General features: G+C 39.6%; 4 protein-coding genes across 7 annotated transcripts in view; 1 reads left to right on the top strand and 3 right to left on the bottom strand.

Annotated features, from left to right (window-relative positions):
- Positions 1-17365: 17365 nt before the first annotated feature.
- Positions 17366-39929, bottom strand: LOC117477184. 3 transcript variants are annotated; one of them, XM_034123838.1, is made up of 11 exons: positions 39701-39929; positions 39138-39470; positions 38742-39002; positions 36598-36930; positions 36203-36463; positions 33933-34259; positions 19102-19377; positions 18836-18949; positions 18336-18422; positions 18227-18255; positions 17366-17784 (listed from the first exon to the last, which is right to left on the bottom strand). In XM_034123838.1, exons 1-11 carry the CDS (start codon positions 39759-39761, stop codon positions 17719-17721), a joined length of 2148 nt encoding a protein of 715 aa, XP_033979729.1. In that variant the 5' UTR covers positions 39762-39929; the 3' UTR covers positions 17366-17718. The 3 variants fall into 3 exon arrangements, with proteins under 3 accessions (XP_033979729.1, XP_033979727.1, XP_033979728.1); XM_034123836.1 differs by lacking the exons at positions 17366-17784; positions 18227-18255; positions 18336-18422; positions 18836-18949; positions 19102-19377 and adding exons at positions 28323-28820; positions 31234-31494; positions 31630-31962; positions 33537-33797; XM_034123837.1 differs by lacking the exons at positions 17366-17784; positions 18227-18255; positions 18336-18422; ... (1 more) ...; positions 19102-19377; positions 36203-36463 and adding exons at positions 28323-28820; positions 31234-31494; positions 31630-31962; positions 33537-33797.
- A 1773-nt stretch (positions 39930-41702) lies between these two features.
- Positions 41703-45618, bottom strand: LOC117477160 (zinc-binding protein A33-like). The gene is made up of 2 exons (XM_034123788.1): positions 45486-45618; positions 41703-43838 (listed from the first exon to the last, which is right to left on the bottom strand). The coding sequence occupies exons 1-2, from the start codon at positions 45505-45507 to the stop codon at positions 42436-42438; spliced, it is 1425 nt and encodes a 474-aa protein (XP_033979679.1). The 5' UTR covers positions 45508-45618; the 3' UTR covers positions 41703-42435.
- Positions 45619-53023: 7405 nt separating this feature from the next.
- Positions 53024-56641, top strand: nkx2.2b (NK2 homeobox 2b). Its single transcript, XM_034123787.1, has 4 exons — positions 53024-53210; positions 54439-54692; positions 55051-55188; positions 56498-56641. Exons 1-4 carry the CDS (start codon positions 53024-53026, stop codon positions 56639-56641), a joined length of 723 nt encoding a protein of 240 aa, XP_033979678.1.
- Positions 56642-67853: 11212 nt separating this feature from the next.
- The window catches only part of LOC117477187, a 5091-nt gene continuing 855 nt past the window's right edge, over positions 67854-72089 (bottom strand). The window contains exons 2-8 of one of the 2 annotated variants that reach the window (XM_034123841.1): positions 71392-71721; positions 70999-71259; positions 70767-70874; positions 70449-70571; positions 68978-69064; positions 68869-68897; positions 67854-68319 (exon numbers count right to left, since the gene is read on the bottom strand). In XM_034123841.1, the coding sequence (XP_033979732.1) occupies positions 68245-68319; positions 68869-68897; positions 68978-69064; positions 70449-70571; positions 70767-70874; positions 70999-71259; positions 71392-71721 (1013 nt within the window). In that variant the 3' untranslated portion in view covers positions 67854-68244. The remainder of the gene's footprint in view (positions 68320-68868; positions 68898-68977; positions 69065-70448; positions 70572-70766; positions 70875-70998; positions 71260-71391; positions 71722-72089) is intronic. The other variant, XM_034123842.1, reaches the window with a different exon arrangement.

The following is a 72089-nucleotide window of genomic DNA, read 5'->3' as shown; positions in this document are numbered from 1 at the left end:
TTCGTGGCACAATTCTAACGGGATCGAACGATACGTTTTCTCTCCCCATTGACTTCAATACATAATTTTTCCGAAATAAGGTCTCATGGGTCGGAAGTAGATGGGCGGGACTTATCTCTATAGCTTAAAACCCTCAATGCCTGAACGGTAGACACAGGTCCGCACTGCAAGTTTAACAGATTTGTGTTAAACATTTCCATTTTAAATCACAAGAGCCACCAATTTGGCGATAGCTAGAGTGTTATATGTAGCTAATGGCAGCTAGCTAGATAGGTAGATAGATAGCAAACATTCGCTAGTCTTTAAAGTAGGTGGCAAACTTTCATACAATGACATAAGGTGAATAACCTTAATAAATAAATTACGAGACATACTGTCCAAAAAACAAAATCAAAGGTGTAAGGTTATGCAATATCTTCGAGTATATAAAGAGGTTTTATTGGATGATTGTTGTTTTCCTAGCTATTATACACCCCAAATCCAAAGCTCCTGTCTCCATAGCTTCATGTGACACAACAATGGTTGCTCAGGTATTTCAGTCAGGACCAAAGTGATAAACCGATCATATTACCATCTAAAGACTGGCGTGCAACAAGGTTAAAAACATCAAAATGCTTCAACGAGGAACTGCGACAACGCTGATGCATAAAATATAGAGAAATTGAACTTATAAGCACACTTTAAAGGCACAAAGAAAGTGGGATTCTCATGAACAAAAGGCACAGATTGGCGTGGAGGTTTGAGCAGATTCTCAGTTTCCTCGCTGCCTCGCTGAGCGTCTCTGTTTGCTCACGAAAGCAATCAGCGCGTTATGAATAATAATGACCTTTTTCTGAGGGAAGGCTGCATGCCGAGCGACTCGAGGTCACAGCTTAGCCAGCGGTGCCGTGTTTGGACAAGGAGCGTTTACCACACACATGCATACATATGAGGGATGTGCTAACTTCAGCTTTGCATGCACTATTCTTCCTGCAGTCCTGATCAAAACGCTGCAAAACATAAAAGAAGGGCGTCTTTTAACACATTACTCAGACAATAGGCGGATAAATGAGTGCGTATCTGCATTGCAGTGTTGACCAATATTAGGGTAATTCTTCAGGAAAAGTAGTTTGAGTTTGCATCTGAAGAGAAAGGATTAACAAAGAGCCAAAGATGCCTTTAAATGATGTCATTTTCACTTGTTTACATCCATGGTGTTCATGTTAGTTTTCACCAGTGCTTGGTAAATGTAATTATCCATGCTCTCTACTTTAAAGAGTCCTCTCCTGCTGATGTTCAGGTGTATATCAGTATGTAGTGTCTCTACTTTAAAGAGTCCTCTCCTGCTGATGTTCAGGTGTATATCAGTTTGTAGTGTCTCTACTTTAAAGAGTCCTCTCCTGCTGATGTTCAGGTGTATATCAGTTTGTAGTGTCTCTACTTTAAAGAGTCCTCTCCTGATGATGTTCAGGTGTATATCAGTTTGTAGTGTCTCTACTTTAAAGAGTCCTCTCCTGCTGATGTTCAGGTGTATATCAGTTTGTAGTGTCTCTACTTTAAAGAGTCCTCTCCTGCTGATGTTCAAGTGTATATCAGTATGTAGTGTCTCTACTTTAAAGAGTCCTCACCTGCTGATGTTCAGGTGTATATCAGTATGTAGTGTCTCTACTTTAAAGAGTCCTCTCCTGCTAATGTTCAGGTGTATATCAGTATGTAGTGTCTCTACTTTAAAGAGTCCTCACCTGCTGATGTTCAGGTGTATATCAGTATGTAGTGTCTCTACTTTAAAGAGTCCTCTCCTGCTGATGTTCAGGTGTATATCAGTATGTAGTGTCTCTACTTTAAAGAGTCCTCTCCTGCTGATGTTCAGGTGTATATCAGTATGTAGTGTCTCTACTTTAAAGAGTCCTCTCGTGCTGATGTTCAGGTGTATATCAGTATGTAGTGTCTCTACTTTAAAGAGTCTTCTCCTGCTGATGTTCAGGTGTATATCAGTATGTAGTGTCTCTACTTTAAAGAGTCCTCTCGTGCTGATGTTCAGGTGTATATCAGTATGTAGTGTCTCTACTTTAAAGAGTCCTCTCCTGCTGATTGTTTCAGGTGTATATCAGTATGTAGTGTCTCTACTTTAAATAGTCCTCTCCTGCTGATGTTTCAGGTGTATATCAGTATGTAGTGTCTCTACTTTAAAGAGTCCTCTCCTGCTGATGTTCAGGTGTATATCAGTATGTAGTAGTCTCTCTTTAAAGAGTCCTCTCCTGCTGATGTTCAGGTGTATATCAGTATGTAGTGTCTCTACTTTAAAGAGTCCTCTCCTGCTGATGTTCAGGTGTATATCAGTATGTAGTGTCTCTACTTTAAATAGTCCTCTCCTGCTGATGTTCAGGTGTATATCAGTATGTAGTGTCTCTACTTTAAAGAGTCCTCTCCTGCTGATGTTCAGGTGTATATCAGTATGTAGTGTCTCTACTTTAAAGAGTGCTCTCCTGCTGATGTTCAGGTGTATATCAGTGTGTAGTGTCTCTACTTTAAAGAGTCCTCTCCTGCTGATGTTCAGGTGTATATCAGTATGTAGTGTCTCTACTTTAAAGAGTCCTCTCCTGCTGATGTTCAGGTGTATATCAGTATGTAGTGTCTCTACTTTAAAGAGTCCTCTCCTGCTGATGTTCAGGTGTATATCAGTATGTAGTGTCTCTACTTTAAAGAGTCCTCTCCTGCTGATGTTCAGGTGTATATCAGTATGTAGTGTCTCTACTTTAAAGAGTCCTCTCCTGCTGATGTTCAGGTGTATATCAGTATGTAGCATCTCTACTTTAAAGAGTCCTCTCCTGCTGATGTTCAGGTGTATATCAGTATGTAGTGTCTCTACTTTAAAGAGTCCTCTCCTGCTGATGTTCAGGTGTATATCAGTATGTATTGTCTCTACTTTAAAGAGTCCTCTCCTGCTGATGTTCAGGTGTATATCAGTATGTAGTGTCTCTACTTTAAAGAGTCCTCTCCTGCTGATGTTCAGGTGTGTATCAGTATGTAGTGTCTCTACTTTAAAGAGTCCTCTCCTGCTGATGTTCAGGTGTATATCAGTATGTAGTGTCTGTACTTTAAAGAGTCCTCTCCTGCTGATGTTCAGGTGTATATCAGTATGTAGTGTCTCTACTTTAAAGAGTCCTCTCCTGCTGATGTTCAGGTGTATATCAGTATGTAGTGTCTCTACTTTAAAGAGTCCTCTCCTGCTGATGTTCAGGTGTATATCAGTATGTAGTGTCTCTACTTTAAAGAGTCCTCTCCTGCTGATGTTCAAGTGTATATCAGTATGTAGTGTCTCTACTTTAAAGAGTGCTCTCCTGCTGATGTTCAGGTGTATATCAGTGTGTAGTGTCTCTACTTTAAAGAGTCCTCTCCTGCTGATGTTCAGGTGTATATCAGTATGTAGTGTCTCTACTTTAAAGAGTCCTCTCCTGCTGATGTTCAGGTGTATATCAGTATGTAGTGTCTCTACTTTAAAGAGTCCTCTCCTGCTGATGTTCAGGTGTATATCAGTATGTAGTGTCTCTACTTTAAAGAGTCCTCTCCTGCTGATGTTCAGGTGTATATCAGTATGTAGTGTCTCTACTTTAAAGAGTCCTCTCCTGCTGACGTTCAGGTGTATATCAGTATGTAGTGTCTCTACTTTAAAGAGTTCTCTCCTGCTGACGTTCAGGTGTATATCAGTATGTAGTGTCTCTACTTTAAAGAGTCCTCTCCTGCTGACGTTCAGGTGTATATCAGTATGTAGTGTCTCTACTTTAAAGAGTTCTCTCCTGCTGACGTTCAGGTGTATATCAGTATGTCGTGTCTCTACTTTAAAGAGTCCTCTCCTGCTGATGTTCAGGTGTATATCAGTATGTAGTGTCTCTACTTTAAAGAGTCCTCTCCTGCTGATGTTCAAGTGTATATCAGTATGTAGTGTCTCTACTTTAAAGAGTGCTCTCCTGCTGATGTTCAGGTGTATATCAGTGTGTAGTGTCTCTACTTTAAAGAGTCCTCTCCTGCTGATGTTCAGGTGTATATCAGTATGTAGTGTCTCTACTTTAAAGAGTCCTCTCCTGCTGATGTTCAGGTGTATATCAGTATGTAGTGTCTCTACTTTAAAGAGTCCTCTCCTGCTGATGTTCAGGTGTATATCAGTATGTAGTGTCTCTACTTTAAAGAGTGCTCTCCTGCTGATGTTCAGGTGTATATCAGTGTGTAGTGTCTCTACTTTAAAGAGTCCTCTCCTGCTGATGTTCAGGTGTATATCAGTATGTAGTGTCTCTACTTTAAAGAGTCCTCTCCTGCTGATGTTCAGGTGTATATCAGTATGTAGTGTCTCTACTTTAAAGAGTCCTCTCCTGCTGATGTTCAGGTGTATATCAGTATGTAGTGTCTCTACTTTAAAGAGTCCTCTCCTGATGATGTTCAGGTGTATATCAGTATGTAGTGTCTCTACTTTAAAGAGTCCTCTCCTGCTGATGTTCAGGTGTATATCAGTATGTAGTGTCTCTACTTTAAAGAGTCCTCTCCTTCTGATGTTCAGGTGTATATCAGTATGTAGTGTCTCTACTTTAAAGAGTGCTCTCCTGCTGATGTTCAGGTGTATATCAGTGTGTAGTGTCTCTACTTTAAAGAGTCCTCTCCTGCTGATGTTCAGGTGTATATCAGTATGTAGTGTCTCTACTTTAAAGAGTCCTCTCCTGCTGATGTTCAGGTGTATATCAGTATGTAGTGTCTCTACTTTAAAGAGTCCTCTCCTGCTGATGTTCAGGTGTATATCAGTATGTAGTGTCTCTACTTTAAAGAGTCCTCTCCTTCTGATGTTCAGGTGTATATCAGTATGTAGTGTCTCTACTTTAAAGAGTGCTCTCCTGCTGATGTTCAGGTGTATATCAGTGTGTAGTGTCTCTACTTTAAAGAGTCCTCTCCTGCTGATGTTCAGGTGTATATCAGTATGTAGTGTCTCTACTTTAAAGAGTCCTCTCCTGCTGATGTTCAGGTGTATATCAGTATGTAGTGTCTCTACTTTAAAGAGTTCTCTCCTGCTGATGTTCAGGTGTATATCAGTATGTAGTGTCTCTACTTTAAAGAGTCCTCTCCTGCTGATGTTCAGGTGTATATCAGTATGTAGTGTCTCTACTTTAAAGAGTCCTCTCCTGCTGATGTTCAGGTGTATATCAGTATGTAGTGTCTCTACTTTAAAGAGTTCTCTCCTGCTGATGTTCAGGTGTATATCAGTATGTAGTGTCTCTACTTTAAAGAGTCCTCTCCTGCTGATGTTCAGGTGTATATCAGTATGTAGTGTCTCTACTTTAAAGAGTCCTCTCCTGCTGATGTTCAGGTGTATATCAGTATGTAGTGTCTCTAAAAGGCGGAGCTGAAGGCTTAACAACACTCCGTATATTCATCACTATTTGACGATAGCATTTTTAATTTACAATTCATTTTCTACATCATTCTTTGCACCATTCGCTCTAAACGGATACCCTTTGAGTCTTTTAAATTATTAGCGGTTATATCGTAGGAAATGTAAGAATTTGGAAAACTTATTTGAGCAATAAAAGCAGTAATTTAACGTATTCTTTGTGATTTATTTTGCACTTCTTTGTCTCTGTCCTCCCTGCTCTGTTTCCTCTGCTGCTGCTGTCACTGTGTGTTTACACTGAGTAAACCTCCACATGCCGATGACCATCTTCCCCATATTTGCGCTCGGCTTTATCGAGCTCTCGATTTGGTTTTCCCAGAACAAACTCACCAAGGAACAGGGGAAAGAAAAACTCTGCTGACGTGGGTTAAAAAAAAAAATGTCACGTTTTAAAGGATTCTTATTTGGTTTATTTAAGGATGTCTGCGCGTGAGGTCGAGGTGAGAGGTCATGTGACCCGGACAGGAATCAGATATAGCAGGATGCAGGGAAACTGAATAAAAATGAGCAAATAACACGGTCACCTTTCTGTATATCTGATTATACCAATGTCAAACTACTTAGAAGCCGTCTCAACATTTAACATGAGCGTTAGTTGTATTATTAATGTATTATCTGTCTTAAAAGTGGAATATCTTTGCATTAATAATCCCCAAATGGTGTTATCTGGTCTCCTGTAATGGCGTTGTATTGTCCTGGAGCAAGACGTTCTCCTAAATTGACTTTAATCCAGTTTTAAGACACATTTTTAACATACAATTTTAGATCCTGATGGATTTTAACACTATATTTTAACCAAATAAAAGATAATAGTCATTGGACGTCTGGAAACACAGATTTCTTTTACGTGAAACTGCTTTATTCTGGGAATTTATTGGTTTTAAGTGACAGTAACTAAGTACATTTACTCCATTAATGTACAATTTTAAGGTACCTGTAGTTTAATTAAAATGTCAATATCCTGCTACATTCATCTTATACTCAACTAAATCTCAGAAGGGAATATTGGACTTTTTACTGCACTATTTAATCAAAATATTCATTATTTCAAGTTACTTTGTGATTATATAGTAACGGTTTTTAATTATTTCTGAAATATTAAGCCATTATTTTAGATAGAAGGTCAATATTTTTGAGATATTTAGTCATTATTTTTAGATATTAGGTCATTTTTTCAAGATACTTAATGATAATTTTGTTGAAGTTTCAAATGTTTTGGATATATAAGGTCATTATTCCGAGATACTAAGTAAGTATTTCATATCATTTCTCTTTATTTGTATATATTAAGTAATGTTATCAAGTGTACTTCCTATTACTTAGAAACTCTGAGTCATTATTTGGAAAAGTTTGATTTCAGCCTTGCCCTTCACAGTCCAACATCAATCGACCCCTCGTCTCCAGGAAGTGTTGCTGTGTGTGTGTGTGTGTGTGTGTGTGTGTGTGTGTGTGTGTGTGTGTGTGTGTGTGTGTGTGTGTGTGTGTGTGTGTGTGTGTGTGTGTGTGTGTGTGTGTGTGTGCCACCTGTGTTTGCTCAGCAGCTTTCCCTGGGTGAGCGGCAGCAGCAGATAACACCAAGGCTGAGTGTCTGCAGGTTTTTTTTTTTATACAGTTAATCATCGTCTGTGCTCTGCTTTGTTCTGGGGCTCTGTTTTGGACGAGGAGGATCTGCAGGGTTTCTGTCGGCTTCTCGAGGCCACGCGTCAAAAACCAAAAGCTTTCATGTCCGAATCTGGTTCCACGTGTTCTGGGATTTCATCTGACTCTCAAGAATTAAATTCCATTTCCGCCTATGAGAGGAAAAACAAAGAGACTGTAGGTGATTATATCTAGAAACGTTCTTACATTTTTTTACTTTATACTAACTCAAGTCATTATTTTGAGATACTAAGTCGATATTTTGAGATACTAAGTCGATATTTTGAGATACTAATGCTGCGTTCACACCGGACGCGATGCGATGTTTGGGGGCGGCGCGATTACATGTAAAGTCAATGCAGAGACGCAGACAGACGCGCAATTGAGGCGATTGGAGGGGGCCGCGACAAACGCTCAAGTTCAATTTTTTCAACTTGAGCGTGAAATTCGCGTGATGCGATCTCGCGGTAGCCAATCAGCGGTGAGGATCTCAGCCTGCCGTCACTGATGTTGAACCAGAAAACATCAGCCATTAGCTGTTAGCACTCAGAGCTCCCAGCTCCTCATATCTGTTCAGAAACTGGACAAAAGTGAAACAAGTACAAACCACAGACTGTCTGTGTCATGGAGAATACAGTCGCTGGTTTATTTATGTCTGTAGGCCGTTGTTGTGAGTGTGGACGGACGGAGCAGCTACAACGTTAGCTTAGCCTGATCGGTCCGATCTCCATTCAGAAAACACGCATTTTAAAAGGTTTTTCTCCTGCCGTCTGTCTGCAGACTTGTCAAAGCATTAATTCATGGTTTTTACTAACCGGTATCAGTATGTTGTTACTTCGGCATCATTTTGAAACGTGTATTACAATTTAATCACGGTCAAATATGTTCATTTTGTTGTAGTTGTAGCCCCCTTGCCAGCTTGTTTGAATGATGCGAGTTATGCGGTGTGAACGAGGCATAAGTCATTAATCCGACACATTAAGCCATTATTCTAAGATACTAAGAATCAGACACGTGCGAGGAATTTGACTTGGTGTCGTGGTGCATAAAAACAAGAATTAGTCAAGTCATTTTATTTGATAGAAAGTCATTATATTGAGATACTAAGTCATTATATTGTATACTAAGTCATAAATTCATGTTTGGTTTCATGTGTACTGGGATTTGCATCTGACTCTCAAGAATGAAAGTCCATTTCCGCCTACAGTAAGAGAGGAAAAACAAAGAGAGATAATGAGAAACCTTTTTAAAAACAATGACTTAGAAGCTAAACAAAATGAACTTTATACTAAATCTGACAAGTATTTGATACTAAGCCGTTATTTTGAAATAGTAAGTCATCATTTTAAGATACTTGGTGATAATTTAGTTAAAGTTTCTCATTACATTAAGATATTAAGTCATTATTTTGAGATATTAGGTCATTCTTTTTAGATACTAAGTCATTCATTCTCAAACAAAAGATTTAGAAGCTCATGTTTAATGTGTACTGGGATTTTCATCTGACTCAAGAATTAAACTCCATTTCCGCCAATGAGAGGAAAAACAAAGAGACAGTCGGTGATATAATGAGAAACCTTTTTAAAACAATGACTTAGAAGCTCAACATTTTGTATTTGTATCTCAAAATACTGACTGAGAATCTAAAATAAAGACTTATTAGTGGTCTTAGTTGTTTTTGGAGACAGTTTTTGATTATTTTGACATACTAAGTCTTTATTCAGAGATACTTATAATTGTTATTTTGAGAAAGTTTCTCTCTTTTTTGACAAAGTTTGAGATGTGCATGTGCTCCTCTCATGGTCCAAGTTGTTGTTGTTGTTGTTCACCCATCATCGATGTATTCAAGTGTTAATGTGGGAACAACACAAAGAAGATGTGTTGTAGGCCGTTAGTGTTGCTCACAGTTCTGACTGAAGGAAGCAGACCAAGTGCAGTTGTTGTCTGACTTGAAGGTGCCTTTTCCAACTCGGGACCTACATTTTTATCTCGCAATTTTAACAAAACATGATGTTAGTTTGTGTATGTGCCTCGTTATTCGGATCTGCCCCCAAAATCTAATGGTTCCTCTTTGACCCACGCTTCAACCTTCCACCAAGTTTCAAGAAGATCAGGTCAGTAGTTTTTCCGTTATCAAACAAACTGAGGCTCAAACACAATGTGCTTGGCGTAGGTTTCAGCGATCCAAGGACATATTGATTCCTATCCTCATCTATCTTGTGCCAAGACTTTTAAGATCAATGGACATTTTGAAAGATCTCCTTAGAGTTTCCAGCTCTAAAGTCAAAGTGGATTTGAGATCTCACACCAGTGGGACGTCTCTGAACCGCAGATACTTCAAAAAGAAGAAGAAGAAGAAATCGGCTCCATCTTAGATAAACAGCAGTTTTCCATTCATTGAGATGTACAATGACGCTTTCTTAAGGTGAAAAGAGCTTAAGCGTCAATCTGGATGCCTTTCAGACCTCCAGCCGGCCACCCAGAGAGCTCTGGCTCTTTTTTATTTTGGGGTATGGGGATAAAAATTTGGCGGGGGCAACGGTCAACTACGGCTAAACGTCAGCGTTATTGGCCTGAAAGTCTTCCTCATTCTCCAAAGTGTGGAAACACTCGATGGATATTTATCCGCAGCGCCACGTGCCAACGGCCTCTACGTCAAACCAGCCAAATAAAACAAGTCGGAGCGGGTCACCTGACGGTACAGTTTACAGAGAAAAGGCTTTAAAAGACATGAAACCAGTTATATGTTGTCTGAAGGCTGGAGACGAAGACCCGCCACAACAAAAAGGCGTCCGAGACGGCGCCTTGATTCATGGGAACGCCTCGTCTGCTTTGTGGCAGCTCCTCCACTGAGCAAATACTCCAGACTGCTCATTCCCCGCCGGCCCTTTCTCTCATTGTTTGTGCCCTCGCATTTCATTCAGGCTTGTAGGGGGGGAAGATTGCTCTCAGAGCCACTGAGCAAACAGTGGAGAAAAAAGGAGCCTGCCATCTTTACTCTGTTCCCAGGAGAACTTGCCTTTTTTTATTTTTTTATTTGAGCTCCAAGCTGTCGAGCTGAGCCGATGGTTTGATGTCAGAAAGCTGAATTAATTGCTTTAAGCCAGAGGGGCGGGCCACCCATCACTAAAACGCTCCCCGAAATGTTTTATGGAGATTATTAAAGCTTTCCCGCTACACAAGGTGTACAAACAGCAGCAGAAAGAGTGCGTCCTCTTATATTTACTGCAAGGAAAGATTGTGGATGTTCTGCTTTCTGTCAGTCAACAGATTTTAAGCCCAAGTCACTGCAGGTCGTTACACCGACTTCCTGTCTGTCAAATAAGGAAATTAAAAGCACTAATGATGGTTTAAAAAGCACTTAATGGTTTATTTCTGCTACACTATGAACCTTTTCTTGGCCTGTACTGTTTTACGTCCTCAGAGTTAAACATGGAGAAGAAGCGTTTGGTTTTCATGACCTTATATCTGGAACAAACTCCCAGGAAACTGCATTTCCTTTTAAATCAAGTTTGAGACTTCTCTGTTATCCTCGAGCTGTTTAACCATTAATCAATTCTGGAACAGAACTCTTTTTTTTAATACCTGTTTTATTCTATTTTAGCTTGTTTTGATTTCTATTCTCTTGGCTTTTTAATGATTGTTTCAATATCTAAATTACATTTTACAATGTGTTTCTTTCCCAAATGGGCTTGATAATGTTTGTGAAGCACTTTGAGTTTCATTGTTCTTGAAAGGTGCTTTATAAATAAGCCTGCAATGCTCCAAATACAACTGATAAGAGCCATTCAATGTGCTGATAACCTCTGAAGCAGGTGTAGAAACCCTAATGCGTGACTTAGTTTTTAACTTTCATAAAATGTAGGTATTCAAGAGACACGTGAATAAAAGAATGGTGAAAATTGAAGCAGGTGAGCTTAAGAAAAGCTTGTTTTGTGAGTCAAGCTCCAAAAACACTGTAGCCTACATTTCCCATAATGCAAAGGTGAAAAGAGTCAACAACTCAAGCTAAACGTATCCCTCTCTAAGAGCCAATGGGAATGAAATACACCGTGAAGACCTCCTTATGCATACAAAGACTTTCTCATGCTGCTGCGCTGTTTCTGATCTCCACTTAACTTCCTCTAGCAGGTCATTGAATGTAAAGCACTCTGATAAACACATCTGAGTGTGTGTGTGTGTGTGTGTGTGTGTGTGTGTGTGTGTGTGTGTGTGTGTGTGTGTGTGTGTGTGTGTGTGTGTGTGTGTGTGTGTTATCAGAAGATTAGCATCTCTTTGTTATTGAGGTTGCAAACACACAGCGCTTTATCGAAACTCGGGAACAAAGCATCTGAGTGTGAAGGTTAGATCAGAGTCAAATATTAAAGGGGCCCTATTCTGCCCTTCGGGCTTTTCCCTTTCCTGTTGTGTGTTATATAGATTTTGTGTGCATGTAAATGGTCTGCAAAGGCTCAAACTCTAAAGTTCCGGAACACGGTGACCTCACTATGTAACACTTGCGCTCCTATTGGCTAGCGCTCCAACACATTGTACATGATAGGCCATCTCTAAGCGGTTGACCAATCAGAACAGAGCCGGCCAGCTAACCAATCAGAGCAGACTTAAAGTAGAGACACTACATACTGATATACACCTGAACATCAGCAGGAGAGGACTCTTTAAAGTAGAGACACTACATACTGATATACACCTGAACATCAGCAGGAGAGGACTCTTTAAAGTAGAGACACTACATACTGATATACACCTGAACATCAGCAGGAGAGGACTCTTTAAAGTAGAGACACTACATACTGATATACACCTGAACATCAGCAGGAGAGGACTCTTTAAAGTAGAGACACTACATACTGATATACACCTGAACATCAGCAGGAGAGGACTCTTTAAAGTAGAGACACTACATACTGATATAAACCTGAACATCAGCAGGAGAGGACTCTTTAAAGTAGAGACACTACATACTGATATACACCTGAACGTGAGCAGGAGAGGACTCTTTAAAGTAGAGACACTACATACTGATATACACCTGAACATCAGCAGGAGAGGACTCTTTAAAGTAGAGTCACTACTGATATACACCTGAACATCAGCAGGAGAGGACTCTTTAAAGTAGAGACACTACATACTGATATACACCTGAACATCAGCAGGAGAGGACTCTTTAAAGTAGAGACACTACATACTGATATACACCTGAACATCAGCAGGAGAGGACTCTTTAAGTAGGAGTCACTACATACTGATATACACCTGAACATCAGCAGGAGAGGACTCTTTAAAGTAAGCAGACACTACATACTGATATACACCTGAACATCAGCAGGAGAGGACTCTTTAAAGTAGAGAACCTACTACTATATACACCTGAACATCAGCAGGAGAGGACTCTTTAAAGTACGAGTCACTACATACTGATATACACCTGAACATCAGCAGAGAGGACTCTTTAAAGTAGAGACACTACATACTGTATATACACCATGAACATCAGCAGGAGAGGACTCTTTAAAAGTAGAGACACTACATACTGATATACACCTGAACATCAGCAGGGAGAGGACTCTTTAAAAGTAGAGACAAATACATACTGATATACAACCTTAACATCAGCAGGAGGAGGACTCTTTTAAAGTAGAGACACTACATACTGATATACACCTGAACATCAGCAGGAGAGGACTCTTTAAAGTAGAGATACTACATACTGATTACACCTGAACATCAGCAGGAGGAGGACTCTTTAAAGTAGAGACACTACATACTGAATATACACCTGAACATCAGCAGGAGAGGACTCTTTAAAGTAGAGACAATCCTGATATACACGGAAACATCAGCAGGAGAGGACTCTTTAAAGTAGAGTACACTACATACTGATATACAACCTGAACATCAGCAGGAGAGGACTCTTTAAAGTAGAGACACTACATACTGATATACACCTGAACATCAGCAGGAGAGGACTCTTTAAAGTAGAGACACTACATACTGATATACACCTGAACATCAGCAGGAGGAGGACTCTTTAAGTAGAGTACACTACATACTGATATACACCTGAACATCAGCAGGAGAGGACTCTTTAAAGTAGAGACACTACATACGATATACACCTGACATCAGCAGGAGAGAGCTCTTTAAAGTAGAGACACTACATACTGATATACACCTGAACATCAGCAGGAGAGGACTCTTTAAAGTAGAGACACTACATACTGATATACACCTGAACATCAGCAGGAGAGGACTCTTTAAAGTAGGAGAAAAATTATATACCCTGAAAGTATCAGCAGGAGAGGACTCTTTAAAGTAGATATACTACATATGATATACACCTGAACATCAGCAGGAGAGGACTCTTTAAAGTAGATATACTACATACTGATATACACCTGAACATCAGCAGGAGAGGACTCTTTAAAGTACAGACACTACATACTGATATACACCTGAACATCAGCAGGAGAGGACTCTTTAAAGCTCATATCAGAAGGTAAAACTCACGTAGGCAGATAAATGAAGTTTGTTGAGAAAATACAAAATCTTCGCAGGATCAACGAGAGAAAAATCTATCCAGATGTCTCCTTCAGGAAACCAGCTGTTTTTTGCACAACGTCCCTGAAGATTTAAAAAAAACAAGGCAGGTGACATTACGGAAAAACTCCAGATGATGTTGAGCTTAGGAGGAGGAACTTTATCAGAAGTACATAGCTTAGCGTGCAGATGAATGCTAAACTCAGCATGCTAACTTATGATGCTAACGGCATATTTTAGTCATCTGAAATGCAGTTTGAAAAAGCATACCTTTACTTAAATACCAATTCAAGATAATTTACTTCACTATCAATATTTCTTGTCCTGATTATACTTGAACACATTTACTTAAGTAACATTTTGAATGCAGGACTTTTAGTTGTAGTTGAGCATTAACGTCCTCTGTTTGAAGAAATATTGACGTTTTAACACAATTTTCTTACTGTGAAATCTCTAAATGTACATACAAATATACTGTAATTGTTTTTCTGTATAGCTGACGAGCTTCATTTTGAGAGTAGGACTCCAAATGGTGCCCTAATACGATATGAATGATCTGCTTTCACCGACAAAAACAAAAGAAAGATATATGTTTAAATGGAGTCTGGTGGTGAAATTCACACAGTGTCATATTACTACCTTCTTCCATGACTTTCAACATTGCCACCTACACATTATTAAACCAAAGCTACGTTTAAACGATTTCTTTTGAAGCATCAGCAGACTGTAGTTAGCATGTTGTGTTAGCATCCGTGTTGCTGTTTGCTGCAGACACACACACACACACACACACACACACACACACACACACACACACACACACACACACACACACACACACACACACACAACGTGAGAGAAGAAGACATGTGGATTTCCAGATGAGCGGCGATTCACTGAGCCACAGCAAACAGTCTGTTTATCTGCTGCACACACACACACACACACACACACACACACACACACACACACACACACACACACCGTAAAATTGATAGGATTGACAGAAATTTACATTTTACTAAAAGTGAATTTGCATCATGTACATTTTCCTAATTAAAGTCCTCTTTTCAGATGTTTTTGGAATAATTTAATGGAAATTGTTTGTTTCAAAGAGATTCTTCTTTGTTTACAGGGATTAAGGGAAGTACGACAATGCGGAAGATAAAAGTCCTGAGCGTTTTGTGAAATGTGAGTGACGGTCAGTGTCGTCATTGAAATGGTAAACAACCTTCTCCCTTATAAATCATTACAAAAACATTGCATTACAAGTATGTTTTGTATTGTATGAATAGCCTACTATATGTTGAATTTGAATGTGTTGTTTCTTTTGTTGTGTATAATATGTTCCCTCTACAGCCCTAAGATGTTAAGGAAAACTGCATAATAATACACTAATGTTAATAAGAGCTGTCAATCTCACTTTGGGGGGGATATTGGGTCAGAATTGAACCAGAGGAGACTCTCATTCTCTCGTGTGTTTTATATATATATTGAAGCTTCATTGAGTTTCATCAGGCTGAGAGCAGGCGAGTGGCTCCCCCTGCAGGCGAGTGGCTCCCCCTGCAGGCGAGTGGCTCCCCCTGCAGGCGAGTGGCTCCCCCTGCAGGCGAGTGGCTCCCCCTGCAGGCGAGTGGCTCCCCCTGCAGGCCAACATACAGAAACACACTTTCACAGGTACTAAAGCTGTCAATTATTAACTCCCTACCTGCAGTATTAATATTCCAGGGGCCGGTGAGTACCAAATAACTTTACTTTGCTCATATCACTAAGGATTTTTACTGTAATAAAAATGTACATTTTGCTTGACTTACTTCACTTTAGGTACGGTAATACATGTTTTTAAATATTGTAGTACTATGTGCACATTTATACTTTAACTTCTCTCAGTTTACAATAATATTTGTATTTATTTCTTGTTTTATTTAATGACATTCTATTTATTTATGTATTTTATTTTGTATTTAATATTGTTTGTCTCATTTAATAACATTTTATTTTCATTTTATTTAATATTTAATATATTTTTTAAATGGTATTACTTTATATTTTCTCTTTATTATTATTATAATTTTTTAAACATTATTTCTTATTTTATTGTTACAAAGAGCTGGCATAAATAAAGTATTCTGATTCTGATTTGTATATTATATTTACATATTAAAGTACTACCTAAAGAAGTACATATAGTACATATTAAATTAGTAAATTAATGTATTTTACTATGTTTTTGTATTGTTATTATTTATTAACGCTTTAAAATAGAATTTCCTTCTGGGCAAAATAAGTATTTTTTATTATATTATATTTTGTAATTATATTTACATATTAAAAACACAATGTTTACATTTGTACTTCAACTCATCTATGTTTAAATAAAAAAATCTAATTTAATTTGTTTTTTTAAATTAATTTTCATATCATCTAATTTTTTAGCAGGAGCGCCAACAAGCCGTTTAGGACAGAGAGTGAATACACATACTATACAGAGATGCTGTATGAGAAACCAATGTGATTTTGGAACATTGAACAATGTAAATCTATTTTAGTAGACCTCAACAATGGAATTATGATCAGTAGAAAGGGCCATGACATGGGACCTTTAAATTGTATTAAATCTTATTCTAAAATGGAGCAACTTCCACAAAATCCAATTCCCACCCAGAATAAATAAAAAATGTAATTTTCTTTACACCTACATGAGTAAAAAGAGGAACTAGGAAAGGAAGCGAGGAACCATCTCCCTCATTCTGCATTCAGCAGCGTGACGCCTCTCCAAATGTGAATCTGGAGAGAAATCCCTCTAAATAGTCTGAATCCCTGAGACGTGACGGATGCTCGTTAGACGACAGATGCTGCGTCACTCTTCCAAACCCTGGGGTTAGTGTTGGGAAGAGAGGAAGCTGAGGAAAGCCTCGAGAAGTCTCCATATGTGCTGAGAGAGAGAGATAGATAGATAGATAGATAGATAGATAGATAGAGAGAGAGAGAGAGATGAGAGAGAGAGAGAGAGAGAGAGAGAGAGAGAGAGAGAGAGAGAGAGAGAGAGAGAGAGAGAGAGAGAGAGAGGGATGGATGGATGGATGGATGGATGGATGGATGGATGGATGGATGGATGGATGGATGGATAGACAGACAGACAGACAGACAGATAGATAGATAGATAGATAGATAGATAGATAGATAGATAGATAGATAGATAGATAGATAGATAGATAGATAGATAGATAGATAGATAGAACAAGATCATGATAAAGACACTGTTAGTAGGAACCACAGAACACAGTGTAGAATTAAGATTAACATTTCTTTATTTGTAGAATATATTGTTATATTGATCAGGAGTAACAAAGAGAAAATGTACTTTCTACATTAAGGCTGAAAAACCCATTAAAGGTGGGGTAGGTAAGTTTGAGAAACCGGCTCGAGATCGCTAGAATTTGAAAATACACAACCGGAGAAAATCTGCCACTTCCTTACAGAGCCCCTCCTCCAACACACACGAACGCGCACATGACCAATGAGGGCACGAGATAAGTTTGTGCACAGATGGAAGGCTGACAGGCAGGTAGGCCATCCAGTTATTTTAGCCGGGCCGGCTCAGATGATTGGTCGTGCCTTTTACAGTACCACGGCTTCCACAGATGATATTTTGTTATGGATTTTTTGTCAAAGCACTTCAGATATTCATTGCTATCAGGATGTTAAGAGCATTCCATGGAATATAACAACAACTGTATCTCCAGCCGGTTTCTCAAACGTACCTACCCCAGCTTTAAATCACATGGACATCAAAACACATGTTTTAACAGCAAAGCTAAATAAAAGTGAATGAAAGTAATAATTCTGAACACAGAGATATTAAAATGAGCTCAAGCTGCTGTATCTTCAAAAACAATCAGTACATCTTAAAATCAGCTCTGAACTTTCAGCTGGAAGACAATATAAGAAAGGAAACAAGAGTTAAAAGCTCTTTACAGTGACATCCAGTGGTTTATTAGATCAAGACTAAAATGAAATAATATGTAATTCAGAATGATTGTAGAATCTTCCACTCCTGATGTGAAACACGATGATGGATGTAGACGTTGTTGATCAGTGGAGTCTGATGGAGGCAGAAGTGTTGCTCAAACTCCATCAGGAGGTCTGATGTTTTCATAGTTCACTGTACCATCATCTACATCATAACGCACCTGAGGAAAACAACAACAACACTGAGTTGGGTACAAAGGATTTCAAAGTAAAACACAGTTCACAGTTTAATCAGCAGACCCTGAACGCACCATCAGTTCCCGTCTGATCTGATTGAATCTACTGACTTCTGGACAGTTTGCTTTGAAACTAGATTTCATCCTGCACATTATTCACAGTAACATACACATTGTTTTCTAATACTACTAAACTATTAGCATTGCTAAAAGCCACTAGTGTGAAGGCGGGGAAATCCTCTGTGATGTAATTCAGGGGAATCAGTCCTTTAATCTGAACTCATCATGTTCAGTTGTTACTGACAGGTTCAAAGAGGTGTTGATTCAGATCTATGGTCTCTTTGGAGGCTGTACTCTGTGTCTGTGTTTATCAGTTCATAATGAAGAGAGAGTCAAAACACTTCAGTATTTTGATGTAAAAACTCACATTGATTTCATCCATCTGTGTTTGCTTCTCTGAGAAGAAAGAAGAGAAAGTTGACTTTACTTTCCACAATTCCAAAAAACGTTTAAGTTTCATCTGTGAATGTTCTCACCTTTAATTCTTGTCCATATGCTGACCACCACAACAATCATTATGAGAGCTGCTAAACCCACAGGCACGAGGATGTGCCTCAAGAGACCTGGAAAGAAAATATAATTGTTTTAAAGATATATATATTTTGTACATTTACTTTTTTTTTTAAGAAACTGAGATGTTTTGAAATGTATCTACATGTAATCACGTTGAACGCCAATCAGTGCAAAGATGTGATGTGATTTCTTAACAAAATGTATATCATTGTAAACTGTTTAAAACAAACCATTTAATAGTCTTTGATTTAAGAGAAAGATTTTTAATCAAGCAATATTCATATATACATAAAACAATAATCATTTACTACTTCACTTTAAATGTTTTGCTTTTAACTTTAATGAATGGCTTTGTTTTAGAAAGTGAGCTAATTAAATGTGTCCTCATTTCTTTCCATGTGTACGGGGGACAGAAGACAAAGAGGTTCTAGAGACAGATAACGTACAGATGCTGAGACTCTACCTTGTAGTGTTGCTGAATCTTCAGTGATCACAGAAGCTGTCGTAGTGAAACCTGATCTGGAGTCGCTCTCTGTTGTTGTTGTTGTTGTTGTTGCTGTTGTTGTTGTGTCCTCACCTGAACAGATGAAAAAGATCAACAAATGTTTCACTAGCAAACTGTCTTATGGGCAATTTATATTGTGATGTGATAATACAACTTCAAATCATTGAATAAGTAAAAATACATGAGTTAATTAAGTCACTTTGAATGGCTCAACATGTTCTCACCTGAGGACTGAAGGCTGAAGGGAAACTGATGTCCTTCTCCTGTGTAATCATAAGTTACTTCACAAGTAAACAACTCAGACCTTGTTGTGTAACTAAAAAGAGAACTCAGAAATGTCACAGAGGCAGAGCAGGGAGACTGTGATGTGTTTATCTCTCTGTGATCTTTATCCACATCTCGACCCAGAAGCAGCCACTTCACTGTGTGCTCATCACACAGTCTATATGGCACCACAGAGCAGTTTAACGTCACCTCATCATTGTCCTGATGTTCAGTCACTGAAGACGGAGATAATGTGAGAGAAAGACAACAAGATTAACATTAACTTCATCACAGTAATCATTACCATTGTTATGTGTTAGTATTTTGCTCAACAGAGAAAGTTTGGAAACATCATGATGTAAATACTCACTGGTAAGAACAGACAGATAAACATAAGAGCCTGGATCTCGTTCTCCTGATACGAACTGTCTGCAGACGTAACGACCAGCATCCTCCTCTGTGACCTTCTTTATAACCAGAAAACAATTCTCTGTAACTCTCAGTCTGTCTGATTTAGCTTTGGCTTCTTCATCAATCTGCCCACCTCTAACCAGCACTACTGTGCCTCCTAAATCACTGAAGAACCAGGTAGGACTGTTACATTGATCCTGATCATCTATCACATAGTTACACGACAAAGTGGCTTCATCTCCAACTCTGACAATGGGGTAGAGGTATCGCTGTCCAATTGCAGCCCCTGAATAAACAAGAGATAATTATAAAGAATGCAAAGAAATACAAATGTTCATTTAAGATACAACTAAAGTGTCCCGATGTGTCTAAAAGTGGCCTTCCCCTCGTTGGAAGACAAACAGACCACTTCTCTGTCTTGGTTAAAAGGAGGTTAGGTAATAAAGTAACATTCATGATGAATACATTACATCTTTTAATGTTTCTAAATATATACATGTTGTAGGAATCCTTACCTGTAAACTGAAGCAGCAGAATGAGAAGTGAACACATTTGAATCCGTTTGAACTCGGCCATCGTGTCTCTTGTATTCGTGTAAGTCTAGACTGGCTGCCTCGAGAAATGTTGGATGTACTTCCTTCCTCAAAGTAGCTGCGTCTTCTTTTCTCAGTCAAGATGAGCCAGCACTACTGTGCATGTCGCTTCCTGTGGGTTTACTTTAATAACATTCATATAACAAACATAACCATATAAGCACATTTCAAGCATCTATATATATATATATATATATATATATATATAGTACTTTATTGATCCCAGTTGGGGAAATGTTTGCGTTGCAGCAAAAGAAACAAGGCAATGAGAGCAATGAAAAAGGGCTTTACAAAATAAATTATTATTAAAAATATACTATTATCAGAATCAGGTTTATTGAAAACTACATCAGGAATTTGTTTTTGGCAGAGGTGGGAGAAGTACTCAGATCTTATACTTGAGTAAAAGTAGAAGTATTCAGATCTTGTAATTCAGTCAAAGTAGAAGTACTCAGGTCTTATACTTGAGTAAAAGTAGAAGTACTCAGATCTTGTAATTCAGTAAAAGTAGAAGTACTCAGATCTTGTACTTGAGTAAAAGTAGAAGTACTCAGATCTTGTACTTGAGTAAAAGTAGAAGTACTCAGGTCTTTTCAACATACTACTCTACAAAATGATTTTTTCATATTCTTTTGACAAACTATACTTGACTTTTTCAAGGAAAATCATGACAAACTTTAATGTGACTTATTCTTAATTTTGCCATACTAAAGTAAGACTTGAAAATACTATATCGTTGTTTTTTAAATTATATTTCAACATATAAAACAAAACTTTTGTTTGTGTTAACATAACATTGACTGGATGTTGACTGGATGATTGACATGAAATGAGTTTTATTTTTTAAATTTTTTTTAAATGATATTTTAATATAGCATATTGGTGGAGATAATATTTACGGGCCCTTTGAGTAGAATGTTAAAAAGTAAGCTAGTCCCAGACTGTAGGGCCCACTCCTTAGGTTGGCTCCACTTAGGTTAAATTACTTTAGTTAAAATGAGGACATTCTAAATATGGTTAAAGTGGAGTAATTTGAGTTGTCTGATGCACACAAGCCTGTTTTTTTGTTTGTTTGCACTGCTGTGTGCACTTAAATTGATGTTGATGGCTAAATTAGTTATTGGTTCAAATGTACTGAGTTCTGAACATGTCATCTAAATGTAGAAATGCCTTGGGCATATGGTTCTTGTTTCAAAAACAATGCAGCATTTTATTTATTTGTTTGTCCTGCTTTTACAACATACAGTATAAGCACTCCTATGTTGTTGTTGTTGTTGTTGTTGTTGTTGTAGTACTTTAGCGTATCTGTAGCTATTAACATGATTGCTCATATTTCAAGCCATATTATTCCTGACCCCTTATTTTGGATCAGTTTACAGCGCCATGTACAGGTTCGGCATATGTACTGCAGCTTTTGGAGCAGGTTGGATGTAAACGGAGCCGTCTCGTGGAGCTTGACACAATCCGGTGTATATTGCGTGTGGGCGGAAGCTTTTTTGCGGTTGCGTTTGCGTTACTCTGATGCGTTTTGCCGTATGCGTTCCCGTGGAGCCGGGGCCTCAGTGTTTCAGTGTTTCAGTGTTTTGTGTGTCAGTGTGTCTGTGTGTCAGTGTTGCAGTGTTTCAGTGTTTCAGTGTTTCAGTGTTTTGTGTGTCAGTGTTTCCGTGTGTCAGTGTTTCTGTGTTTCAGTGTTTCAGTGTTTCAGTATTTCAGTGTGTCAGTGTGTCAGTGTTTCAGTGTTTCAGTGTTTCAGTATAGCGTGTCAGTGTGTCAGTGTTTCAGTGTTTCAGTGTTTCAGTGTTTTGTTTGTCAGTGTTTCAGTGTGTCAGTGTTTCAGTGTGTCAGTGTTTCAGTGTGTCAGTGTTTCAGTGTTTCGGTGTTTCAGTGTTTCAGTGTTTCTGTGTTTCAGTGTTTCAGTGTTTTCAGTGTTTCAGTATTTCAGTGTTTTGTGTTTCAGTGTTTCAGTGTTTTTGTGTTTCTGTGTTTTTGTGTGTCAGTGTTTCAGTGTTTCAGTGTTTCGGTATTTCAGTGTTTCAGTGTTTTCAGTGTTTCAGTGTTTCAGTGTTTTTGTGTTTCTGTGTTTCTGTGTTTTGTGTGTCAGTGTTTCAGTGTGTCAGTGTTTCAGGGTTTTCAGTGTTTCAGTGTTTCAGTGTTTTTGTGTTTCTGTGTTTCTGTGTTTCAGTGTTTCAGTGTTTTCAGTGTTTCAGTGTTTCAGTGTTTTTGTGTTTCTGTGTTTCTGTGTTTTTGTGTGTCAGTGTTTTCAGTGTTTCAGTATTTCAGTGTCTTGTGTTTCAGTGTTTCAGTGTTTCATGTGTCAGTGTTTCACTGTTTCAGTGTTTTGTGTGTCAGTGTTTACAGCCTTTCTTTGCTCTGATCAATCCCCAGGGATCCTCCCCTGGAAGGAATATAGCAGGATGAGAGAAAAACATTTAAAAAAACGTATCTTAGAAGTGGCTATAGCATTTGATGCAAATCTAAAAGATAGTCAGATTCCTAAAAAGTTACAAACGGATGCTGGAAAAGAATTATTTAACAAGATTTTTGAAGCCTTGCTGAAGAAACAAATAATTCTTTTCCAGCATCCGTTTGTAACTATATCGTTGTTTTTTAAATTATATTTCAACATATAAAACAGAACTTTTGTTTGTGTTAACATAACATTGACTGGCTTTTCCTTGATAATTTCAACATGAAATGAGTTTTATTTTTTTAAATGATATTTTAATATAGCATATTGGTGGAGATAATATTTACGGGCCCTTTGAGTAGAATGTTAAAAAGTAAGCTAGTCCCAGACTGTAGGGCCCACTCCTTAGGTTGGCTCCACTTAGGTTAAATTACTTTAGTTAAAATGAGGACATTCTAAATATGGTTAAAGTGGAGTAATTTGAGTTGTCTGATGCACACAAGCCTGTTTTTTTGTTTGTTTGCACTGCTGTGTGCACTTAAATTGATGTTGATGGCTAAATTAGTTATTGGTTCAAATGTACTGAGTTCTGAACATGTCATCTAAATGTAGAAATGCCTTGGGCATATGGTTCTTGTTTCAAAAACAATGCAGCATTTTATTTATTTGTTTGTCCTGCTTTTACAACATACAGTATAAGCACTCCTATGTTGTTGTTGTTGTTGTTGTTGTTGTTGTTGTTGTTGTAGTACTTTAGCGTATCTGTAGCTATTAACATGATTGCTCATATTTCAAGCCATATTATTCCTGACCCCTTATTTTGGATCAGTTTTCATCAATCAGCCACCATTCAAAACCTTATACATACATCTGTTTTCCCCCCTCACAACACGCCTTTTCAGAATTTGAAAAACCCTAAATCTAATTTAGAGAGGACAAATAAAAGTAGTAGGTGACTTTTTTATAGATCAAGGCTAGTTAGATTGACAACAAAAGGGTCTGAGAGTCTCACAGTGTTGTCCTCCCAACAGTGTAAAATAAATTTGATGCAGCAGTGAGTCATTGCAGTTCATTATGTGTTTGAATATATCAAAATGTTCTAAGAAATGTTTTAAAGCACCCAGGACTCTCATTTTTGCCAAGACATGACTTAATACACGATGCAAGTTTTAAAAGCTTTTGCCTGGAAGTAGCAGATTAAGTGATTTAATGGTGGAGCAGGATTGTTAAGAAACCCAATTCCTTACAAAAGTACTTTATATTCTACCAAGAAAACGAATTCCTTACAAAGTACTATTCTATCAGTTGTAAAGTGTTGCACACTTCAAAGTGTATCTAAAAGTATCCTAGTAACACAAACAAAAGCAAGGAAGAAAAAAGCAAAAGGTGTGTGAGGGGAGACAGTCTCACACATCCAGACTCCATTTTTCATGAAGAGCCTCAGACGGAGGGGTTTGAACACGGCACAGATACTGCATCCGTTTCTTGACTGGCGCTCCCGACGGATGGCGGTAAGTTGTCACAGGCGTCTCGCTGATTAAACCCATATCGATGCGTCTCTTTCCCATTTTCGTTTTTGAAAGTTTAGGTGACTTGGTGAGTGGAAATGACTGGCTTTTTATCTAGTTTGCACGGATTTCTTTTTTTACCAAGCTCCACCCCCACCTCTACCTTCTGACATCACAGCAAAAGGAAGGGGGGAAGGCGTGGGAGGGGGACGGGGTGAGAGGGGGACGGGGTGCGAGGGGGATGGGGTGACAGGAAGGGGTGAGAGGGGGACGGGGTGCGAGGGGGATGGGGTGCGAGACATGTTACAACACCTCACCACCCTCACATCAAAGGACATACATCAAAGGGCTAATTAGATTAGACCAGTGGTTCCCAAACATTTTGGGCCCAAGGCACACCAAAGGACAAAAAAAATCTCAAGGCACACCTATTTTGCAAAATAGCCCGTATAACACGTGTTATCACTCATATCATGTAAAATATCTGTAAATGTGCATAATTATTTACTAATGCCATATAAAATGTGACAAAGACAACTATATTACTCATGAAATATTTATTAACGAAATATTTCAATTCATTTGAAACTTTAACAAATTAGGCTTCATCAAAGCAGCAACACACTCATTTAAACCAGACAGGTCACACAATAAAAAATGAGGCAAAGGAAACTCAGCAGAAATTCAGCACAGAGAACTGTCAATGCAAGGAAGCTGCACTGTCCATGGTCCTGAACTACAAATTATAAATATAACATTTCAGCAATCAGCATAGAAACATGTGCTATTGTAAATATTTTTGCCGACTTACAAATCAGTGAGATACATGTGCCTGTCGGGCGCGCAGATTTTTTTAATCCTTGGTGGCACTGAGGAGAGGGCCACTCGCAAGTCCTGTTCAACAGAGAGCCGTGACCTCCTGTTGTTCTTCATGTAAACCAGAGTAGAGAACGCCAACTCACACAGGTAGGTTGTGGGAAAAAGAAGAAGTTGCTCAATCGCGTGATGGGAGATGCTTGGGTACTCCGATGCAGAAGCCAACCAAAACTGATCCAGTGGGAGCTCACTAAATTTGAGTTTCAGTGTGCGGTCCACACGGAGCTCTGCGCACTCCTCTCTCTCTTTCATAGTGAGCTTTTCTGATGAGAGTTCCGGGTGGAATGGGTCTCGGATCCAGTCATAGTCCTCTATGTCAGCCACATGTGGGAAATAGCGGTCAAACCTCTCTTTTAAGGTCTGAAGGTGTTCGGCATATACAGCGCGCTCCCTTGCTGCCTGCGGCGCAGCTGATGCCAGCGGGAACATGTCCATGGAGCCCTGTTCCAAAGCCTCGCGCCACAGGCTAAGTTTGCCCATAAACCCCCGAATCTTGTCTGTGGATGTTAAAATGTTTTCATTCCTGCCCTGAAGCTTGGCGTGAGATGCCCAAATATGTCAGCGAGGTAAGCCAGCCTGGCGCACCACCTCTCATCCGCAAGCTTGTCTTTATGTGGGACAGCGTGTTCACGTGAAAAATCCAAAAGCTCTTCCCGAAGCTCATAAAGACGGGATAGGACTTTCCCCCGTGACAGCCAACGTACCTCTGTGTGGAGGATCAGGCTTTGGTGGTCGGCTCCCATCTCGGCGCACAGCTGGGAGAAGAGGCGAGATTTCAGGGGCCTTGATTTTATGTAATTCACCATCTGCACAGCCTGATTCAGCACCTCAGTCAACTCCAGGGGCATGGTTTTGGCAACTAATGCCTCTCTATGCAAAATGCAGTGGTTTGTGACGATATGTGGGTTTTGTGCTCTCACCTTAGCAATAAATCCTTTCACTCTCCCCGTCATGCTTGCTGCACCATCTGTGCAAAGACTGACGCACATATTCCAGGTCAGACTGTTCTCTTTTAAATAGTTATGAGTTACCCTGAATATTTCTTCTCCCGTAGTATGGCTTTCCATTTCTTTGCAGAAGAAAAACGTCTCTTTGATAGAGTCAGCATCAACATATCTGACGTTTGCCAGAAGTTGGGCAGCCCCACTTATGTCTGTCGATTTGTCTATTTGTAGGGAAAATCTGCCGCTCGCCTGCAGTTTCTCTGTCAATTGTTGCTCAATGTCTTCTGACATGTCGTCGATTCTTCTTTTGATGGTATTATCAGACGACGGCACTTTGGATAGCTCATTTGCGGCATCTGGACCCAGCATGATACCTACAATTTTTTTGCAAGCGGGGAGGATGAGGGTCTCCGCTATTGTGTGAGGTTTTTTCTGCTTTGCAATGAGCTCCGCTAGCATGTAACTAGCCTCCATTGCCTTTTCAGACACTTTCACACAATCCAACAAACGGTTGGATGGATCTGGTTCAGATCCCGCGCTCTTATGAAGTAGGCCAAGTTTCTCTGAACATGGAAGGGATGTTTGGTTTCCAAGTGCCTCTTCAGCTTGCTTGGAACCATGTTCGCATTAGCTAACTTCTCCCGACAGACGACGCACTCGGGTTGAGGATTGTTGCCATCCCCGGTCCAACTGAAGCCATAAGACAGGTAACTGTCATGATACTGTCTGCTGACAGTTTTTTTCCTCTTTTCTTTCGGTGGTGGGTTTTCGGCAGTCTCTGCACTGGTGGTTGGTGGTTTGCTCCGCACAAGAAAGCGCTCCATTTTCCCTCTTGCGTGTTTCTTTGTTATAATGTTGTCCTTCAGCCTTCGGTGTGTCACGGTCGTATAATTCCCACCTGCAACTGCGTTACCTGCGAAATATGGGGTTCCGTGAGGATTTTTATTAAAATAATTGTTTTTAGGTATAGAGTTTGCCTCTGTATTATGAAATGAGTGCATACAAAGTACTGATATAGTAAATTAAAAAATAATTATTTTTGTGTAGTTGTATATTGCAATAATAACATATGGTTGTCACAAAATCCCACGGTACACCCGGACTTGCCTCACGGCACACCAGTGTGCCGCGGCACACAGTTTGGGAACCACTGGATTAGACAACAAAAGGATCTACTACAAGGGGGAATTCACACCTACATGTTACAAACACCTCACCCCTCACATCAAAGGATAGACATCAAAGGGTCAGACATCAAAGGCTAATTAGATTACACAACAAAGGATCTACTACAATGGGGAATATCACACCTACACGCTACAACACCTCACCCCTCACATCAAAGGATATCACACCTATCTGTGAAATCACACCTACACGTGATAACACCTCGAACAAAGGGGCGCATTAGCATATCAAAGGGGCTCATTAGCATAAGTAGGAGGCGGAACATAGCAGGTGTGACCTGTCACTTTTTATGCATACCAATGTGATTGACACAGCATCAGTAATACTACTTACCTTAATATAAAGTGTTACCATAAGTTTTAATAGTATAATATCCTCAAAATTACTAAATTAAGTAAGGTTTGGTTGAGGCTGAAATGGAATTTCCTACATCAAAAAGTCACTTAAACGCCTCTCAGTTATTTTAGTTGGCGGGGGCCAGCACAGCAGATACTGCTAGACTTTTGTTGAAAGACAATCCATTTGATTGGTAATAAGCATTAGTGACAGATTAATCAGCCAATCAGATGTTGACGTTCGATGACAGTACGCCACCTGGGCCTAGAGCTACCCTAAACTTCTGTCATGAACTTCCTTCGTAGCATGGATTTTATTTACAAGTGACAGGCTACTATTCGCTTCATTTTAGAGCGACGTGAGAGTGCACAATGACACAAGTTTAATAATAGATTACTTCATTGATCAATGTTGGGAAATTGCGTCTGCATTCAACCCACCCTTATCTAGCTTACTGTTGTGATTGTTGATCAGCTGTCGTATTGTTGAGAGACTGTTTGGCATAATGTGCACATTATTTGATTATGGCCTCGTTGGAACAGAGACGTGTAAAGTGTGTGTACTGTATGTGCTCTTCAATAGTTTACTGAAGGCCCTGTCTAAAGACCCACGGTACGGCACTGATAAAGTAACATTCCTGATTGATACATTACCTTTTATAATGTTTTATAAATGTATTATACATGTTGTAGGAATCCTTACCTGTAAACTGAAGCAGCAGAATGAGAAATAAAGACATTTTAATCAGTTTGAACTCATCCATCTTGATTCTCCGTCTCTCTGCTTCCTCTATCTCGTGTTCTGATGAGATGTTGATGAAATAGTGTGTTAGCAGAGAAGTGTTGCGTCTACTTCCTCTCATACGTATGATGTAAACTTCTCAAAGTGACTTTAGACTATTTCAAAAAATAGACTCAATTGTTGTTGTTTTTTTTATTTGCAGATTCTAATGTCAACAGATATTACAAAGAGAAAACTTACTATCTACATTAAGGCTGATAATCCATTCAATCACATGGACATCAAAAGACAAAGCAAAGCTAAATGAAAGTGAATGAAAGTAATAATTCTGAACACAGAGATATTAAAATGAGCTCAAGCTGCTGTAACTCTAATAGCAATCAGTACATCTTAAAATCAGCTCTGAACCTTCAGCTGGAAGACAATATAAGAAAGGAAACAAGAGTTAAAAGCTCTTTACGGTGACATCCAGTGGTTTATTAGATCAAGACTAAAATGAAATAATATGTAATTCAGAATGATTGTAAAATCTTCCACTCCTGATGTGAAACACGATGATGGATGTAGACGTTGTTGATCAGTGGAGTCTGATGGAGGCAGAAGTGTTGCTCAAACTCCATCAGGAGGTCTGATGTTTTCATAGTTCACTGTACCATCATCTACATCATAACGCACCTGAGGAAAACAACAACAACACTGAGTTGGTTACAAAGGATTTCAAAGTAAAACACAGTTCACAGTTTAATCAGCAGACCCTGAACGCACCATCAGTTCCCGTCTGATCTGATTTAATCTATTGACTTCTGCACAGTTTGCTTTGAAACTAGATTTCATCCTGCACATTTACTACTTCACTTTAAATGTTTTGCTTTTAACTTTAATGAATGGCTTTGTTTTAGAAAGTGAGCTAATTAAATGTGTCCTCATTTCTTTCCATGTGTACGGGGGACAGAAGACAAAGAGGTTCTAGAGACAGATAACGTACAGATGCTGAGACTCTACCTTGTAGTTTTGCTGAAGCCACATAGCTGCACCTGCAAGGTGAATACAGCTGGTAAAAGAAAAAGTGTTTGAATGCGTACATTAACAGGTTTATGAAATCACTGCCCCGTCCAAGACACGAGTGGATCTGACTTTAATTAAATTTGACTCGAGTGTTTCGTCAACTTAATGTGTTGCTTAAAATAATACTTCTGCATACAGTATGTGACACTGTGAGTGTTGCACGGCCAGATACGGCTCAGCTGACTCAAATAAGGAAATATATGATACATTATGATGTGATATGATATGAATGATAATGGCACACATCGACGTCTGCACTCACAGTGCCGCAGACTGTACTTAATGTTACTCTGATCCGGTTACTTATGTTGTGGCAGATATTTAAGTAAGCTTTCTTAACGCTAATATTATAATAGTCAGATTGCTCTGAAGATGGGAGGGGATATTCTATTCATGTTCACGTTCACACAGTCAGTTGATTTTGGCCGGACGTCTTTCCTGCAACGGCAGTTTTTCTGTATTTCCTCTATCCTGTAATATGAATTGATCGCTTTAAACTCCGCACACGGAGCTCTGATTGGTCAGCAGGCGGTGCTTTCACTGAGTTGATCTCTTAGCCTGCCACCTAACCTGCTCCGGAGCAGGTTTGCCGCTCAGCATAAGTTACCATGGAGATCTAGCCCGCTAAAAAGAGAACCAGCGTCGTAGGACCGGAAAGCCAGAGTTTTCCCTGAAGTCAGCCGGCTAAGCGAAAATCCGGCTTCGTAGTATAGGCCTCTGATCTGGAGTCGCTCTCTGTTGTTGTTGTTGTTGCTGTTGTTGCTGTGTTCTCACCTGAGGCCTGAGGCCTGTACTACGAAGCCGGATTTTCGCTTAGCCGCTAAATTCAGGGAAATCTCGGGCTTTCCGGTCCTACGACGCTGGTTCTCTTTTTAGCGGGCTAGATTTGCATGGTAACTTATGCTGAGTGGCAAACCTGCTCCGGAGCAGGTTAGGTGGCAGGCTAAGAGATCAACTCAGTGAAAGCACCGCCTGCTGACCAATCAGAGCTCCGTGTGCGGAGTTTAAAGCGATCAAGTCATATTACAGGATAGAGGAAATACAGAAAAACTGCCGTTGCAGGAAAGACGGCCGGCCAAAATCAACTGACTGTGTGAACGTGAAAATTAATAGAATATCCCCTCCCATCTTCAGAGCAATCTGACTATTATAATATTAGCGTTAAGAAAGCTTACTTAAATATCTGCCACGACATAAGTAACCGGATCAGAGTAACATTAAGTACAGTCCGCGGCACTGTGAGTGCAGACGTCGATGTGTCCCATTATCATTCATATCATATCACATCATAATGTATCATATATTTCCTTATCTGAGTCAGCTGAGCCGTATCTGGCCGTGCAACACTCACAGTGTCACATACTGTATGCAGAAGTATTATTTTAAGCAACACAATAAGTTGACGAAACACTCGAGTCAAATGTAATTAAAGTCAGATCGTGTCTTAGACGGGGCAGTGATATCATAAACCTGTTAATGTACGCATTCAAACGCTTTTTCTTTTACCAGCTGTATTCACCTTGCAGGTGCAGCTATGTGGCTTTGATCCTGGATAAAGTGTTTAAGTCATGGATGTTTAAAGTTTAACTTCTTCATATTTGACTAATATTAAAGTTCACTTTTCATTCAGGAAGTATGACGCTGCGCTGTCAGTACGCTTGTCCGTGTTTGAGATTGGTCGAATGCTCCAAATACCACCCCTTTCATGTGAACGCGCACCTAACTAGATAGGACACGGCTGGCTTGAGCGATCCACTTGATAACCAGCGTCGTAGTACAGTTTAGCACCAGCGCGTATGTTTTGGATTGGGCCAACCGGCTAACTCAAACATATCCAGGTTAGGTTGAACCAGCTTCGTAGTACAGGCCTCTGAACAGATGAAAAAAGATCAACAAATGTTTCACTAGCAAACCGTCTTATGGGCAATTTATATTGTGATGTAATAATACAACTTCAAATCATTGAATAAGTAAAAATACATGAGTTAATTAAGTCACTTTGAATGGCTCAACATGTTCTCACCTGAGGACTGAGGGCTGAAGGTCCACACGTTGGAATGATAAGTTACTTCACAAGTAAACAACTCAGACCTTGTTGTGTAACTAAAAAGAGAAGTCAGAAATGTCACAGAGGCAGAGCAGGGAGACTGTGATGTCTTTATCTCTCTGTGATCTTTATCCACATCTTGACCCTGAAGCAGCCACTTCACTGTGTGATCACACCGTCTATATGGCACCACAGAGCAGTCTAACGTCACCTCATCATTGTCCTGATGTTCAGTCACTGAAGATGGAGATATTGTGAGAGAAAAGACAACAAGATTAACATTAACTTCATCACAGTAATCATTACCATTGTTATGTGTTAGTATTTTGCTCAACAGAGAAAGTTTGGAAACATTATGATGTAAATACTCACTGGTAAGAACAAACAGATAAACATAAGAGCCTGGACCTCGTTGTTGTTCTCCTGATCTGAACTGTCTGCAGACGTAACGACCAGCATCCTCCTCTGTGACCTTCTTTATACCCAGAGAACAATTCTCTGTAACTCTCAGTCTGTCTGATTTAGCTTTGGCATCTTCATCAATCTGCCCATCTTCAACCAGCACTGCTGTGCCTCCTGAATCTCTGAAGAACCAGGTAGTACCGTTACATTGATCCTGATCATCTCTCACACTGTTACACGGCAAAGTGGCTTCATCTCCAACTCTGACAGAGAGGTAGAGGTATCGCTGTCCAATTGCAGCCCCTGAATAAACAAGAGATAAGTATAAAGAATACAGAGAAATACAAATGTTCATTTAAGATACAACTAAAGTGTCCCGATGTGTCTAAAAGTGGCCTTCCCCTCGTTGGAAGACAAACAGACCACTTCTCTGTCTTGGTTAAAAGGAGGTTAGGTAATAAACAGGGACGCAAACTCATCAGGTATGAAAAAGGTGACAAGGATCCGAGCCCCCCGACCCCACGGAATATCAGCTTTAAAATTAGGAATGACAGGATTTTAGCAGTCAGAACAACAAAAGCAGTTAATAATAACAGAAACGCCAAAGAGTCACATCTAATAGAAATGTATAAAAGCATTTATTTTAATTGTGTAGCAGTCAGTTTATAATTTTGGCAGCACTGTTGAGCATTTTGAAAATGTATTTTCATGCCTCTGTGCAAGGCTTAGTCTTTCTATCTTTATAGCCACTGGTGTAAAGTAACTAAATTCATAAACTCAAGTACTATACTTGAGTACAATTTTGAGATACTTGTACTTTATTTAAGTATTTCAATGTTTTGCTACTTTGTTCTTCTTCTCCTCTACAGTTCAGAGGTAAATGGTGTACTTTTTTGTTAAATCAGACTTTAGTTCCACCTGGAGTAAATCCACAAGCTACCCTGCAGTATACAAAGTCATTCAAACTAGCTGCACCTTTACCAGCTTGGATAACACTTTAATGATCAATCATTATAAAACATATCATATATATTATTCTGAAATGGACCAATCTGCACAATCACTACTTTTGAGGAACATTTTGAATGCAGGACTTTTACTGTAACAGAGTATTCCTACACTCTGGTACTTCTACATTTACTCAAGTACAAGATCTGAGTACTTCTACTTTTACTCTAGTACAAGACCTGAGTGCTTCTACTTTTACTCAAGTACAAGATCTGAGTACTTCTACTTTTACTCTAGTACAAGATCTGAGTGCTTCTACTTTTACTCAAGTACAAGATATATACTTATACCACCTCCGTTTATAGCCTATGAAAAAAGCTATTTGAAAACGAAGGGTAAAGCTAACGTTAGCAGATAGTGACAATGTATGCTAGTTAGCTAGCTCAACGATTATAATATTGCGACAGAAAAACTTTTCAGTGCACATCACGCTCTGCCGCTCCGACAGGCCCGTTCTAACAGCTGTTCACCAGCGGTCCAGTCTGTGCCACAGTGACTTCGGACCGCACAGTTAATATTAACGAACGCACCCTAGGTAATGTAGCTGCTGAAGCTAGACCCTCATCCCGGAGCAGCAGAGCCTTATTATACATCCATGAGCAGAGCCGACAGGCAGGAAGACTCGAGCACACAGCTCGCGCTTCATTATATAAAAAAAGAACACCATGCGTGTCATGATGGCACATAACAGCTCGCGGCCGGAGATTACTCCGGGTCCCAGACCCCCCCCATACCCCAAAAATATTTTTATTGCAGATCTACATGAATCACACAAACGACCTATTTTGGATTCAAAACGGCGAATTTCGCCGAAAGGTGACAAGTTTGCATCCCTGTAAGTCACTTTGAATGGCTCAACATGTTCTCACCTGAGGACTGAGGGCTGAAGGTCCACACGTTGGAACGATAAGTTACTTCACAAGTAAACAACTCAGACCTTGATGTGTAACTAAAGAGGGAAGTCAGAAATGTCACAGAGGCAGAGCAGGGAGACTGTGATGTCTTTATCTCTCTGTGATCTTTATCCACATCTCGACCCTGAAGCAGCCACTTCACTCTGTGATCACACCGTCTATATGGCACCACAGAGCAGTCTAACGTCACCTCATCATTGTCCTGATGTTCAGTCACTGAAGATGGAGATATTGTGAGAGAAAAGACAACAAGATTAACATTAACTTCATCACAGTAATCATTACCAGTGTTATGTGTTAGTATTTTGCTCAACAGAGAAAGTTTGGAAACATTATGATGTAAATACTCACTGGTAACAACAGACAGATAAACATAAGAGCCTGGACCTCGTCGTTGTTCTCCTGATCTGAACTGTCTGCAGCCGTAACCTCCAGCATCCTCCTCTGTGACCTTCTTTATACCCAGAGAACAATTCTCTGTAACTCTCAGTCTGTCTGATTTAGCTTTGGCATCTTCATCAATCTGCCCATCTTCAACCAGCACTGCTGTGCCTCCTGAACCACTGAAGAACCAGGTAGTACCGTTACATTGATCCTGATCATCTCTCACACTGTTACACGGCAAAGTGGCTTCATCTCCAACTCTGACAGAGAGGTATCGCTGTCCAATTGCAGCCCCTGAATAAACAAGAGATAAGTATAAAGAATACAGAGAAATACAAATGTTCATTTAAGATACAACTAAAGTGTCCCGATGTGTCTAAAAGTGGCCTTCCCCTCGTTGGAAGACAAACAGACCACTTCTCTGTCTTGGTTAAAAGGAGGTTAGGTAATAAACAGGGATGCAAACTCATCAGGTATGAAAAAGGTGACAAGGATCCGAGCCCCCCGACCCCACGGAATATCAGCTTTAAAATTAGGAATAACAGAGGATTTTAGCAGTCAGAACAACTAAAGCAGTTAATAATAACAGAAACGCCAAAGAGTCACATCTAATAGAAATGTATAAAAGCATTTATTTTAATTGTGTAGCAGTCAGTTTATAATTTTGGCAGCACTGTTGAGCATTTTGAAAATGTATTTTCATGCCTCTGTGCAAGGCTTAGTCTTTCTATCTTTATAGCCAGTGGTGTAAAGTAACTAAATTCATAAACTCAAGTACTATACTTGGGTACAATTTTGAGATACTTGTACTTTATTTAAGTATTTCAATGTTTTGCTACTTTGTTCTTCTTCTCCTCTACAGTTCAGAGGTAAATGGTGTATTTTTTTGTTGAATCAGACTTTAGTTCCACCTGGAGTAAATCCACAAGCTACCCTGCAGTATACAAAGTCATTCAAACTAGCTGCACCTTTACCAGCTTTGAGAACACTTTCATGATCAATCATTATAAAACATATCATATATATTATTCTGAAATGGACCAATCTGCACAATCACTACTTTTGAGGAACATTTTGAATGCAGGACTTTTACTGTAACAGAGTATTCCTACACTCTGGTACTTCTACTTTTACTCAAGTACAAGACCTGAGTACTTCTACTTTTACTCTAGTACAAGATCTGAGTGCTTCTACTTTTACTCAAGTACAAGATCTGAGTACTTCTACTTTTACTCAAGTACAAGATCTGAGTGCTTCTACTTTTACTCCAGTACAAGATCTGAGTACTTCTACTTTTACTCAAGTACAAGATCTGAGTACTTCTACTTTTACTCAAGTACAAGATCTGAGTGCTTCTACTTTTACTCTAGTACAAGATCTGAGTACTTCTACTTTTACTCAAGTACAAGATCTGAGTACTTCTACTTTTACTCAAGTACAAGATCTGAGTGCTTCTACTTTTACTCCAGTACAAGATCTGAGTACTTCTACTTTTACTCAAGTACAAGATCTGAGTGCTTCTACTTTTACTCAAGTACAAGATCTGAGTACTTCTACTTTTACTCAAGTACAAGATCTGAGTGCTTCTACTTTTACTCAAGTACAAGATCTGAGTGCTTCTATTTTTACTCAAGTACAAGATATATACTTATACCACCTCCGTTTATAGCCTATGAAAAAAGCTATTTGAAAACGAAGGGTAAAGCTAACGTTAGCAGATAGTGACAATGTATGCTAGTTAGCTAGCTCAACGATTATAATATTGCGACAGAAAAACTTTTCAGTGCACATCACGCTCTACCGCTCCGACAGGCCCGTTCTAACAGCTGTTCACCAGCGGTCCAGTCTGTGCCACAGTGACTTCGGACCGCACAGTTAATATTAACGAACGCACCGTAGCCTAGGTAATGTAGCTGCTGAAGCTAGACCCTCATCCCGGAGCAGCAGAGCCTTATTATACATCCATGAGCAGAGCCGACAGGCAGGAAGACTCGAGCACACAGCTCGCGCTTCATTATATAAAAAAAGAACACCATGCGTGTCATGATGGCACATAACAGCTCGCGGCCGCAGATTACTCCGGGTCCCAGACCCCCCCATACCCCAAAAATATTTTTATTGCAGATCTACATGAATCACACAAACGACCTATTTTGGATTAAAAACGGCAAATTTCGCCGAAAGGTGACAAGTTTGCATCCCTGTAAGTCACTTTGAATGGCTCAACATGTTCTCACCTGAGGACTGAGGGCTGAAGGTCCACACGTTGGAACGATAAGTTACTTCACAAGTAAACAACTCAGACCTTGTTGTGTAACTAAAAAGAGAAGTCAGAAATGTCACAGAGGCAGAGCAGGTAGACTGTGATGTCTTTATATCTCTGTGATCTTTATCCACATCTCGACCCTGAAGCAGCCACTTCACTGTGTGATCACACCGTCTATATGGCACCACAGAGCAGTTTAACGTCACCTCATCATTGTCCTGATGTTCAGTCACTGAAGATGGAGATATTGTGAGAGAAAGACAACAAGATTAACATTAACTTCATCACAGTAATCATTACCATTGTTATGTGTTAGTATTTTGCTCAACAGAGAAAGTTTGGAAACATTATGATGTAAATACTCACTGGTAACAACAAACAGATAAACATAAGAGCCTGGATCTCGTTGTTGTTCTCCTGATCTGAACTGTCTGCAGACGTAACGACCAGCATCCTCCTCTGTGACCTTCTTTATACCCAGAGAACAATTCTCTGTAACTCTCAGTCTGTCTGATTTAGCTTTGGCATCTTCATCAATCTGCCCATCTTCAACCAGCACTGCTGTGCCTCCTGAATCTCTGAAGAACCAGGTAGTACCGTTACATTGATCCTGATCATCTCTCACACTGTTACACGGCAAAGTGGCTTCATCTCCAACTCTGACAGAGAGGTAGAGGTATCGCTGTCCAATTGCAGCCCCTGAATAAACAAGAGATAAGTATAAAGAATACAGAGAAATACAAATGTTCATTTAAGATACAACTAAAGTGTCCCGATGTGTCTAAAAGTGGCCTTCCCCTCGTTGGAAGACAAACAGACCACTTCTCTGTCTTGGTTAAAAGGAGGTTAGGTAATAAACAGGGATGCAAACTCATCAGGTATGAAAAAGGTGACAAGGATCCGAGCCCCCCGACCCCACGGAATATCAGCTTTAAAATTAGGAATAACAGAGGATTTTAGCAGTCAGAACAACTAAAGCAGTTAATAATAACAGAAACGCCAAAGAGTCACATCTAATAGAAATGTATAAAAGCATTTATTTTAATTGTGTAGCAGTCAGTTTATAATTTTGGCAGCACTGTTGAGCATTTTGAAAATGTATTTTCATGCCTCTGTGCAAGGCTTAGTCTTTCTATCTTTATAGCCACTGGTGTAAAGTAACTAAATTCATAAACTCAAGTACTATACTTGGGTACAATTTTGAGATACTTGTACTTTATTTAAGTATTTCAATGTTTTGCTACTTTGTTCTTCTTCTCCTCTACAGTTCAGAGGTAAATGGTGTACTTTTTTGTTAAATCAGACTTTAGTTCCACCTGGAGTAAATTCACAAGCTACCCTGCAGTATACAAAGTCATTCAAACTAGCTGCACCTTTACCAGCTTTGAGAACACTTTAATGATCAATCATTATAAAACATATCATATATATTATTCTGAAATGGACCAATCTGCACAATCACTACTTTTGAGGAACATTTTGAATGCAGGACTTTTACTGTAACAGAGTATTCCTACACTCTGGTACTTCTACTTTTACTCAAGTACAAGACCTGAGTACTTCTACTTTTACTCAAGTACAAGATCTGAGTGCTTCTACTTTTACTCTAGTACAAGACCTGAGTACTTCTACTTTTACTCTAGTACAAGATCTGAGTGCTTCTACTTTTACTCTAGTACAAGATCTGAGTGCTTCTACTTTTACTCAAGTACAAGATCTGAGTACTTCTACTTTCACTCAAGTACAAGATCTGAGTACTTCTACTTTTACTCTAGTACAAGATCTGAGTACTTCTACTTTTACTCAAGTACAAGATCTGAGTACTTCTACTTTTACTCAAGTACAAGACCTGAGTACTTCTACTTTTACTCAAGTACAAGATCTGAGTGCTTCTATTTTTACTCAAGTACAAGATATATACTTATACCACCTCCGTTTATAGCCTATGAAAAAAGCTATTTGAAAACGAAGGCTAAAGCTAACGTTAGCAGATAGTGACAATGTATGCTAGTTAGCTAGCTCAACGATTATAATATTGCGACAGAAAAACTTTTCAGCGCACATCACGCTCTGCCGCTCCGACAGGCCCGTTCTAACAGCTGTTCACCAGCGGTCCAGTCTGTGCCACAGTGACTTCGGACCGCACAGTTAATATTAACGAACGCACCGTAGCCTAGGTAATGTAGCTGCTGAAGCTAGACCCTCATCCCGGAGCAGCAGAGCCTTATTATACATCCATGAGCAGAGCCGACAGGCAGGAAGACTCGAGCACACAGCTCGCGCTTCATTATATAAAAAAAGAACACCATGCGTGTCATGATGGCACATAACAGCTCGCGGCCGCAGATTACTCCGGGTCCCAGACCCCCCCATACCCCAAAAATATTTTTATTGCAGATCTACATGAATCACACAAACGACCTATTTTGGATTCAAAACGGCGAATTTCGCCGAAAGGTGACAAGTTTGCATCCCTGTAAGTCACTTTGAATGGCTCAACATGTTCTCACCTGAGGACTGAGGGCTGAAGGTCCACACGTTGGAACGATAAGTTACTTCACAAGTAAACAACTCAGACCTTGATGTGTAACTAAAGAGGGAACTCAGAAATGTCACAGAGGCAGAGCAGGGAGACTGTGATGTCTTTATCTCTCTGTGATCTTTATCCACATCTCGACCCTGAAGCAGCCACTTCACTCTGTGATCACACCGTCTATATGGCACCACAGAGCAGTTTAACGTCACCTCATCATTGTCCTGATGTTCAGTCACTGAAGATGGAGATATTGTGAGAGAAAAGACAACAAGATTAACATTAACTTCATCACAGTAATCATTACCATTGTTATGTGTTAGTATTTTGCTCAACAGAGAAAGTTTGGAAACATTATGATGTAAATACTCACTGGTAACAACAGACAGATAAACATAAGAGCCTGGACCTCGTCGTTGTTCTCCTGATCTGAACTGTCTGCAGCCGTAACCTCCAGCATCCTCCTCTGTGACCTTCTTTATACCCAGAGAACAATTCTCTGTAACTCTCAGTCTGTCTGATTTAGCTTTGGCATCTTCATCAATCTGCCCATCTTCAACCAGCACTGCTGTGCCTCTTGAATCTCTGAAGAACCAGGTAGTACCGTTACATTGATCCTGATCATCTCTCACACTGTTACACGGCAAAGTGGCTTCATCTCCAACTCTGACAGAGAGGAAGAGGGGACGCTGTCCAATTGCAGCCCCTGAATAAACAAGAGATAAGTATAAAGAATACAGAGAAATACAAATGTTCATTTAAGATACAACTAAAGTGTCCCGATGTGTCTAAAAGTGGCCTTCCCCTCGTTGGAAGACAAACAGACCACTTCTCTGTCTTGGTTAAAAGGAGGTTAGGTAATAAAGTAACATTCATGATGAATACATTACATTTTTTAATGTTTTCTAAATATATACATGTTGTAGGAATCCTTACCTGTAAACTGAAGCAGCAGAATGAGAAGTGAACACATTTGAATCCGTTTGAACTCGGCCATCGTGTCTCTTGTATTTGTGTATGGCTGCGTTTCACTTCGGTTAAATGGATTCCTTGCGTCCCTCACTTGCGTCGTTTCCCTGCGACTATTCCCTCCCACCAGGGAAGCATGGAGAGACGCAAGGAAACCACGAGAAGCAGGGAAATGAGTTTTAAGAGCAATGGGACGTCCTTTCCTCCGGAGCGTCACGTGAAGCGACGTCCGTTTGTGATGACGCCGCACAGCTGATCGTCTGACAGCAGCCAGCTCTGTCCCCGTTATTTTCACAAACACCCTCGCCTCTGTTAGTACACATTTACTGACACAAACATTTGTATCATCTGTTGTAGACCCAAATAAATAAAATCAAATAAGAACTAATTCTCAAAAAAGATAAACGCCATTCTTAAAATGTATAAACGAATATTAGTTTCATTAATATTGATTAGAGTGCACAATATAAATAAAAGAATTGAGAGAAGAAAAAGAGATATGTTATCTATCAAAACCCAGTTAGATTAACATTCATTGGATTGCACACTTTGTTTGTTTGTGTGGATATGTAGCAAATTAATATGTTAAATAGCACTTAATGACTGACTGAATGGAAATGACAATAAATGAAAATGTAAAACGAAAAAAGCGATCACGAAAATGTTTCCAATAAATGAATGAAATGATTTTTGTCCACTTTGTTGTTCAGATATATCACATATTTGTAACTGAATGATGCATTCATTGAAACAAAACACAGTATGAACTGAGGAGTGAGTCCCGTGAGTTTCATGTGTTTTCTTCACTCCGCTGGGAAACTGCTCTCATGTCAAGAAGCATTAGATCAGTGCATGCGCTGCATCGTCCAATCAGTGAGCGATACACAGTAAGGGGGCGGGGAGAGTATCTGAGGATTTCATCGAAGGATGGTCTGGTGGTTCCTCGATTATAGCTCCTCCATTATCGCTCCTCGATCCTCGGTCCTCCGGCAAAAATAAGGCCATTGGGACGCTACTCAAGATGGCGCAGACAAATCAACTTCCGGTGAGACCGAGACCGAGGAAATGAAAAATAAGAGAAGTGAAACGCAGCCTAAGTCTCGACTGGCTGCCTCGAGAAATGTTGGATGTACTTCCTTCCTCAAAGCAGCTGCGTCTTCTTTTCTCAGTCAAGATGAGCGCATGTCGCTTCCTGTGGGTTTACTTAACATTCATAACCATATAACCATATAACCATATAAGCACATATACATATATACACATATATATATATATATACATATATACACATATATATATATATATATACATACACATTATATATATACATACACATTATATATATACATACATATATACATATATATATACATATATATGTATATATATACATACATATATACATATATATATACATATATATGTATATATATACATACTTTATTGTTCCCAGTTGGGGAAATGTTTGCGTTGCAGCAAAAGAAACAAGGCAATGAGAGCAATGCTTTACAAAATAAATATACTATTATCAGAATCAGGTTTATTGAAAACTACATGAGGAATTTGTTTTTGGCAGAGGTGGGAGAAGTACTCAGATCTTATACTTGAGTAAAAGTAGAAGTATTCAGATCTTGTAATTCAGTAAAAGTAGAAGTACTCAGGTCTTATACTTGAGTAAAAGTAGAAGTACTCAGGTCTTGTACTTGAGTAAAAGTAGAAGTACTCAGATCTTGTACTTGAGTAAAAGTAGAAGTACTCAGGTCTTGTACTTCAGTAAAAGTAGAAGTACTCGGATCTTGTACTTGAGTAAAAGTAGAAGTACCAGAGTGTAGGAATACTCTGTTACCAGGTATATAGTTGGTACCCCGACACAAACCAGAGTTTTTATACAAACTAAATCAATGTGACACTGGACCTAAAATACACACCGTTTTCACACATGTAAATAATATGTACACCTGACCAAATATGTATATACATGTTCATTTTAATTCATTTCTTATTTTACATTTGCAAACATTCAATATGTGTCAGGCTAGATGATTGATACATGTAGGTAGACACATGTAGGTAGACACTTTACTTTAAAAGTAAATCCAACCAATTGGCGTTTTACAAGTTTATATCTTCAAGCTGCATTCACAGATTACAAACAAACACTCTGTGCTGACGTTGTGTTTCTGAAGCACTAACCTCAACGACGCGCATCGCTCAAGATTGCGGCGGAGCACTTTGCTCAGTTAAAATGATTTGAACTCTGACCTCGTTTAACGCTGAAATTACGACGCGCAACCAATCAGATGACAGCTGTTTGCAGCGGCATCTCAGAACATTTACTTTTTTTCTCCAAGTTCTCACTTAAATCTCAGAAGTCTGACTTTAAATTTCAGAACTGACTTTTTTGTTTCTCAGAATTCTGACTGAAATCTCATCATTTTTACTTTTGGTCAGATCTCAAAAATGTTCACATGTAAAACTGAAATTAACCATTACATTTTTACTCCAGCACGTTTGCATTCCTGTTTACAATTCTTACATTTTTGATATCTTAATAGACATCGCTGACATTGCATGTTGTTGCTTTCTATTTATAGATATATACAAATTTGCATTTTCGTTATAGTTGAAGGTTAATTATATCTTTGTTGTCATTAGCCGTGTGTCTTTTTCGTAACTAATCACCAGCTTCAGTCTAAAGACCATCAGTTCTGTTGTTTGGTCACACACACCTTCAGTGGTAATATCTTCGCCTCACACCCAGAGTTAATGTATGGAAACATCCTCTCAGTGAAGGTGTGTGTGAAGGTGTGTATGTGTGCGTTAGTGTCAAGATCAGAAAACGACAACTCTCCTCTGTTCCAGTCCAGATCCACTCTGACCCTCTGGAACTTCTTCTGCAGGCTGAGAGGAGTGGGTGGATCTGGTGGTGACCATGCTAAGTATTTACCTTTATAGAACCCTATTACCCATGATCCAGACTTTAGGACTCCCTTCCTCTGGACAGACTCTGCTAACACACCCAGTGAACAGTCTGTACTGTCAGTAACCTGGACATCCCAGCTGTGAGTCCCTGAGTTAAAGCCCTCAGATCCCAGGACAGAGGCGTAATCATCAAACCTCTCTGGGTTATCCGAAAGTTCCTGTCTCTCTCCTCCTTCCCTCACTCCGGTCAGATCTTCAGACAGGATGAGGAATGGATGAGCAGTGTTTGGGTCCAGGATGAGAGGAGAGTAGGATACCATGTCCTTCATCTTGCTCCAGATGTTGAAGCTGAGGTTGCCCAGGTGTTTGGCCTGGTCTATCAGAGCTCCCGAGGGCAGCTGTGGAACCTCCAGCAGGGGGCGCTGCAGCCTCTCCACTGCAGCCTTGTAGTTGAGCAGGAAGGAGACGTCTTCAGCTCTCAGCTCCTTCTCTGTGGCTCTGACTGTGTGTGAAAGAGCTGCTATCTCTCTGCTCACAGCCTCCATCTTCTCCTCCATCATCCTCCTCTTCTGCTCATCTTCCTCCCTCAGTGCAGCCATCCTGGCCTCCTCTTCCTCTTCTAGAAATTGGTGAAGCTTCTTAAACTGCTCCTTAATCTGCATCTCTGTGCGTTGAGCCTGGACCTTCATGTGTCCTGCTGTTTGATCAAATTTCACTTTAACTTCATCAAAGAGCTTCAGTTTCTTCTTGAAGGGCTGCAGAGATTTCTGGAGCTCCTCTTTGAGATCCTGAGCAGCTTCATCCATGGGTCTGAATCTGTGGTCGCTGTGTTTCTCTGAATCTCTGCAGACGAGACACACTGGCTGCTGATGGTCCAGACAGAAGAGTCGGAGTTTCTCAGAGTGCAGACTGCAGAGAGCCTCTGGAGGTCTTGGATCTCTCTCCTGTAAGAAGGTCTCACTCAGGTTCTTTAAAGCCAGGTTACAGGGAGGTTCTCCTCTTGAAGATCTTCTGTTACAGACTGGACACTCTCGTGTTGGTTTCTCTCTCCACCAGGTCTGCAGACAGGCTTTACAGAAGCTGTGGCTACAGGACAGAATAACAGGATCTCTAAAGACTTCCTGACAGACCGGACAGCAGAGATCTTCCTCTGATCTGGAAGCCATGTTGTCTCTGAGTGAAGCTGAAACACAGCAGACAGGAAGTACAGTCAGTCATGGCTCCCCTCCCCCTCCTCTTCACTGAAATTCACTTTGAGTGTCATTGTTTGTGTTAAAACAAACAATGTTCTAAGTTGGCTTCAGCTCGAAGCGCATGCCGTGTTTAAGATCAGTGGTGGAGTGTAACTAACTACATTTCATCAATTACTGCACTTAAAGGTGGGGTAGGTAAGTTTGAGAAACCGGCTCGAGATCGCTAGAATTTGAAAATACACAACCGGAGAAAATCTGCCACTTCCTTACAGAGCCCCTCCTCCAACACACACGAACATGACCAATGAGGGCACGAGATAAGTTTGTGCACAGATGGAAGGCTGACAGGCAGGTAGGCCATCCAGTTATTTTAGCCGGGCCGGCTAAAATGATTGGTCGTACTTTTTACAGTACTACGGCTTCCACAGATGACATTTTTTTATGGATTTTTTGTCAATGCACTTCAGATATTCATTGCTATCGGGATGAGCATTCCATGGAATATAACAAAAAGTGTATCTCGAGCCGGTTTCTCAAACTTACCTACCCCACCTTTAAGTAAAGTACAAGTAGGCCTACCACAGAAATATACTTGAGTATTTCCATTTGCTGCTACTCTGTACTTCTACTCAATTACATTTCAGTGGGAAATATTGTACTTTTACCACACTACATTTATTTGACACTTGTAGTTAGCTTTTTAGATAATGTGTTTATATTCATATACATTTACTCAGTTCTTTCCAAAAATGTGCTCTATATTAACAAATCACAACATTAACAAATCTTGTACGTATTTTTTTCATTATAAGAACATTCATTTTTATTCTACAATGATGCAACCCTTTTACAAAAGGCATTCTGCACAAAATACTTTTTCTTTTGATACTTTACCTTAAAGGTAGGGTAGGCAAGTTTGGGAAACCGGCTCGAGATCGCTAGAATTTGAAAATACACAACCGGAGAAAATCTGCCACTTCCTTACAGAGCCCCTCCTCCAACACACGAAAAGCGCACATGACCAATGAGGGCACGAGATAAGTGTGTGCCCCGATGGAAGGCTGACAGGCAGGTAGGCCATCCAGTTATTTTAGCCGGGCCGGCTAAAATGATTGGTCGTGCTTTTTACAGTACTACGGCTTCCACAGATGAAATTGTTTTAATGGATTTGTTGTCAAAGCATTTAAGATATTCATTGCTATCGGGATGTTAAGAGCATTCCATGGAATATAACAAAAAGTGTATCTCGAGCCGGTTTCTCAAACTTACCTACCCTACCTTTAAGTATTATTTTGAATTTGGGACTATAGTATTTATACTTTTATTTTAGTACAGGATCAGAGTACTTTTTCCACCGCTGCTTAAGATCCAGTAATGGGTTGCTATATCCTGCATCTCACACCCTGAGTTATGTTAATAGTTATTTACAATCAATTTGGATCATTAACACATTTCTCTTTTTCTCTAGGTTTTGAATGTGGAGATGCAAACAGTGTACTGAGACTCAATCTACAAGGTACCAATTACTGAAGCACTATTTAAAAGTTTAAAACACAGCCATGTTGGTCAGAGACACCCATATCCATGTACAATACCCATGCTCTTTCAAAACACATTTAAGTATGTTGAATCTTTACCTGCGTGCAGAGCTAGTAACATTCACATGCTATTTGTGTCCAGGAAGTGTCCTTTTCCCATATCAACACCCACTTGAAGCGCTATGAAACTAATGAAGCTCAGCGTAAGTTCTTTCAGGAAGACTGGTATACATCCACCCCGCAGCTGCTTATAATCAGCTCATCACGGGCTTCCTGCTAACCTATTACATTCACCTCAATCTCAGCAGCCAATCATCGTGCTGCAGCCACACTTTAAAATGGTTCTCCTCTCTCCTGCAGTCAGTTGTGATTTCAGGTGTTCATGCTGCCGACATACCCGTGTCAGATCCTCGTAGCAGATATCAAGCAAAAGCGAGAGGAGAAGACCTCCATCGGCAGAAACACGGGTACGTCCGGCCGTCTCGGCATAAGCGAACAAGCCGAACCGGTATCAGAACGGAGTCGAGGCCCCTCGATCAGCTGATCCGCGAACACTCGAGTCTCATTACGAGCAGGCCCTCTACGCCGCAATTCAACCAGCAGATAAGTGACGTTTATCCGTGTTCACCAGGGACGTACACAGACATGTTGGGGGGCGGGTGCTCAAGTGAGAAAAAAGGCACTTCCCATAATAATTTATAAAAAAAGTTTTAAAACAAAAAGTTAAATAAAGTTGCACATCTCTGACTTACTGACCAATTCATTTTAATACCCTCACACTCACGCAATTGTTTAATACTCTTTCTACATTCTACAAAATAATCAGCTAACACAGAGACAATGGTCTTCTTTAGTATTCACTAAGCACAAGAGCAGACAACACACTAGTTAATTAATAGTTATTAAAGGAGCAGCCAACAATCAAAATGATGAAGTTACTGTTTAAGGACATTACAGGCTAAAAGATCTTTTTTTCATGTACTTGTTATTTTGGTCTATTTTGCTTCCATGTTTTCTTTCACTCTATTGGAAAGAAAACTTAAAAAAAACACATATAAATGGTGTTCGTTGTACTACCATGTCTGAATTCATCTATAGATTTAAAGCTAATCTGCATTTAAACATAACATTTCAGGGGAAATAGTATACTGACTTGACGTAAGTAACTATCTGGGGAAGTTGTGAGCATAGGTGGAGTTTGACATTTGCACTTGGGGGGCAAACCTTTTTTACTGACGTCAGTACACAGTCCCAACTATTGCGTGGGATGCTACGGCTACAGTAGCAATAAAGCCAGTGCTCACCGCACTGAGTATGACTTTTCCATGCCTGCCGTACACACACACTCGTATGGAAGGGGCGGTCTCCCCCCCCAACAGTGCATTACAATACTGTAAAACTCATAACTGTGCACATCTTATACTTATTTGAGAACTACTATATCCCTTGGTTACTTGAACACGCTACAATATTATTAACCAGTGTCCTACCTTATTAAAATATTGATATACGAAATATTTGTATTGGAACAGTTTTCGACGTAGTAATGCTGTAACATATTTCAGCCACTAGGGGGGGCAATGCCCCCCCTGCCCCCCCCTGCAAAATCCGCCTATGGTTGTGAGGTTTATCCTTTTCACCTGCAATGCCTTGGTAACTGCATGCAAATGAGCGCATTTTAATTAAGATAAGAGATAAGATAGTACTTTATTACTAGTGTACTAGTTAACGCCTAATTTGCATATCAATGCGGCGATTGTAATGACGTTATTAGATACACATTTTACTGTATTCACCTTTAGTGTCTCCCCTCAAGTACAGTACATTAGCCTGTATGCCCATGATAAATGGCCTTGGCTAAACCTATCCATTAGCTAGCAGCCTACCTTAGTTAACTATATGTTATTGTCTTTTGGCTAATTAGCTGTAAACTCAAGGCACTGGCAGCTTAGTGATTTGTTCATCTCCACTCACCTTCAAACAAGCCAAGAAAAGCCGGCATGACATGGGACAGTAAAGTGGGAGGTGCTGCTACCTGTCTGTCTGAAGGGACTGTAAAGTGGGAGGTGCTGCTACCTGTCTGTCTGAAGGGACTGTAAAGTGGGAGGTGCTGCTACCTGTCTGTCTGAAGGGACTGTAAAGTGGGAGGTGCTGCTACCTGTCTGTCTGAAGGGACTGTAAAGTGGGAGGTGCTGCTACCTGTCTGTCTGAAGGGACTGTAAGGTGGGAGGTGCTGCTACCTGTCTGTCTGAAGGGACTGTAAGGTGGGAGGTGCTGCTACCTGTCTGTCTGAAGGGACTGTAAGGTGGGAGGTGCTGCTACCTGTCTGTCTGAAGGGACTGTAAGGTGGGAGGTGCTGCTACCTGTCTGTCTGAAGGGACTGTAAGGTGGGAGGTGCTGCTACCTGTCTGTCTGAAGGGACTGTAAGTTGGGAGGTGCTGCTACCTGTCTGTCTGAAGGGACTGTAAGGTGGGAGGTGCTGCTACCTGTCTGTCTGAAGGGACTGTAAAGTGGGAGGTGCTGCTACCTGTCTGTCTGAAGGGACTGTAAGGTGGGAGGTGCTGCTACCTGTCTGTCTGAAGGGACTGTAAGGTGGGAGGTGCTGCTACCTGTCTGTCTGAAGGGACTGTAAGGTGGGAGGTGCTGCTACCTGTCTGTCTGAGGGGGGGTTCCCTATATGCTCACGGCTGCATCCCCCCTTTAGATATACGATTTCAGGATCGGGGTCTAATCGCCAACGACTTAACATTTATCATATGGCATGTGTCAATAAATGTTCTTTAAACAAAATGAAGTCTCTCCTGATTGAAATATATATATACACTACTTTTAAATGTCATAAGAGCAGGAAGCATGGCACAGTGAAAGACTTTGAAGTTGGCGTAGTGATGTACATGAGGATACCTCGTCTGAAGAAATGTTCACTGATCATGCAGAACTTGGCTCTGGTATAGTTGCTCACAATTCATTGAACCTGAACATTTGCATAACATGTCCTCTTTAAATTAAAAGCAAAAATAACTACTTAAATAATTAAATTTGTATTCAAAGTATTTGCTGCTACTTTGGTTATTGTTCATGTACATTTAGAACTACATGTATTTATTTACAATGGATCTAACAAAAGGATTTGCTAATTTATTTTATATTATACAATGATGTGTGTCAGGGCTAGTTCTCATACTGATAATCATGAATACTATGTTCTAATCCCACTTTAGGATGTTGAATTGGCAACAACACAAATGGAGCCAATGGCATTGGGACTATCTCGTCAAACACGAAGGAGCAGAACCCGGGGAACCACTTGAAGATGTTGGCGTCATCATCGAGGGTGTTGCAGTGCAGCAAGAGCTGAAATACTTGGCAAATGGATGGGCAGTACTGCTTGGACTGATTTACAGCCTCAATCTGAGCTAGCCCAAGGAGTTGAAGCATACATTGTAATTCAGTCAAAAAGTATTGCTGGGGTTGGACGGCAACAGACTAACCAAGGTGCAGGTTCTGAAAAACAGATTACAAGAGTAATCCCAAGGACAAAATACTGTGACAAAGATAACGCCCATTTAATTTCCATCTCGGTACATTCTCTCACACACACACACACACACACACACACACACACACACACACACACACACACACACACACACACACTCCAGGTGGAACTAAAGTCTGATTTAACACTTGATTATATTTCACATCATTCATCCATATCTGTAGAGTAACTAAAGGTATTAAATACATGTAGTGGAGTAGAAGTACACAGTAGCATGTGGGCTGATTTTGATACATTTTGGGTGGATTTTGAAGATTTAGTGGATTTGACAGATTGGTTATTCATGTGAGAATAAATTGTCCACAGTAGAGGTTATAATGTTCATCTGGTGCTCTCTATATCCAATGGTCACAACACTGCTCATGGCAGTCAAAATCAGCCCTCAGAGTACAAATATTGGCATTTTCTGGTTAAGACTGTCATTGTTGATCCTGAAAATGTCAGAAATGGACTCCGCATCCTCAATATCCGCCAAAACCACTCCAAAAGTGTCCAAATCGGCCAGGGATTTTTAAAGCATTGTCTGCAAATGCTAATTAAAACAACTTGTGCAAATGTCCCAACATATGCAGGTTAGCATCCGGAAGTTTCTATGTGCTGGAGACCCTACTATTTCTAACATACAGCTTTGGGGTACTCAACATCTCAGGGTTCACTAAACTGGCAACTACACGAGAGAGATAGAGAGAGAGAGGAAGGAGAGAAGGAGAGAGAGAGAAGAGAGAGAGAAGGAGAAAGAGAGAAGGAGAGGAGAGAAGAGAGAGAGGGAGAAGGAGAGAAACGGAGGAAGAGGGAGAGAGGGAGAAGAGGAGAAACGGAGGAAGAGGGAGAAGGAGAGAGAAGGGGGAGAGAGAGAGGAGAGAAGGAGAGAGAGAGAAAGGGAGAGAGAGGAGAGAAGAGAGAGAAAGAAAAGAGAGATAAGGAGAGGAAGAGAGAAGGAGAGAGAGAAGAGAGAGAGGAGGAGAGAGAGAGAAAAGATAGAGATAGAGGGAGAGAGAGAGGAGAGAGAGAGAGAGGGAGAGAGATATATATTTATAAATTATATATCTATACGTCTGCCGATTTATACTTATCTTTCTCTATCTCTATTTCTCCTTATCTCTGATCTATATATATATATATATATATATATATATATATATATATATATACACACACACATGTATATATATAAACGTATGAAGATGTTTTCAGAACATGAAGTGGACTGACTTCATATATGAAGGCTTCATTTTTAAAGCAATGGCGCCCCCTTTTGGAGAATGTGTGTATGACATTTTTCTGTTCATTTAAATCTCACCTGTCATTTAACACACTTTATAAAAGCTTTTGTAATATATTTCAACTGGTCTGTGAATAAAAAAATTGTTTGGATATTAAATAATAATAATAATATTAATAATACATTTTTATTTCCTTTAAATATTGTGCCTATATATTTATCTATAGCAGCAGAAAACGATGGCCTGCAGTTCCTCAATCTGACAGCAGGGGGCAGTCTAGGATCAGGGATGAACAGAGGCATTAAGTTGGACCTATTCATTAATTAACGCATTTTTTACATTTTATTTTTAACTTGTTTTAATGTGAGCTGCTCTTTCTGCACGTGATGGATACAAATCTGATTTAATATTAGAAATATTAATAAATTATAATAATTATTGGTTTAAGGGTTTTTTGTTTAATTGACTATTTGTATTCTGTAATTCAATTTTTATTTATTTTCCTATATATAATGTTTTGTAACTTAAATTATATTTAATTAAATACTGTTTTTTTTGTTACATTTAATTTCTGATTATATAACTTGTTTTATTTTATTAATTAATTTATTTTATGTGAAGCAATTCGTTTTGTAAAAATGCAAGTATTTACATTTAATTATTGTTATTTTAGGATAAAACAACTCTGGTTAGCTGTGTGTGTGTGTGGGGGGGTGTGAGTGTGTATGTGTGTGTGGGGGTGTGTGGTCATGAATAAAGAAGACAGTCTATTGAAGGCAGCAGTGTGAATACCATGACAACTCCCAGCAGCCTCACATGTATGCCCAGCTGTGTGTGTGTGTGTGTGTGTGTGTATGTGTGTGTGTGTGTGTGTGTGTGTGTGTGTGTGTGTGTGTGAGCCCATTATAAAGTGTTCAGGTGGCATAAATGGGATAAATGTGGAGGCTGTGAGGTCTTTGTTGCCGTCGGCTCGACGTGTGTTTGTTTGCAGAGTTCGACCACCCAGCAGGACACACACACACACACACACACACACACACACACACACACACACACTTAAACCAACACTTTAACAATCGTACAAACCATGCTTTAAAAGTTGTTTAGAAAAGATTTTCCATACATTTCCTTCACTTATTTGATCATCTACTCTCATATTTACCATTTAAGCCTTATTCCTTATTACAACCTGACACCATGTGCTGTCACATTTTCCCACTCAGTTTGAGTTGTTTTGAGTCAATATAGCACAAAAGACTTCCTCTGAAGACAGCACATGTATAGTATCTGTAAAGGAAAGTGGTTTGATACGAGACTAGAAACCAGTTTTGTGCTTGTTTATGTTACAGCTGATTTCAGCCCATATTCAAACACATACATCACGGTGTAAAATATGAGCATTGAGTTTTTCTATTTAACTCCTGCAGTGAACGCTTTTTAAATAAACATTAGGAGCTTTAATTAGGGAACATGGTGACATGTGAGCTTACTACATTTATTTAGTCAATAGTTTACTAAGCAACAATAAACAAAATGTAATTAAAAAACCTTAACAATTGGTGAAAGTTGTATTTCTTTTTTGAGGAGGCTAGCAGTTTCCCCCTGCTTCCATTCATTGTGCTAAGCTAGGCTAACCATCCTCCATTCTGGGAATAGGCTTTTTTTGCATGAATGTGATTTATTTGTATTTGACTACTTCCTTTTATTGTTTACAGCTGCCCTAAGAAGTATTTATAAGAAGAAGTGTACCCATGAATAAAGATGTTAATTAGTTGTATTGGATAATAAATGTGTGTGTGTGTGTGTGTGTGTGTGTGTGTGTGTGTGTGTGTGTGTGTGTGTGTATCAGTGAGTCCATCAGCTGGTGTGTAAACAGTCCCTTAATCCTCACAACACACTCATCCTAAATGTTAGTTTTGACTTCATGTTGTATCTATTTTTAAAAGGTGAATACAAAGAGCCGTAGGAAACACTGAGGCCCTTTTCTTATTTATTCATTTTAATGTACATTTGGGGTTTTTTAGACTTATTTTTAGACTCAGTTTGTGAAAATATGGCAAATGTACGCCCAAAGAATTCAGCATTTTCTCTCTAGTGTTTTTGTCCTTGTAAAAGTGTGTATTTTACATATTTAAAAAATGTGTTTTATTGAACTTAATCTCATGTTTTAATTTGACCACTTTTATACATTTTTCGTGTCATTTTGCACGTTTTGAAAGTGCTATGTGATTATGAAGCCTATTTCTGGTACGATGCCCATGATGAATGCTGCACCAATAAACCCCACTTTATGTTAAAGCATACTCATATTCATTCCACTTTATATAAATGTCTTTCAAGCTTTTTTTTTGGACACATCTGAAGAGTAAATAAACCGGAAGTGGATCAGTGACTAATAGCTACATGCAAATGAGTCTCCTCTCTGCTCCTAATCCTCCATCATTAAACCATCTCTCCTCCCCGAAGATCATCTCTCTTGATCCAGGGTCTCTATTTCACACACTCACACACTTGACCCACCCCACACACACACACACACACACACACACACACACACACACACACACACACACACACACACACACACACACACACACACACACACACACACACACACACACACACACACACACACACACTTTAAAGCTCGGAGCTCAGCCTCATAATGTCTTCCTCCATGTGTTTCTCCAGCTGAGTCCTCTCTGGTTCTCCGGACCCTCTCATGGACCCTCTCAGTCCGCTTTATGCTCCTTTTCAACGGGCAGCAGAGACTGATCCACCGCGGGACTAAAAACCTGGAACTTTACCGCCTTTTTTTCCCTTCCTTCCTTCCTTCCTTGCGTGCGTGCGTAAAAATGTCTTTTGGCACAAAAACGGGTTTCTCCGTGCGGGACATCCTGGATCTACCGGACCGAACCGGGAGATACGGATCCGGAACCGAGGAAGCAGAGGAGGAGGAACCGGAGGAGGAACCGGTGGAGGTGCCCAGGATGGAGACCGGGCAGAAACTGGGATTTAGCGGCAGGTGGAGCCGAGGATCCGGTAAACCTGCACTTCTCATGTAAGAAAAGTATTTATTTTATAAATTAAATATACAAAATAAAGTATATTAAGGTCTTCACTCAGTATATTAAATTATCCATTTTTATTCAGTAGGCTATAAATCTAATTTCTGACTCACAAAAATCACAAATAAGACAGAGTTTTGATCGTGCAAATCAATACTTAAAGGTAATACAAATCGATATATGCCCCATTTCAAATACTTTGTTCACAAATAATAAGTTTTACTACTATAACAATTATACAAAATGACATTTAATGATCATCTAATCCTCATTTCTGCCCGGACAGCCTCACACATCCGTGCGTATAACTGGAGACTCTTCTTTTACGCCTTTCCCTGTCATTTGACATTATATTCTTATTTTATCACTAATTAAATCACTGGATCTGTTTTAATGTTGACTGTGGAGCTTTTACATGGAGTTAAAAGTTGTTGCTGATGTTCAGTTTCTGCAAGAGAGGAGCTGTCAAATCTTTCAGACTCATGTTGAACTCAAATAGTCGTTTTGTGATTGGAGATCAATCAGCTGGTTTCCTGAGCAGCTTTTGAAACGAAATGAAACATGAATCTGATGTAGAATGGTTTGTTTATATCTTAAATGATCATGCAGCCACATCATAGACTCATTACATTAATGCACACAATGTACAACAATACCTGCTTTCTTTTTTTATGACTGCCGATTTTTATTCCATATTTTATTCCATTCCATTTCTATGTAAATACTGTTATATTTGACTATATTTTTTTATTATTTTAAATATGTTTCTAGTTCTCTATCTGTGTTTTCAAATTTGGTTTTACTTTTATGAATGCACCACGACATCAAGTCAAATTCCTCGTGTCAATAAACCTGTTTCTGATTCTGAAATGTCTTTACAAATCCCATTATTATTGTTATTGTTATTATTGTTTCTGTTGTTTTGGATCACGTGTGTTGGAAGTGATATCAATGAGGACTTATATTACACATCGTTGCAAATTGAGGAAGATAGAATGATCAGGTATGCTGAATATCGATCATAACTAAAGGCATACTGTGCTTGTTTTGAGCTGTTCAATAAGCTGAATAACAGATACGATAAGATAAGAGCACCTTATTGACCCAGAACTGTGGATTTTAACCCAACAATCTCAACCCAGCGTTTAAATAACCCAGCATTTGTGTGTGTGTGTACAATTACTTCCCCTGTCCTCCTGCAGTGCACGGTTTTTCCTTAGAGAACCGAAAGGGGGGTAAATCTCCGGATCTCTCCACGGACGAGTCCCCGGACGCGGCACGGCATGCGGCGAGCGGCGGCAGCGGCGCGGCGCAGAAGGGACGCAGCAGGAAGCGGCGCGTCCTCTTCTCCAAAGCGCAGACCTTCGAGCTGGAGCGGCGCTTCCGGCAGCAGAGATACCTGTCCGCGCCGGAGAGAGAGCACCTGGCCGGGCTCATCCGCCTCACCCCCAATCAGGTGATTAGACAAGGGGATATATATATATTTTTTTTTAAATATATTTTATTGAGCATTAAAAGTACAAAATATACAATTACAGAAGGGACAGAAACATAATGCTCACTTTCAGTTTTCTATTTTAAATTTCCTTTTGTATTGTATATATTTTTTTCATTTTTAAATTATTATTATTTCATTTCTTTATTATTTTACTATATTTTATATTCTTTCCTTTTTACATTTTATTGTAATAATTATTTTTATTTTAATTGTATATCTATGTATTATTATCTTCCTCTGCACGCACCGAGCAGGGAGACCCGGGTATATATTTTAATTATTATAATGTATGTATGTATTTATCATCTCTCTGCAGGTGAAGATCTGGTTCCAGAACCACCGCTACAAGATGAAGCGCGCGGAGCACCTGGAGCCGCTGCTGCCCGTGCGCCGCGTCTCCATCCCGCTGCTCGTGCGCGACGGGAAGCCCTGCGAGCGGATCTCAGACCTGCAGGTGAGAGAAGTAGCGGAGAACAAATACGTCGTTTCTGTACTTAAGTACATGTTCATGTTACTCCACTACTTATTTTACTGACCACTTTTTACTTTGACTTCTTACATGTTGAACACAAATACCTGTACTTTCTACTTCTTACATGTTGAACACAAATACCTGTACTTTCTACTTCTTACATGTTGAACACAAATACCTGTACTTTCTACTTCTTACATGTTGAACACAAATACCTGTACTTTCTACTTCTTACATGTTGAACACAAATACCTGTACTTTCTACTTCTTACATGTTGAACACAAATACCTGTACTTTCTACTTCTTACATGTTGAACACAAATACCTGTACTTTCTACTTCTTACATGTTGAACACAAATACCTGTACTTTCTACTTCTTACATGTTGAACACAAATACCTGTACTTTCTACTTCTCACATGTTGAACTCAAATACCTGTACTTTCTACTTCTTACATGTTGAACACTAATACCTGTACTTTCTACTTCTCACATTTTCCAAACAGGCTGGTTCCTTTAGTTTGAATGTGTGTTTGGTGGCGTGATCATTATTATTTAGAGTCATTGCGTGCCTATTGATTTGAACACGATCCGTGTATCCATCATTTCCTGGTCTTCTCTAAAGAAGAGGGACCAATGAAAACGTTGTCATGTTGCCGTTGTTCAGCATGGAAACATTCATTAGCTAACAATGACATTATTGTTCTATTAATATAAAGGGAGGTCAGGTACTCTTTAAAACAGCTGCTAGTTATGGGTACTTTTTACTGAAGTACATTTCAAAGCCCATACTTCTTTACTTTTACTCGTACTTTTTTTTATTAGTCAATTAATTAAACATGTTAGAAACAAAACAAATAATAATAATTATAATAAAAAATAATAAAAAAACGTTCAAGGTATAAAAAAACAAAATTCTGAACAGTGTCCTTCACATGCTGATATCCAAGAGAGGGAGTTACACAGTCACAAGATGGAGGAATAGAAAGCAGTATTCAATGTTTACTTCAGATTAGCTCCACGTCAGAAATGATCATGCTTGTCATATGTCTATCTCCATAGAGGCTGAATCATCATGTTAATCACATAGCTATCATATGCCTCAAACAGTCCTGATGCTCTTCTAGGTAATCATACATCCTGTCATGTTCACAGCTACAGTTGGGATACCTTTGTTACCATGTTACTCTCATATTGGAAGAGTACACTCAGTATCTTCCCAACAACATGTATGTGTACTTCTACTTGAGTAAAGGTGTGTATTTCCCCCCCCCTCTCTCTCAGATGAAGCCCTGGCTCTCCGACCTGGAGGTGTCTCTCCGCTCCGGCCTCAGCCTGCCTCTGTGCACCTTCTCCCCGCTGCTGCACCCCGGGTACGGCCCCGAGCACCCTGGGGTGACGCAGCTTGCACACATGTACCACTGGAGCTGGTGAACACACTGCTGGGACACGATGCCTGAAACACTCAGAAGAGCAGTGTGGAGAGTTCATGTTGGGCCTTATTTATGAGTTTTCATATTGGGTTTAAAGGAACAAAAAAGGACTTAATACTTGATCAAAACCTTGTTGGAAAACTGAGAAAACTCAATTTTTTTTTTTAATGGAGTTTGGTTTATTTGAGGATCTGTTTTCCTTCTAGAAAAATCAGTCTTTTCAGGAAGGATGCGAAACCCCTGAATCTAATACTAAAGATAAATCGATAAATAGTTTTCAGTCTTCCTTCCAATTTAAATTACCTTTATTTAAGTGTTCCCCCTTTTCTGTCTCACAGGTTGGGACAAGGGGTTTTATTTCTAGGTCTCATCACAGATAAACATCTCAAATAAAAAAATAAAATGCACACTGAAGTCCACTCATGTTCGGCCTTTAAGTTATTTTAAATCAAATGTTTAAAGGCACAAAAAAGGACTTCAAACCCTGTCAGAAAACTGGTTTGGTTTATGCGACGCTTGGTTTCCCCTGTAGAAGAATGTGTATTTTCCAGAAAGGATGACAACATTCAATAAGAGTATTACATGGAAATCATTTTTCATCACTTTTTGACAGTTTCTGGTTCAGTTCTCATTCTTATTTCCAATTTAAATGACCTTTATAAGAGGGTTTCCCCTTGAAAAATACTATTGCTTTTAAGTCTCACGCAGATTGGGACAAGATACAGATCTAAAAATTCAAGTCCACTCATGTTCGGTCAAATTGTGTTTAAATTGGCAGAATTGGACTAAATAAACGCTAAAAACCCATTAAAAAAACGGAGAAAATAACATATTTTTTTAATGCAGTTTGGTTTATTCAATGATTTGTATTCCCCAGAATAATCAGTACTTTCCAGGAGATGAGAAAAATCAAAATGTGATATTCTTTATGCACTTTTGCCCATTTTCTGGTTCAGTTTTCAGTCCTTCCAATCTAAATGACCTTTATTTAACAGTATTTCTCCTTCTGTCTCACACGGTGGGACGGACAAACATCCGAAATTAAATGGTTAAAATTGACCCCTTGAAGTCCACTCTATTAGGCCTTAAAGGTCCCCTATTATCCTGTTTTTCATCCATATATCACAGGTCTCAGATATATCCAGAGCCTGTCTCTGATTGGCTGAAACACCAAATAGATCATTGCAGCATTACCCATAATCCCCTCTGTTTCAGCCCTGTTTCCAAAGTGCTGATTCTCTGTCTGTTACTTTAGATGAAAAAAAGGAGCCCCTCCCCACGCCCCTCTGAGAGACATTTTGGTTACAAAGAACTCAATGGTGCTCTAGGAGGAGATTCAGGTGATAAGGTGGGGGGGGGGGGGTTTACCTCGGTTGGTGATTGGCTAATGGTTACACAAGCCAAAACATCGTGACATCATCAAGTGGCCAAAATCTGATCAGCTAATTTTCAGACAGGTTTTTATAGAAATGGATCAGGACAAAAAGAGAGAGAATCTTTGTTCCTGAAACTTTCAGAGTCTCTTTCCACAGAGGGGACACATGTTGATGAAGAAGAGACATGAAGAAGAGGGGACACATGGTGATGTAGAAGAGACATGAAGAAGAGGGGACACATGTTGATGAAGAAGAGACATGAAGAAGAGGGGACAATACATGTTGATGAAGAAGAGACATGAAGAAGAGGAGACACATGTTGATGAAGAAGAGACATGAAGAAGAGGGGACACATGTTGATGAAGAAGAGACATGAAGAAGAGGGGACACATGTTGATGAAGAAGAGACATGAAGAAGAGAGGACACATGTTGATGAAGAAGAGACATGAAGAAGAGGGGACACATGTTGATGAAGAAGAGACATGAAAAAGAGGGGACACATGTTGATGAAGAAGAGACATGAAGAAGAGGGGACACATGTTGATGTGAAGAAGAGACACTGAAGGAGGAGGTGACCCAGATGTTGATGTAGAAGCGACATAAGAAGAGGCGGGACCACATGTTGATGTAAGAAGAGGCCATGAAGAAGACGAGGGGACACATGGTTGATGTCAGAAGCGACATGAAGAAGACGGGGAACATGTTGATGTAAGAAGAGTACCATGAAGAAGCGGGGACCCATGTTGATGTAAGAAGCGACATGAAGACGAGGGGACACATGTTGCTGTAGAAGAAGACATGAAGAAGAGGGGACACATGTGATTGTAGAAGAGACATGAAGAAGAGGGGACACATGTTGATGAAGAAGAGACATGAAGAAGAGGGGACACAATGTTGATGAAGAAGAGACATGAAGAAGAGGGGACCACATGTTGATGTAGAAGAGACATGAAGAAGAGGGGACACATGTTGATGTAGAAGAGACATGAAGAAGAGGGGACACATGTTGATGTAGAAGAGACATGAAGAAGAGGGGACACATGTTGATGTAGAAGAGACATGAAGAAGAGGGGACACATGTTGATGTAGAAGAGACATGAAGAAGAGGGGACACATGTTGATGTAGAAGAGGACATGAAGAAGAGGGGACACATGTTGATGTAGAAGAGACATGAAGAAGAGGGGACACATGTTGATGTAGAAGAGACATGAAGAAGAGGGGACACATGTTGATGTAGAAGAGACATGAAGAAGAGGGGACACATGTTGATGTAGAAGAGACATGAAGAAGAGGGGACACATGTTGATGTAGAAGAGACATGAAGAAGAGGGGACACATGTTGATGTAGAAGAGACATGAGAAGAGGGGACACATGTTGATGATTAAGAAGAGACATGAAGAAGAGGGGACACATGTTGATGTAAGAAGAGACATGAAGAAGAGGGGACACATTTGATGTAGAAGAGACATGAAGAAGAGGGGACACATGTTGATGTAGAAGAGGACATGAAGAAGAGGAGGACACATGTTGATGTAGAAGAGACATGAAGAAGAGGGGACACATGCTGATGTAGAAGAGACATGAAGAAGAGGGGACACATGTTGATGTAGAAGAGACATGGAGAAGAGGATTTTGCATAATAGGTGACCTTTAAAACTGTTGATTAAATCGTCTTAAAAGCTACTTATTTAATGATAAATGCCTCTATTTTACAATTGGAACAAAGCAAAAGTCTCCATGTTAATAGTAAAGGTAAAGCATTGTTAAAACTCACTGTTTTCTCTGTTTTTCGATGAGTTTTCAGCCTTTATTCTGATTTAAATGACTTATTTTAAGGGTCATTTAATGGAGAATTCCCCCTTTCTGTCCCATACAAGCTGCAGAGTGGATTTTCATTCTTTCCCTAAAACTAAACGCCTTCCTTGATAAATATTTGGGTGGAAAAGAGTGGAGAATAAGTCAAACTTAATTTAAGATTTCTGGGTTTTTGGGGGGTTTCTGTTGTTGTTGTTGTTGTTGTTGTTGTTGTTGTTGTCACTTTTACCGGGAGGAAATGTTTCCGTGTGTTTTATAAATCTATTTATAATGTTGAATGTTGACTTGTTTTGTATTGAACTGCATATTTATAATGGTGAATAAAACTTGAAGCACGTGTGACTGGTTTCATTATCCTTCACAGATATATTACATTTATTTTATTGTTTATTTCGTGCATTTTGCAGCATTTCTTGCTTTGTTTCAACGCATTTTCTCTCAACAAATTGATTGTTGTTCGGGTCGGTTTGGCTTCATAACACAAGGTTACATTTCCTGTCATGCTCCTATAATATTTCTACAGTAATGAAGCTCAGCGCAAGTTCTTTCAGGAAGACTGGTATACATCCACCAGCTGCGGGCTGCTTATAATCCAACAAGTCCTCCAACTCATACGACCAAATAGGTTGTTTGTTTAAGCGCTTAATACGACCTATAATCACGTTTAAAGTTTTCGCCCTCTCGTGCTCCCGTTGATTGCAAACGTTACAGAGGGTCGTTTATTCACAAAATAACCCTGTCTGAAAAATCCTATTTTGTAGGATAGTTTGGCCATTAAAACGCTTTTTGATTAGATTTCTAGCGAGAAGTGTATATTGTACTTTTAGAATCCACGTCCAGTCGATGTGTAGGATCTATAGTTTGATAGATATTAAGAAGATGATTTGAGGTCTCGCCAGGAGAACGTGTATATGGGGCAGCTTTCATGTAAAGTTAGCCAACCCTCTGGCTATTAAGCTGCTGAACAATCTATAAACTATATGGTCGTTTTTTGTAGGAGGACAGGCTGGACACAACATGACTGCAAAGAGACAAAAAGAAACCTGATTTTTTTTTAAATAACCACAAAAAGACACAATATTACTTCTAAAAATCATAAAATTACTACAAATAGAAAACAGAAAAGACCACATAGCAACCTCATGTCCTCTAACAGATCTCAAAGAGACTCAAAACGACTGCAAAGAGATGTAGAAAACAACAAAAAGAGGCTTAAAATAAGTGCAACCGACACAAACACAGCCGCGAAGAGACAAAAGTAGACTTTACAAACAGCTATAAATGACTACAGAGACACAACACTTACTAAAGAAGTTCTCAAAGAGTCACCACTTCTACAACGAGTCAGAAAACCATCAAAAAGCAACACAATGCAACTACAAGGATGCTCAGAATAAGCATACAAAGACCGGAAGCTACTAAAAAAGAGACACAAGCAACCGTGAACAGGAGCTTTACAAATATGAATGGTGTCTGTAGTGAACTAGAAAACGATATACATGTCTATAAAGGGGATAATATTCTGTATATGTAGTAACAGTGGTCTGGAATTGGTGTTATTTACTTCATTCTTAATATCTACGATGCTCTTTTGGGTTTCCATTCAAACATCAGACAGGATTAAAACATCTTCACAGACGAGTTCATCCACAGAAAGAAAACCAGCTCCTTGCTGTGAGAGAGAGAGAGAGGAGAAAGACCCCCCTCTGTGTGTGTGTGTGTGTGTGTGTGTGTGTGTGTGTGTGTGTGTGTGTGTGTGTGTGTGTGTGTGATGAGGAGCTCTATGGAACAGATGAAGTATATATATCAGCCATGTTTACAGTGCACTTATTTATTAAAGTAGACACTATTTCTGCCGTATATAATTTCCTGCTTTTTACCTTTACCTTATGATTTCACTTTAATGCACTACTTTACTTATTTCAATTCTTTATCACTTTTTATGTCTTAAAGTGGACCTATCATGCTATATTTGAATAATATAGTGTAGGACCATACCTATATAAGGCATATTTATACTTTTTTTTTTTCAAAATACCAAACAGATCATGCATTTTAGCCATGCCTCATTTTGCTCAATTTGACATTTTTAGATCTGTTTTAGCAAGGGCAGATTCAGTGAGAACAGCACCACCTACAGGCCTGGCATATGTACTACAGCGTCTCCAGCGCTTTCGAACGGCAATGGCCGTGGCTGTCTCCTCCTGATTGGTGGAGTTGGCCCAATAGCCGTAGCGCCACCGTCCTGACGTCAGGACAGTGTTCAAATCTGGATCAGTTTTTATCAGATCCGTTGCAGCCCCTTTTTTAGAGATTTGGGTATGGAGGAAAATAGAGAGGGTTGTGTTTTCTGACACTTGGTGAGTTCCCTGGAACACCGGGGACACATATTCATGTAGAAAAGACGTACAAAGTGCATTTTGCATGATAGGTCCCCTTTAAGTTAGTTATGATGTGCATCTACAGTAAAGCCTTTGAATCTTTAGCATTTAGACGAGCTCCTTACTGAGAGAGAGAGAGAGAGAGAGAGAGAGAGAGAGAGAGAGAGAGAGAGAGAGAGAGAGAAGAAAGACCCCCCTCTGAGTGTGTGTGTGTGTGTTTTCTAAAATGATATTTAAATGTGCAAATGAGGGTTTTTCTGCCAGCAGGGGGCAGCAGTAGCTTGTACAAAACATGCTTTAGTACACACACACACACACACACACACAAACACACACACACACACACACACACACACACACACACACACACACACACACACACAGCTCACTGTAGTTTTTATCAAACAACGGATATGTGGGGACTATTTTCAGCAGTTTTTGTGTGTGTGTGTGTGTGTGTGTGTGTGACCTAGCATTACTATACTTGTGGGGACATAAATCTGTTTACACAGTCACGTGTGGGGACTGGCTTCCCTTATGGTGACATAATGGAGGTCCCCATGAGGGGGGTATGTGTGTGTGTGTGTGTGTGTGTGTGTGTGTGTGTGTGTGTGTGTATGATAATAAGTGAGCATGTTTTTAATAGTTTCAGGAGAACATGTGGAGCTCTATGGCACATAGGAAGTAGATAATTGAGACTTTGTAAACCCTAACATCATTGTTTACAGTGCACTTATTTATTAAAGTAAACAGTATTTCTGCTGAATATCTTTACCTGCACCATAGGATTTCACTTTAAGGCACTATTTTATTTACTTATTTCAATTCTTTATCACTTATTATGTCTTAAAGGAGAGGTGTCATGCTTTTCCGGTTATTACCCATCCCCTTGTGTGTTATGAAGGTTTTTATGCATGTAAACGGTCTGCAGAGTCAAAACCCTCAAAGTACACCCTGTAGCGAGTAAAACTCTAACACAGAAAATACCTCCCCAAAACGCCTCGTTGGAGATACGTCATTGTCCATTTGATTCTTCCGGGTACGGCATGATGTCAAGCCGTACCCGGAACGAAATGGACCAATCCGTGGAGCCGTTACGTTACGTCCGCGGAGCCGTTACGTTAAGCCCCCGCTGATTGGTCCAAATTGACCAATCCACGGACTTCCTCACACACACATCTGTGTGCAGGGAGCAGGCAGCTCAGCTGATTTCTCCTCCCTGGCTGCAGGCTGATAACAGACAGTTGGGATCGCGGCGAAATTCTCTCTGCAGACCCATTCTCTCTGCGGACCCATTCTCTCTGCAGACCCATTCTCTCTGCAGACCCATTCTCTCTGCTGACCCATTCTCTCTGCGGACCCATTCTCTCTGCTGACCCATTCTCTCTGCAGACCCATTCTCTCTGCAGACCCATTCTCTCTGCAGACCCATTCTCTCTGCAGACCCATTCTCTCTGCAGACCCATTCTCTCTGCTGACCCATTCTCTCTGCAGACCCATTCTCTGTGCAGACCCATTCTCTCTGCAGACCCATTCTCTGTGCAGACCCATTCTCTCTGCGGACCCATTCTCTGTGCAGACCCATTCTCTGTGCAGACCCATTCTCTGTGCAGACCCATTCTCTCTGCAGACCCATTCTCTCTGCTGACCCATTCTCTCTGCAGACCCATTCTCTGTGCAGACCCATTCTCTCTGCAGACCCATTCTCTCTGCTGACCCATTCTCTCTGCAGACCCATTCTCTGTGCAGACCCATTCTCTCTGCAGACCCATTCTCTGTGCAGACCCATTCTCTCTGCAGACCCATTCTCTCTGCAGACCCATTCTCTCTGCAGACCCATTCTCACAGCGTTTATCAACCTTTTTCTTACTCAATATCAAGCCACACTTATTGTTTTTACTTCGGCTGTGACTTTGTGTGTGCTCAGGATGAGTTTGGCTGTGTTTCGCTATGTATCCTAAACAAGGAAACAACACCTCCACGGAGCTCAGCGCGATTCACAACATCCCGACCAATCAGAGCACACTGTGCTCACAGGGAGGGTGGGGGCTGGAGCTATTGGAGCTACAACGAGCCGTTAAAGGCAGAGAGTGAAATTCAGTGAATACACGTAGTTTACAGAGATGCTGTTTGAGAAACCAATGTGAGTTTGGAAAAATGCACAGTATAAATCTATTCTAGTAGACCTCAACAATGGAATTATGATCAGTGGAAATGGCCATGACACCTCTCCTTTAAGTGTGCTGTTTGTTGTGATGTGCATCTACAGTAAAGCCTTTGAATCTTTAGCATTTAGACAAACACTCACCTGAAGAAGAGGAGGAGGTCACGTGGTGTGATGAAGAGGAATTGCAGCATCAGGTGTTCTTAATATGCAGTCTTTTATCTTGTATCCCTGCATCTGTAAACTCAGGTGCATTACAGGTACAGTCAGGTTCTTTAAGAGTGTATCGCCCCCTAGAGGTCTGGAGTGGAAATACAGCAGGAAACAGAGGTGTAAATAAATAATATGAATAATTACAGAACAGATTTTATAATAAAAGATAATACTATTAAAAGTCCTGAAAATAAAACATACTGAAGTGAAAATATAAAATGTAAGCAACATTTATTTAAAATAAAAGTGTTGATTGTGCAGTAAAGTTGATCTTAACCCACGTTACTGATGAAAACTCGACAGCAGGAAGGTCTGTTTTGATTTTCTTTAATATATAGAATATAAAATCTTCCTCCATGTGACAAACCAAAAGTAAAAGATTTGATCGTAAAAAAAAGAAACACACAAACCTGAGGGTGGTGCTGTCGAGCTGCAGTGTATTAACACACACACGACTGATTCTATAATTTAGGGTGCATTTCACATCAACAAAACAGTACAAAGAAAGTGTTCTTTCTCAATAGAAATCAGTGGTTCAAGTTAGTATATTCTTCAGTGTAACATATCCACTAGTTGCAAAGCTTAAACATTTTTATTTTTTTTTTTATTTTAAGGGAAAGGATGTTTTCACTACTCAGTTTGTCAACTATGTTACGGACAAACTTGATGTCATTACAATCATTTGATTAAGTCCTGCACTTCAAGTAAAATCAAATTTGAAAGGCTCTTGAGTCTATTCTACCATATATCCAAAGATTTTTTAAAGTTTAAAAAATAATTGTATTAAAGTTTTGTTTTTTCATGTGATATGTTCAGCACTGTCATTAAGTTTAGGGATATTTTGTATTATAAAACTACCATACAGGTCATTTTGATAGTTTTAAGAGATGTCATGTAAAACTCCAACCTGTGTAGATATACATTATACTATAAAGGATATCAGAAGCACTATTTTAGATATTTTAAATTTGAAAAAATGAGGTGCAACATAGTTGACAATGAAAGTCAAACATTTGACGCAAATAACATAGTTGACTGGACACATTATTAACCATCAGCACTATGTTAATTTCAAGGCAGAAGTGCAAAATTCCATTGATAATGATGTGTAATGACGTCTACATGTCGTACAAATTGTCAACTAGGTTACCTGTCAACTAAGTTACTACAGTTATTACAGTACTGGGTAACTCAGTTGACAGGTAACTTAGTTGACAATTTCCCTATTTTGACCCATCATTTCAATGGTAGGCCTTGCCTGGATGACCACATGTCATTTTCTTGAACAGGTTAACATCACATTTGAACATATAATTGAATTAAAATCATTAAACAATTGTAAACCATAACAATGTACGTAACATTGTTGATTGTCAATGAGTATATTAATTGACCATGTGCTATTATACATAAAATATTGTAAAAATTTAGAGGACAATCACCACAGTGTGTTCAAAATGTCTGCCAAAGAGGAACATGGCATCATGTGATGCTGGTGACATGGTATTGGGACAAACAATTTTTGAGTTAAAGGGGGAAGTTCTGTTAGTAACATAGTTGACAGAACTTTTGCGGACATTCATATATTAAGATATTTAAATTATTTAAAGGGGGAAATCAATTAAAAATATGTTATTATTCTTTAGTATTTAGACTTTTGAAATAAATGAATACTTTTTTTAATTTACTTTAATGGTTTTTATTCATTATTTTGAATCCAAGACACCCTCAACTGAAAAACGGACATAGCAAAAACTGACAATTTAAGAACATCATGACACATTTCAAGCTAAATAAAGCATAGGATGCACATAATGTTTGTGTGATATTATAACATGCTTTCCAATAATAGGCAAAATATGATATTTTTGAAGAAAATAGTTAGAATAATTATAATTATCATCAATGGACATCAATGGACATGGAATGTACCCTAAATTGTAGAATCACTCACACACTTTAAGAAACACACACACTAACACACAAATAATCGCACACGTCATTCAACAGCACACAACTGGCAAAATGTGCTTCTGCTCAACAGATGAAGCGCTGACTGAACCGGAGGACCAAACTGAAAGCTGACAGGATGTTGATCAGGGGATTTGAAAAGGTCTATAGCCACCTAGCCAGGTTCTTTAGCCTCTTCTCCATGTGCCATTCTTAGAGCTTCCTCTATGACGCTCTGATGCACTCTCCAGGAACGCTGAAGAGTACGTAAGTCAAATCAAACTGTATCACTTTCTTTGTTGCCTCATACCTGATCCCAGGATATCACCACAGCTCCACTAAATGTGCAACACCTTCCTTGGCTCTGACACAAACTGTATGTTGTTTACAAAGTGAGAGCCAGGGCAAAGAGAGGTGTTCAACCCAACAAAGCGTTGTGTTGTCAGTGTGTTGGAGATAGAGAGAGAAACACAACTCATTATAACATTGATTAAAAGCACTCTTTTTATTTGGATTATATATCATTAAAGCCGTAGTAAAAAAAGTAGTAACATATTCCATTAGGACTTAAGCTAATTAAAACATCCTAAGATACTGGAGGCCTTTCAGCTTTAGGAATACATATAGAGTACAAAGAGAGTATAGTAAATATATTGTATAGACTATTGATCAGATATATACAGCATGTGCAGCAGCTACAGTAGGCAGTACAGGTATATATACTGTAGGTATAAGTACACGCTATGCTAATTATAAGACATTATATGAATCATTAATTGAAAAACGAGATAAAAGCATTTATTAAAGTTATTAAATCGACACTAGGGTGAATGATTTCCCTAGAGAACACAATTAACAAAAACATTTGATGGATCATTTTACAATTTAAATATTTTATTAATTCAACCCAACACTCGTATGTTTGAACATGTGCAGCAGTTACAGTGAGAAGTGAAGTTATAAGGTGTGAGTACAAGTACTGCTAATATTGAGATGTTATATACAGAGACTGTAGACTATAGATCAGATATATAACTATGTATGGGAATGTGAGAGCATACTTAAAGGATGTTAAATCAGAAATGAATGAATATAATAAGCTATGTTTCCTATCTTATGGAGGTGAGTTTCTGAAGTGTGCCGTCTGTATGCGGGGCAGGGCCTAACTCTCTCTCTCTGTGTGCGGGGGGCGGGGCCTAACTCTCTCTCTCTCTCTACGTGCGGGGGGCGGGGCCTAACTCTCTCTCTCTGTGTGCGGGGGGCGGGGCCTAACAGACACGCACACAGATTTAGTAGTAGTACCGTTAAAAGTAAAGCGTTAAGAGAGTGAAATGTTGCTTTACGAATTTCAACACTTGATGCTGTCACCTTGATTCCAGTTTCAGATACCTGTGTTTAACTGAATTAGTTTAAAGAGAGAAAACATTTTGACTAAAAGTTGACTAAAATGTAATGATTTTTCATCGACTAAAACTGGACTAAAACTATGAAGGATAAAAAGGACTAAAATGTGACTAAAACTAATAACCATTTTCGTCTAAAGACTAAATCAAAAATAGCTGCCAAAATGAACACTGCTCAGGTGTTCTCAGTCATCAGAAATGTTCCAATGATCTCATGGTTCTCCTGTTTTCTCCTGTAGAATATGAGGAGGTGATGTTTGACAGCATGGACTCTGAGGGGAGTTGATGTTGTTGATCAGTCACACAGAGGCAGAAGCCCCTCTATCGTTTTCATAGTTCACCTCATCTTCATCTTCATCTTCATCATTCTGCTCCTGTCAGCATGGAACAGAGACATGGTGAAAACACAGAGCAGAGCTGGAAAGTAACTAAGTACATTTACTCAGGTTCTGCTCTTAAGTACATATTTTAAGGACGTAACTTCTGTCTGTGTTTTTCCTGTTTTCTGTTTATTTTCCACAACATATTTCTAGACCGACTGGAACACTGGATTGGACTTTCAGCAACAGTTCTAAATTGGGTTGAATCCTACTTAAAGGACAGGAAACACTTAGTTCCTATAGGTAACTACACATCTGAGTGGACCAATATGACATGTGGGGTTCCTCAGGGCATTATAAAGAGCTGTTGATTCAGCTACATGGTCACTTTGAAGCATCCTTAATGAACATTTATTACATTCTGTTGCTGTTTTTTGTTACTTTGCTAAATGAACTGTTTTGCTTTTCTGAGATCATTTAATTTGGATACATAAATATTCTAAATTAATCTTGTGTTGCATCTTCTCATGCCTGTCATATATCCACTGTTACCATTGGATAGCAAATAATAAACACATTTAATTATTCAATGTTCAAACTCACCATGTTTTCTTCCGTCTGTGCTTTGCTCCCTGAAAAAAGGACACAACAAGTTGATATTAGATTTCACCTTTATTTGTATTGTTTTCATTTGACCTGTGAATGATCTCACCTTTAGCTCTTGTCCATATGTTGACTGTAACCACGGTGATGATGAGAGCCGCTAAACCCACAGACACCATGATGAGCCTCAAGCGACCTGGAGAGAGAAGTTAGAAGAGTTAAATACAGTCTCTAAAATGTGAATGAACAAAATGTCTCTTGGCTGTTTGATGCTTCCTCGTCACCTTCACACAGGGACACGTACAGAACATACAGATACAAACACAACTTATTTATAATCCACACAGTTCTTCTTTTCTACATAAGATGTTACCTTTATAAACTATGTTGTATCTGAGTCCACTTCTGAGGCCTGTACTACGAAGCCGGATTTTCGCTTAGCCGGCTAACTTCAGGGAAAACCCGGGCTTTCCGACGCTGGTTCTCTTTTTAGCGGGCTAGATCTCCATGGTAACTTATGCTGAGCGGCTAACCTCCTCGGGAGGAGGTTAGGTTGCAGGCTAAGAGATCAACTCAGTGAAAGCACCGCCTGCTGACCAATCAGAGCTCCGTGTGCGGAGTTTAAAGCGATCAATTCATATTACAGGATAGAGGAAATACAGAAAAACTGCCGTTGCAGGAAAGACAGCCGGCCAAAATCAACTGACTGTGTGAACGTGAAAATTAATAGAATATCCCCTCCCATCTTCAGAGCAATCTGACTATTATAACATCAGCGTTAAGAAAGCTTACTTAAATATCTGCCACGACATAAGTAACCGGATCAGAGTAACTAGTACAGTCCGCGGCACTGTGAGTGCAGACGTCGATGTGTCCCATTATCATTCATATCATATCACATCATAATGTATCATATATTTCCTTATCTGAGTCAGCTTCTTGAGCCGTATCTGGCCGTGCAACACTCACAGTGTCACATACTGGATGCAGAAGTATTATTTTAAGCAACACATTAAGTTGACGAAACACTCGAGTCAAATGTAATTAAAGTCAGATCGTGTCTTGGACGGGGCAGTGATTTCATAAACCTGTTAATGTACGCATTCAAACACTTTTTCTTTTACCAGCTGTATTCACCTTGCAGGTGCAGCTATGTGGCTTTGATCCTGGGTAAAGTGTTTAAGTCATGGATGTTTAAAGTTGAACTTCTTCATATTTGACTAATATTAAAGTTCACTTTTCATTCAGGAAGTATGACGCTGCGCTGTCAGTACGCTTGTCCGTGTTTGAGATTGGTCGAATGCTCCAAATACCACCCCTTTCATGTGAACGCGCACCTAACTAGATAGGACACGGCTGGCTTGAGCGATCCACTTGATAACCAGCGTCGTAGTACAGTTTAGCCAGAGCGCGTATGTTTTGGATTGGGCCAACCGGCTAACTCCAACATATCCAGGTTAGGTTGAACCAGCTTCGTAGTACAGGCCTCTGATCCTCTTCCAGTACATCCAGGTGTGTATATACTGCATGTGTGCATGTCTTCTCTAACTGTGAATGTATATGTTCTGTTCTCTCTCTACCTTTGTTGTTGTCCTCTGGTTCTGTGTGATTGTCTTCAGATGTGTTGGTCATCTCTCCGGCTGCTCTCATTCTCACTGTTGGCCATGTTGTTGACACTGCAGTCACCTTCCCTGCATCCTCACCTTAATGAATGAAATAACAACAAGCTGTACAGTTATACAAACAAATGTAATCATCTCACATCACGACATAAAGATGTGACGCATCAGGATGAATGATTTTAAACAGATCATCATGTTCTCACCTGAGGACTGAAGAGAAACAGCTGAGGTTCTGTGACCATCAAACACTTTACAAGTCAATCAAGTTAACCTTACCTGAGTTTAAGTTGTTTTTAGCTGCTGCGGTTGTTGTTGTTGCTGTTGTTGTTGCTGTTGTTGTTGTTGGTGGTGGTCGATTAGTTGTTGCTGGTTTTTTGTCCTCACCTAAACAGATGGCATTTTTTTAACAAACTATTCAATTTTAAACGTCCATAAAATAAACAAATATTGAAGTACTTTCTTTTTAGAATAGTAAGAAGTGATTTTAAACAGATCATCATGTTCTCACCTGAGGACTGAGCGCTGAAGGTCCACACGTTGGAACGATAAGTTACTTCACAAGTAAACAACTCAGACCTTGTTGTGTAACTAAAGAGAGAAGTCAGAAATGTCACAGAGGCAGAGCAGGAAGACTGTGATGTGTTTATCTCTCTGTGATCTTTATCCACATCTCGACCCTGAAGCAGCCACTTCACTGTGTGATCACACCGTCCATATGTCGACACAGAGCAGTGTAACGTCACCTCATCATTGTCCTGATGTTCAGTCACTGAAGATGGAGATATTGTGAGAGAAAGACAACAGAGTAACATTAACTTCATCACTGTAATCATAATTATTGTAATGATTTAGTATATTGCTCTATAGAGACAGTTTAAAACATTATGATGTAAATACTCACTGGTAACAACAGACAGATAAACCCAAGAGGCTGGACCTTGTTGTTCTCCTGATCTGAACTGTCTGCAGATGTAACCTCCAGCATCCTCCTCTGTGACCTTCTTTATAACCAGAGAACAATTCTCTGTAACTCTCAGTCTGTCTGATTTAGCTTTGGCTTCTTTGTGAATCTGTCCGTCTTCAAACAGCCTCACTGCTGCTGGGCTTCTTGAATCAATGAAGAACCAGGTAGCACTCTCACACTCATCCTGATCATCTATCACATTGTCAAAAGGCAAAGTGACTTCATCTCCAGCTCTGACAGTGGGGTAGTAATCTTTCACAGCTGCAGCTGTTGGGGGAAAAAATCAGAAATAAATATAGACGTCATAAATGCTGACAGAATAATGATTTATTATATAAAAAGGTAAAGAGTTAGAGTTCTGGTTGATCTGTTTAATGAATCATTTAACGACACATTCAAACCAGAGTTAATTACAGATCCACATAACTAACTGAAGTGTTCATAGTGAGTGTGACGATCACTTTAAAGAGTATTGCTATGTGGGTTTTAGTGACCAAGAGTTCACTAAAGTCACCACGTTACAAACACAACTCATCATTCTCAGTTAAAGGAACAGTACGTAGTAAAGTACCGTTAGTGATATTAAAGCTGTTTTATTTCATGTAATTGGTAAATGGTAAATGGACTGTATTTAT

The sequence above is a fragment of the Trematomus bernacchii genome, unplaced genomic scaffold, assembly GCF_902827165.1.
Source record: "Trematomus bernacchii unplaced genomic scaffold, fTreBer1.1, whole genome shotgun sequence".
Classification (NCBI taxonomy): Eukaryota; Metazoa; Chordata; class Actinopteri; order Perciformes; family Nototheniidae; genus Trematomus; species Trematomus bernacchii.
Note: the sequence above shows the minus strand (reverse complement) of the source record. Positions and strands in the feature narration are given on the sequence as shown.

Excerpts from the sequence above, each read along its gene's own strand:
- nkx2.2b (XM_034123787.1), top strand. The coding sequence starts at position 53,024 with ATGTCTTTTGGCACAAAAACGGGTTTCTCCGTGCGGGACATCCTGGAT. Across the intron at positions 54,693-55,050 it reads TCCGCCTCACCCCCAATCAG|GTGAAGATCTGGTTCCAGAA; the intron begins GTGATTAGACAA and ends ATCTCTCTGCAG. Across the intron at positions 55,189-56,497 it reads AGCGGATCTCAGACCTGCAG|CCCTGGCTCTCCGACCTGGA; the intron begins GTGAGAGAAGTA and ends TCTCAGATGAAG.
- LOC117477184 (XM_034123836.1), bottom strand. The coding sequence starts at position 39,761 with ATGGCCGAGTTCAAACGGATTCAAATGTGTTCACTTCTCATTCTGCTG. Across the intron at positions 39,003-39,137 it reads TTATCTGTCTGTTGTTACCA|TGACTGAACATCAGGACAAT; the intron begins GTGAGTATTTAC and ends CTCCATCTTCAG. Across the intron at positions 36,464-36,597 it reads TTATCTGTTTGTTGTTACCA|TGACTGAACATCAGGACAAT; the intron begins GTGAGTATTTAC and ends CTCCATCTTCAG.
- LOC117477160 (XM_034123788.1), bottom strand. The coding sequence starts at position 45,507 with ATGTTACTAGCTCTGCACGCAG. Across the intron at positions 43,839-45,485 it reads GTTACTAGCTCTGCACGCAG|CTTCACTCAGAGACAACATG; the intron begins GTAAAGATTCAA and ends GCTGTGTTTCAG.